The sequence below is a fragment of the Muntiacus reevesi genome, chromosome 1 (genome assembly GCF_963930625.1).
Source record: "Muntiacus reevesi chromosome 1, mMunRee1.1, whole genome shotgun sequence".
In the NCBI taxonomy this organism is placed as follows: Eukaryota; Metazoa; Chordata; class Mammalia; order Artiodactyla; family Cervidae; genus Muntiacus; species Muntiacus reevesi.
Window position 1 is genome coordinate 191,906,568 of NC_089249.1, and position 72,089 is coordinate 191,978,656.

The 72,089-nt window shown below is 40.7% G+C and overlaps 6 protein-coding genes and 2 pseudogenes across 6 annotated transcripts; 1 reads left to right on the top strand and 7 right to left on the bottom strand.

Moving 5' to 3' along the window:
• Window positions 1-1,350: 1,350 nt before the first annotated feature.
• Window positions 1,351-2,301, bottom strand: LOC136156166 (olfactory receptor 1M1-like). Its single transcript, XM_065918670.1, has one exon. The coding sequence runs from the start codon at window positions 2,299-2,301 to the stop codon at window positions 1,351-1,353; it is 951 nt and encodes a 316-aa protein (XP_065774742.1).
• A 16,059-nt stretch (window positions 2,302-18,360) lies between these two features.
• On the bottom strand, window positions 18,361-20,477 carry LOC136156175 (olfactory receptor 1M1-like; annotated as a pseudogene).
• An 11,160-nt stretch (window positions 20,478-31,637) lies between these two features.
• Window positions 31,638-32,555, top strand: LOC136166145 (olfactory receptor 7G3-like). Its single transcript, XM_065932185.1, has one exon. The coding sequence runs from the start codon at window positions 31,638-31,640 to the stop codon at window positions 32,553-32,555; it is 918 nt and encodes a 305-aa protein (XP_065788257.1).
• A 9,349-nt stretch (window positions 32,556-41,904) lies between these two features.
• Window positions 41,905-42,858, bottom strand: LOC136156182 (olfactory receptor 7G1-like). Its single transcript, XM_065918693.1, has one exon. It carries the CDS (start codon window positions 42,856-42,858, stop codon window positions 41,905-41,907), a length of 954 nt encoding a protein of 317 aa, XP_065774765.1.
• A 7,029-nt stretch (window positions 42,859-49,887) lies between these two features.
• LOC136156188 (olfactory receptor 7G1-like) lies at window positions 49,888-52,669 on the bottom strand (annotated as a pseudogene).
• A 3,908-nt stretch (window positions 52,670-56,577) lies between these two features.
• On the bottom strand, window positions 56,578-57,516 carry LOC136166156 (olfactory receptor 7G1-like). The gene has a single exon (XM_065932191.1). It carries the CDS (start codon window positions 57,514-57,516, stop codon window positions 56,578-56,580), a length of 939 nt encoding a protein of 312 aa, XP_065788263.1.
• A 5,564-nt stretch (window positions 57,517-63,080) lies between these two features.
• On the bottom strand, window positions 63,081-64,019 carry LOC136166165 (olfactory receptor 7G1-like). Its single transcript, XM_065932202.1, has one exon. The coding sequence runs from the start codon at window positions 64,017-64,019 to the stop codon at window positions 63,081-63,083; it is 939 nt and encodes a 312-aa protein (XP_065788274.1).
• A 4,740-nt stretch (window positions 64,020-68,759) lies between these two features.
• Window positions 68,760-69,698, bottom strand: LOC136166175 (olfactory receptor 7G1-like). The gene has a single exon (XM_065932212.1). It carries the CDS (start codon window positions 69,696-69,698, stop codon window positions 68,760-68,762), a length of 939 nt encoding a protein of 312 aa, XP_065788284.1.
• Window positions 69,699-72,089: the final 2,391 nt, after the last annotated feature.

Here is a 72,089-nt window from a genome sequence, read left to right on the forward strand (position 1 = left end):
CCTAGCGGGTTACAGGCCATGGGGGGCAAAGAGTCAGACGGGACTGAGCAACTAAGCACAGCACAGCATATTTCTGGTATAAGCAGTGTTGCCACTTACAGTCCACAGGCATATGTGGCAACTGAGACATGCCAAGTCTTCCCTCTGGTTTAGAGATTTACGATCCAATTGACTGATATTTTGCTCTTTGTCTATGAGATAGACAACAAAAAGTAGTATTTCCTCATTTCCTTAGGGCATGGTCTGAATCTTTTCTCCCTTGTGATTTGCACAACTTTTATAGAGCGTAAACCATCGTGCTCCCTATGAAGACAGGATAGGAGTGGGAGGAAGGGGCCTGTACAACTCATTCCCATGCTCCCTGACTTTAGTCCTTGGAAGTCAAGTTAACTGGCTGCTTCTTTGGAGAAAGGTCACCCTCTTAGGTTGGTCCTAAAGCCCTCAGTACCTGGCACCTCCCATATCATTCAGCGTAACTGGACTTTTAACTTCACAAATGCATGCTTCACTCCTTCTCTTGCTTTCTTACTTTTCCACAGGTTGTTTTGTCTTTCTGAGATGTTCTTTCTCCTCATTTTGCCTGATAAACATATTCTCATCCTTTGGGTTTTTGGATCACCTCTCCTGGAAGAATTTCCCTAATTCTCCCTCACTCTGTTGTGTGTTCCTACTGGATTCTATCCTTCCTCTCATGTTCATATTCCATTCTACAACAACTAAGTGTAGAGTGTCTTCTCCCACACTCAGCTGTAAACTCCAGACTGTTGGGATCTTATCTGTCCTGCTCACATTTCCACGAGCAGCATTTATATCCAACCCAGAATATGTACTTAACAAATATTTGTTAAGTGTTCAATGATTTCAAAACCAGGGTGAACCCAAGCTTGTAGGGCTAGGCTGATCTTCTGGATGATAGCATGAGGTTTACCTAAAAAACACCCTTTTTGGTCTCACTATTGGAGAAAATGGGCTTCCCTGGTGGCTCAGTGGTTAAGAATCTGCCTGCAATGCAGGAGATGTAGGAGAGGCAGGTTTGATCCCTGGGTTGGGAAGATCCCCTGGAGAAGGAAATGGCAACCCACTTCAGTATTCTTGCCAGAAAAATCCCACAGAGGAAGGAGCCTGGTGGGCTACATACAGTTCATGGTGTCACAAATAGGCAGATGCCGCTGAGCGTGCACACACACACACACACATTTGAGAAAATATTTATGGGACCCTCCTGATGTTCCCTTTTAAATTTCTGCAATTCAAAATTCAGAATGGCTGCACTCCCAACTCTTGCAATCCCATATACTTGCCCAGGACCCTAGACTTTGAGGTCCTGCGTCTAGGAAGCTCCCAGATGAACTAGTGGTCATGAAGATGAGATGACTTTTTTTCTCTCATGAGATTCCTTAGGGCCCCCTTCAGGTCTCTGTTCCTCAGGCTGTAGATAAAGGGGTTCAGCATGGGGGTGACGGCAGTGTACATCACAGCAGAGGCTTTCTCCTTCACAGCTGTGCGGACAGATGAAGGACACAGATAGACCCCAATGGTGGTCCCATAAAGGAGGGCAACCACGGAGAGGTGGGAGCTGCAGGTGGAGAAGGTTCTCTTCCTGCCTCCCGCAGAGGGCACCTTCATGATGGCCACAATGATGCGAGCATAGGAGGCCAGAATGCAGATGAATGGCGTGGCTATGACCATCCCTGCCACAATGAGCACAAAGATCTTATTCACAGAGGTGTCCGCGCACGAAAGTCTGAGAAGTGGGGTGAGGTCACAGAAGTAGTGAGGCAACTCATTATTGCCACAGAAAACCAGACGGGCCATCAGGAGGATGTGGGTGAGGGAGATGAAGCCGGAAAACACCCACGGACCACCGACCAGCAGGCCACAGAGGCGTGGGCTCATGATAGTGGTATAGTGTAAAGGGTGACATATAGCCACAAACCTATCATAAGCCATCACGGCTATTAAGACACTGTCCATGATGCCAAAGAAATGGAAGAAGTACATTTGTGTCAGGCAGCAGGAATAAGAGATGGACTTACTCTTGATTTGGATGTTCACCAGCATCTTGGGGACAGTGTCGGTGGCCAGGCAGAAATCAACCAAGGAGAGATTGGCCAAGAAGAAGTACATGGGGGTGTGGAGGTGGGAGTCTGTGCTGATGGCCAGGATGATCAACAGGTTCCCCACTACTGTGACCACATACATGCAGAGAAACAGAGCAAAGAGGAGAGTCTCCTGTTCTGGCTTTTCTGAAAGTCCCAGGAGGATAAACTCAGATGAGCTGGTTTGGTTGTCTGGTTCCATGGATATAATTCCTCTGGAAGTATTGAAACAGTGAAGTTACGTGAATGCTATTGAGATGATTCTGGAAGATTTGAAGAGATTACCTTCAATTTCCATGCATGCCTGTGTTCAGTCATGTATGACTCTTTGCAAACCTCACCAGGTTCCTCTATCCATGAGACTTCCCAGGCAAGAATCCTGGAGTGGGTTGTCATTTGCTCCTCTGGGGGATCCACCCTAAGTTTCCAATCTGGACTAATTATGATGTCAACTTAAATATGTGTTCCATCATGTGTTCCATTTTGAACCACTGATGTAGTGTTTACATCTCTTATGTCAAGATTTGGCTCAAGGTTGCTCCCTTGAATATCCCTGATTCATACAAAGACTGATAGTAAACCATGCTTGAACTCTGGCTGAGGAAACTACTAAAGGGTTTGCTGCTGCTGCTGCTGCTAAGTCGCTTCAGTCGTGTCCAACTCTGTGCAACCCCATAGACGGCAGCCCACCAGGCTCTGCCGTCCCTGGGATTCTCCAGGCAAGAACACTGCAGTGGGTTGCCATTTCCTTCTCCAATGCATGAAATTGAAAAGTGAAAGTGAAGTTGCTCAGTCATGTCCGACTCTCTGTAACCCCATGGGGTGCCATTGCCTTCTCTGACTAAAGAGTTTACTTCATGACAAAACAAACTGAATCCAGAAGAAAGCATTATCTGAGAACAATAATCAGCCAAGAAATCAGTAGTAATGTAGAAAAAATTTGAACAAAGCATTGTTTTAAAATAGTAATAACACAGGTTTCTCTTAGCTTAGCTGGTAAAAAATACACCTGCAATACATGAGACCCCAGTGCAATTCCTGGATGGGGAAGATCCCCTGGAGAAGGGATAGGCTATCCACTCCAGCATTCATAGGCTTTCCTGGTGGCTCAGACGATAAAGAATCCTCCTGCGATGTGGAAGACCTGGGTTTGTTCTCTGGGTTAGGAAGATCCCCTGGAGGAGGGTGTGGCAACCCACTCCAGTATTCTTGCCTGGAGAATCCCCATAGACAAAGGAGCCTGGCGGGCTACAGTCCATGGGGTCGCAAAGAGTCAGACCTGACTTAGGACTAAACAGACATGCAATTTGTACCTGTGCTGTGCTCTATTGTGTCCAACTCTTTCAGACCCCATGGACTGTAGCCCGCCAGGCTCCTGTGTCTATGGGATTTCCCAGGCAAGGATGCTGGAGTGGGTTGCCATTTTCTCTCCAGGGAATCTTTCCAACATAGGGGTCAAACTTGCATATCTTGCATCTCCTGCACTGCAGGTGGATTCTTTACCAGCTGAGCCATCGGGGAAGCCCATGCATGAAAATAAGGGGGATTAAAATACTATGCAAAGTAATGTGAGACAAAATGGGGAATTAAATAAAATCGATGTAATGTTTTTGTGTTGAGTTGCAGGAAAATAGAAACAGTGAACGTTTTGGACTTTCTACAGAAATACACATGATTCAAGTTTAGGTATAACCACTTAAATAATGGGTATAAAATATATAATTTTAAAATTACAATAGGGGTATGACAGGCTTCCCTGGTGGCTCAGCAGTAAAGAATCTTCCTGCCAATGCATAAGATGAGGGTTGGATCCTTGAGTGGGACCCCAACTCTGAGAAAACAAGAAAAGCTTCTTGGTAGAAGTCTCATGGTTTTCAGAATTGATTTCCAGACTTACAACTCCAGACTCCTCACTCCCAGACTTGAATTTCTGCCTGCCAACTCAATTTTTCCAGCAGGATAATTTGCATGAATATTGTGATCTCAGAAGGTAAAGAATCTGCCTACAATGCAGAAGACCTGGGTTCCATCCCTGGGTGGGAAGATACCCCAGAGAAGGAAATGGCAACGCACTCCAGTCTTCTTGCCTGGGAAAATCCCATGGACAGAGGAACCTGGCTGGCTACAGTCTGTGGGGTCACAAAGAGTTGGACATAACTGAGCAACCAACACTCACTCAGTGTAGAAAGATGGAAGCACTGAGATAATTGGATCAGACAGACCAGGATTCAAATTCTGGTTCCATTACTTGGTGACTACTAACCTCTCTTGGTGGCTCAGTGGTAAAGAATCCACCTGTCAGTTCAGGAGACATGAGTCAAAGCCTGAGTTGGGAAGATCCCCTGGAGAAGGACATGGCAACCCACTCCAGTATGCTTGCGTGGGAAATCCCATAAGGTTGCAAAGAGTCAAGCACGACTGAGCCACTAATGCTAACACCCACACCTCCCCCACCTCCAGCCACTCTCAACTTCATTTTCTGTATCTTTATCCTTGGGAGTGATAATACCCACCTGGATTTTCTTAGAAGATGAAGTGATGTAGCCCATGGAAGGTGACTGAAATAGTGTCCCAAAATATAGTATGATCTCAGCCAACATTTGGCAGCATCATCTCAGGTTTAAGGAAGGGCTGTTAAAAGAGAAATACCTGGGTGTGATTCATGGGCTCACTGCTTACTGGCTAGATGATCTTTATTTGTTTTTATTTTTGAAAATCGGAGCATAATTTGCTTTCCAATGTTGTGCTAGCTTCCGCTGTACGGCCATGTAAATCAGCTCTAAGTATACATCTATTCACTCCCTGTTGAGCCCCCCTCCTACCCCCATCCCTCCCACCCGTCTTGGTCTTCACAGAGCCCTGGGCTGAGTTCCCTGTTCTATACCGCAACTTCCCACTTAGCTAGGCGATCTTAAGTGTGTTACTTAACCACTAAAATCTCACTTTCTTGGTCAAAAGGGGATGAGAATAATGGTGTATGGATAATAGGCTTGCTTTGAGGATTTAATGAGATGTGGTATAGTGTTTTCTACACTGTATCTGTCAAAGAATAATATGATCATAAAAGTGGTGGTTTTCCTTTCTCTTTCTTCCTGGCACGAAAAGTTTACCATGGAAAATACAAAGTCGATTTCTTTTCTGATGACCTTATTTCCGTGAATAAAATCATCATTGCTTCAGACACCTATGATTGAAACTTTGACTTTTCCTCCCTTGTTACTTTCACTGCCAAAGCCAATCTGTCAATGCGTTGCTATGTCTTCTACAAGCTGAACTGTCTATTTTTACATCTTTTCATCTACCTCCTCCCGCCACTGACCTGCATCAAGGCTCGTCTTAGTTCTGGTTGTCAAATATTAGTCTTGAATTAGTCCTCCTGCATCCTTTCTGTCTCCTCCAAACCGTCGTGAAATCACTGGCGGAATAATCTTCCTGATAAGTCAGAAAGAAAGAAGGAAATATCATGCATTAATGCATACATGTGGAGTCTGGAAAAATGGTTTACAGATGAATCTATTTGCAAAGCAGAAATAGAGACACAGGTATAGAGAGCAAATATATAGATACCAAGGGGGAAAAGGGGAGGGTGGGATGAATTGGGAGATCAGGGTTGGCATCCACAGGCTACTAGGTTTCACAGAGATAACTAAGGAGAACCCACTGTATAGCACAGAGAACTCTACTCAATGCTCCGTGGTGACAAAGAGGGGATATATGCTCACACAAAGTGAATCATTTAGTGGTGCGGCAGAAACGAGTACATCACTGTAAAGCAACTTACCTCCAACTACAAAAAGGGAGAACTCTGATCATATCACTGTTATTCACTTATTTACGCACTCACAGTCTTCACCCATAAACAATTATTGATGGCTGCATTACGCCAGGATTTGGGGTGAGCGGTGCAGACAAAGACACAAATAGACACAACCCCTGTCCTCCAGACACTCTAAAGCAGGAACGGTGTGCCTTTGCTCATTTTTTAAAAGCTTACTTTTAATTGGAGGATAATTGATTTACAATGTTGTACTGATTTCTGTCATATGACAACCTTAATCAGCCGTTAAGTATCCATATTTTCCTTCCCTCTTGACCTCCCTCCTACTCCCCACGCCATCCCAGCCCTCTAGGTCATCACAGAGCACACTGCTTGTGCTACACAGCCACTTCCTCCTAGCTATTTTACATGTGGTAATGTACTTGTTTCAGCACCATGCTCTCAATTTGCCCCACTCTCCTTCCCCCGCTGAGTCCATAAGTCTGTTCTCTATGCCTGTGTCTCATTCCTGCTACAGAAATAGATTTCTTTGTTCATTTTGTAGCTAATGTCTTAATTGGATATACAAGATATATACCCCATCTCCAATAAATGCATGAATAAATAATGATCCTCTTTTTTTATTGTCTCCGACAGTACCAGGCCCTGTTCTATATTCTTTTTCAATTAGCTACTCGGAACAACCGAGTGTTGGTGGGTCTGTGTCACACATAAGGAAATGGAGATGCAAGGAGATTAATAAAATCAAGTGGGACTCCACAGAAAGTGGGAGGCAGAGCTAAGATATGCAGTCCAAATACAGAGCCTGTACTATTTTAAAAATTTATTTATTTATTTGGCTGCCAGAAGCCTTAATTGTAGCACTCAGAATTTTTGTTGCATCGTGTGGGAGCTTTTGCTGTGGTGTGTGGACTCTCTAGTTGCCTCTCAGACTTAGTTGCTCCAAGGCATGTGGTCTCTTACTGACCAGGAATCAAGGGATCAACCAGGTATCAAACCCAAGTTTCTGCATTGCAAGGCAGATTCTTTATCACTGGACCATCAGGAAAGTTTCCAGAGCCTGTACTCTTAATCCTTTTAATTTAAAAAATCAAGAGAGAATTAATGAATTTACAATTGAATGAAAGAAACAGACTCAGGAGACATTTATCAACATATGCTGAAATGGGCATAATAGCAAATTATTCTGAGAATTCCAAGACTACTTGGTATCTGCAATTCCAAGGGCTTCAGAGACTCAGTGATGGAAAGAACTCAAACCTTCACCGACAAAAGTTTGATGAAAACTCCTTTGTTCTTTGAGATGCTCAAGTGAGCTTTGGAAAATCTGGTGCAGGTACTAAGAACTGTGCTGAAAATCATGGGCTTTGGAAAGGGCTTGGTGGCATCACATTTGGACTAAGCTGAACTAGGTAGCCAAGTGTGGTTATTGGATTCTGGGCAGGAAACTGTGTGTTGAATTGAGCCAGGTAGACTCTCCCAGTTCTCTGAGAACATAGCAGCTCTAATATCTGCTGGCATTCTCTCCAAGTTCTCTCTTTCTCCTCCTCTCTCCCTCTTTTCTTGTCCCCAAATTCACTTACAGGGCTGTCTTTCCTCTTCTTGACATTATCACAGGGCCATGAGGCAAACACGGTTCCATTCCCTCCCTGCTGATGGTCAATAAAGATGCTGGCTCTGCTTCCAGGAAACGACAAGAATGATGAAGTTAGATCAGACAGAAAGATGCCCATAAAGGCACAGGTATGCAGCCTCCTGGCCCAAAGAAGGAAAGCCGGGGTGGAGGATAAATTGTAGGAACGGAGGGAATATTTATGATTTTTGGGCCAATAAGAAGTCAATTCCCAAGGCTCCTTGTTAGATAAATTGTTCAATTTCACCTCTGTTCCCTGAATAGTTTGACTTCCTTAGGGGGCTGGAACATGGCAGTAAGAAGGTTGTATTGAGTATATTATGTCTTCAAGAGGCAACTTGGAGCAAGCTGTGTTTCCCAACTTGCTCTGCACCCAGTCCTCAGGGAACAAACTTTCCTAGTCTCCCAGACTCTGTCTCCCCAAGGCCCACGGCTTCTCATAGAGGAAGTATCCATTTTTCTTTGAAGTCAGTCTTCTTCATTATTCTGAGAATCTAAAACAGGGTTTCCCTGGTGACTCAGTGGTAAAGAATCCACCTGCCAGTGCAGGAGACACGGGTCTTCCTGGTCTGGAAAGATCCCACACATCACGGATGAACAAAACCTGTGAGTGAGCCACAACTATTGAGGTTGTGCTCTAGAGCCCAGGAGCTGCAACTACTGAAACCTGCATGCCCTAGAGCCTGTGCCCCACAATAAGGGAAGCCACAGCAATGAGAAGCCTGCACAACCCAACTAGAGAGTAGTCCCTGCTTGCCACAACTAGACAAAAGCCGTCACAGCATTGAAGACTCAGCATAGCCAAAAATAAAAAAGAACTCACTAAATAAAGGGGTAAGCCTTGTAGCTCAGTCAGTAAAGAAACTGTCTTCAATGCAGGAAACCTGGGTTCGATTCCTGGGTCACGAAGATCCCCTGGAGAAGGAAACGGCAACCCACTCCAGTATTCCTGCCTGGGGAATCCCACGGACCAAGGAGCCTGGCAGGCTACAGTCCATGCAATCGCAGAGTTGGACACTGAGGAGAGAGTAAACCACCACCACCTAAATGAAAATTTAAAAAAATCTTAAAAACATTTTATTTAAAACAAACAAGCAAAAAGTCTCTCTTATCCACTCAGCAACGTAATACACAGATACAAGGCTGCTTCTGACACCACTTAACCTAAAGATGGAAACTCTGTAAAGACACCATTTCTCCCTTCCAGTTCTGCCAATGGAGGAAGCAGAATTTCACTTGATGGGCATACATAGAAAGGGGTTGGCTGAATGGGTCTGCAGAAAGATCTTTGATCTGAATATGGGTCCCAAGGTGGTATCAGTGGGTGTCTCTCCCTTTGCATTTTTAGCAATTCAGTTTCCTGAAGTCTTTGTCAGATTTTTGGGTCTTGTGTCCACTTAATAAACATCCACAAAACTGACTGGTATGTTAAGTTTCAGTTTAAGAAATCTTTTTGTTATAGAAATAACCAATTGCAGACAGAAGTAAATTACATAGCCTTAAACGATGATGCTGTGAAAGTGCTGCACTCAAATGTCAGCAAATTTGGAAAACTCAGCGGTGGCCACAGGACTGGAAAATGTCAGTTTTCTTTCCAATCCCAAAGAAAGGCAATGTCAAAGAATATTCAGACTACCACACAATTGCACTCATCCTACATGCTAGTAAAGTAACGCTTAAAATTCTCCAAGCCAGGCTTCAGCAATACATGAACCGTGAACTTCCAGATGTTCAAACTGGTTTTAGAAAAGGCAGAGGAACCAAAGAGCAAATTGCCAACATCCGCTGGATCATTGAAAAGCAAGAGAGTTCCAGAAAAACATCTATCTCTGCTTTATTGACTATGCCAAAGCCTTTGACTGTGTGGGTCACAATAAACTGGACAATTCTGAAAGAGATGGGAATAGCAGACCACCTGATCTGCCTCTTGAGAAACCTGTATGCAGGTCAGGAAGCAACAGTTAGAACTGGACATGGAACAACAGACTGGTTCCAAATAGGGAAAGGAGTATGTCAAGGCTGTATATTGTCACCGTGCTTATTTAACTTTTATGCAGGGTACATCATGAGAAATGCTGGGCTGGAGGAAGCACAAGATGGAATTAAGATTGCCGGGAGAAATATCAATCACTTCAGATATGCAGATGACACCACCCTTATGGCAGAAAGTGCAGAAGAACTAAAAAGCCTCCTGATGAAAGTGAAAGGGGAGAGTAAAAAAGTTGGCTTAAAACTCAATATTCAGAAAACTAAGATCTTGGCATCTGATCCCATCCCTTTATGGCAAATAGATGGGGCAACAGTGGCTGACTTTATTTTTTGGGGCTCCAAAATCACTGCAGATGGTGATTGCAGCCATGAAATTAAAAGACACTTACTTCTTGGAAGGAAAGTTATGACCAACCTAGACAACATATTAAAAAGCAGAGACATTACTTTGTCAACAAAGGTACGCCTAGTCAAGGCTGTGGTTTTTCCAGTAGTCATGTATGGATGTGAGAGTTGGACTATAAGGAAAGCTGAGTGCAGAATAATTGATGCTTTTGGACTTATGCTTTTGCGTTGGAGAAGACTCTTGAGAGTCCCTTGGACTGCAAGGAGATCCAACCAGTTCATCCTAAAGGAGATCAGTCCTGGGTGTTCATTGGAAGGACTGATGTTGAAGCTGAAACTCCAATACTTTTGCCACCTGATGGAAAGAGCTGACTCATTTGAAAAGACCCTGATGCTGGGAAAGATTGAGGGCAGGAGGAGAAGGGGATGACAGAGGATGAGATGGTTGGATGGCATCACCGACTCAATGGAGAAGAGTTTGGGTAAACTCTGGGAGTTGGTGATGGACAAGGAGGCTTGGTGTGCTGCGGTTCATTGGGTCGCAAAGAATCAGACACAACTGATCGACTGACCTGAAGGTTGAGTCATATGATATTGTCAGTACTCTGATTTTTGACCAAGAAAACTCAGTTTTTAGCATGACTCAGCTCTATGTAATGAAACCCATGTATTCATCACACAGGTTCAGTGATTACCAATTAGATGCTTGTTTCATCTGTATTCTATCTACTTGGACCTCTTCCCCAGGATTATTTCAGAGCAGATTTTACATATCACATGATTTCAGTGCAACTCTAAAAAGACAAGTTATTTCTAACACCATATACAAAAATAAACTCAAAATGGATTAACAATCTAAACATAAGATCAGAAACTGTAAAACTCCTAGAGGAAAAACATAGGCAAATCACTCTCCAACATAAATCACAGCAGGATCCTCTATGACCCACCTCCCAGAGTATTGGAAATAAAAGTAAAAATCAACAAATGGGACCTAATTAAACTTAAAAGCTTTTGCACAATGAAGGAAACTATAAGCAAGGTGAAAAGACAGTCTTCAGAATGGGAGAAAACAATAGCAAACGAAGAAGCAAAGAATTAATCTCAAAAATATACAAGCAACTCCTGCAGCTCAATCCCAGAAAAATAAATGACCCAATCAAAAAATGGGCCAAAGAACTAAACAGACATTTCTCCAAAGAAGACATACAGATGGCTAACAAACATGGCTAACATGAAAAGATGCTCAACATCACTCATTATCAGAGAAATGCAAATCAAAACCTCAATGAGGTACCATTTCACGCCAGTCAGAATGGCTGCTATCCAAAAGTCTTCAAGCAATAAATGCTGGAGAGAGGTGGAGAAAAGGGAACCCTCTTACACTGTTGTTGGGAATGCAACTAGTACAGCCACTATGGAGAACAGTGTGGAGATTCCTTAAAAAACTGGAAATAGAACTGCCATACGACCCAGCAATCCCACTGCTGGGCATACACACCGAGGAAACCAGATCTGAAAGAGACACATGCACCCCAATGTTCATCGCAGCACTGTTTATAATAGCCAGGACATGGAAGCAACCTAGATGTCCTTTGGTAGATGAATGGATAAGAAATCTGTGGTACATATACACAGCAGAATATTACTCAGCCAGTAAAAAGAATGCATTTGAATCAGTTCTAATGAGGTGGATGAAACTGGAGTCTATTATACAGAGTGAAGTAAGTCAGAAAGAAAAACAGCAATACAGTATATTAATATATATATATGGAATTTAGAAAGATGGTAACGATAACCCTATATGCGAGACAGCAAAAGAGACACAGATGTATAGAACAGTCTTTTGGACTCTGTGGGAGAGGGGGAGGGTGGGATGATTTAGGAGAATGGCACTGAAGCATGTATATTATCATATGTGAAACGAAGCACCGGTCCAGGTTGGATGCATGAGACAAGTGCTCAGGGCTGGTGCACTGGGAAGACCCAGAGGGATGGGATGGGGAGGGAGGCGGGAGGGGGGCTCAGGATGGGGAACACATGTACACCTGTGGCGTATTCATGTCAGTGTATGGCAAAACCACTACAATATTGTAAAGTAATTAGCCTCCAATTAAAATAAATAAAGTTATATTAAAAAAGCATAATCACAATCCCAGTAGTGTACTTTAAAGTATTAATGATAATTATATTATCAAATTATAATTTAATTAAAAAATAAAATATCCAATACTCAAATTAACCCAATTGCCTCATGATTTTTTAAATAATTTTTTCACATTAGAATCCAAGTAATATCCCTATATTCCAATTGGTTGATAGCTGTCTAAAGTCCTTTCTAACCTATAGGATTTTTTTTCCCCGTCTTGTATGTGATTCTTGGAATTTATTTGTTGAAGAAATGGTCTGGATTTTGCTGACTGCATTTGTGTGCTATTGCTTCAAATGTGCTTCTTGTAAGTTATAAATATAAATTGATGTGTAGATCTAGATACTTGATCAGGTCCTGGGTTCATGTTTTGGGGAAATGATACTTTATGGTGATGTTGTGGACTCTCCTGAGGAAGCACATACTTTTTTTCAGCTTTATTGACACATAATTGACTAATAAAATTGTAATATGTTTAAGTACACAAAGTGAGACTTCTTCAGTGGTCCAGTGGTTAAGACAGCATGCTTCCAATGAAGGGGGCAAGGATTCGATTCCTGCTTGGGGAACTAAGATCCCACATGTTGTGCAGTGTGGCCAAAAATAAATAAACAAGTAAAGTAAGAATGAAAGGTTTGAATTAAAAAAAAATACAGGAAGCAATAATTTGATATACATATATATTGTGAAGGACTTTCCTGGTAGCTCAGCTGGTAAAGAATCCACCTGCAATCCGGGAGACTCCAGTTGGATTCTTGGGTTGGGCAGATCCCCTGGGGAAGGGATAGGTACCCACTCTGGTATTCATGGGCTTGCCTGGTGGCTCAGATAGCAAAGAATCCTGCTGCAGTGCAGGAGACCTGAGTTCCATCCATGGATTGGGAAGATCCCCTGGAGGAGGACATAGTAACCCATTTTAGTATTTTTGCCTGGAGAATCCCCATGGACAGAGGAGTCTGGCGGGCTACAGTCCATGGGGTCGCAAAGAGTCGGTCATGACTGAGTGGCTAAGGACAGCATAGCACTTGCACATTGTGAAAGGGTTTCCACTACCAAGTTAGTTAACACATCCATCACCTCACATACCGCCACCCTTTTCTTAGATTCTGAATGTATATTATACCATGAAGTAATTTTTTCCCCCTCATTTCATTTAGCATAATGCCTTCCAGCTGCATTTTTTGGGTCACAAATGGTAGGATTTCCTTCTTTTACAAGGCTAAACAATATTCTATTGGACATATATACACCACATTTTCTTTATCTTTTCATCTGTCTATGGACACTGTTTTCATACCTTGACTGTTGCAAATAATGCTGCAATGAACATGAAAATATTGAAATTTCCTTGAGATGGTTTCATTTCCTTTGGATATATTGTCAGAAGTGGAATTTATGTATTATCTATTAGGTCTACTTTTCATCCTGAATTAGGGTGTGTGCTGGGCTTCCCCTGTAGCTCAGTTGGTAAAGAATCTGCCTGCAAGGTAGGAGACCTGGGTTTCATTCCTGGGTTCGGAAGATCACCCAGGAAGGAAATGGCAACCCACTCTAGTAGTCTTGTCTGGAGAACCCCATGGACAGAGGAGCCTGGCAGGCTACGGTCTATGGGGTCGGAAGAGTCGGACACGGCTTAGCGACTAACCCACCACACCACCAGGGTGTGTGCTACATCCGATGATTGACACCATCCCCATACAAGGAAGGAGGGGCAGGTTTGAGGCTCACAGACACAGAGAAGGCTCATGTGAAGATGAACAGGTTAGGATTCATGTAGCCCCAAGCCGAGGACGGCCAAGGGTTTCCTGCCGTGCTACTGTTTTTCATAGCACCGGAAGTTTTACATTTCCACCAGTAAAAGCTATTTTTTTCTCTTTGTGTGTTCTGTTTGGTTGTCTTTGTCTGTTTGTTTTTGTAACAGCCGTCCTAATGGGTGTGAAATTTCACTGGGGTTCATTTGCGTTTCATGTGGAGTGCCTTTTCATGTGCTTACTGGTTATTTGTAGATTGTCTTTGGAGCAATGTCGATTTAAGTCCTTGCCCCATCTTTAATTGAGCTGTTTAGCTTGTTATTGTTGTTCACATGTAGGAGTTCTTTATGTATTCTAGATATTAATTGCTTAGTAGATCTTTGGTTTACAAATGTCTTCTCCTATTTCATGAGCTGTCTTTTTATTCTGTTCATAGGGCATTTTGATGTTCAGAAGTTTCAAATTTTGTTAAAAATTTTTATTGGAGTATAGCTGATTTACAATGTCATGTAAATTTCAGGTATACAGCAGAATGAATCTTATATGTATGCATGTATCCACTCTTTTTTTCATTCTTTTCCCATAAAGGTCATTACAGAGTAGAGTTCCCTGTGTAATACAGTAGGTCTTTTTTAGCTGTCTGTTTTATATATAGTAGTGTGTATTTATCAATCCACATCTTCCAGGTTGTTCCCTGCCACACATGCCCTGGTAACCATAAGTTTGTTTTCTATATCTGTAACTGTATTTCTGTTTTGTGAATAAGTTTGTTTGTTCCCCCCCCCCTTTTTAAGATCCCACATATAAGCCATATCTTATGATATTTGTCTTTCTATGTCTGACTTACTTCATTAGGTACTGCAATCTCTAGGTCCATTCATGATGCTGCAAATGGCATTATTTCATTCTTTTTTATGACTGAGTAAAATTCCATTGTATATCATTGTATATATAAGACACTTTCTTTATTCCACCATTGACGGACATTTAAGGTTGACACCAGGGTCAATCTGTTGCTAGTATATAGAAATGGAACTGATTTTCGTGTATTGCTCTTGTATCCTTCATGAACTGTATAGCTTTGCTGAATTTGTTTGTAAGTTCTAATAGGGTTTTTTTTTTTTTTTTTTTTTGGCATCTTCAGGGTTTTTCACCTATAAAATTATGTCATCTGTGAACAAACATCATTTTACTTTTCCTTTCCCAATTTGGATGGCTTTCATTTATTTTTCTTGTCTAATTGCTCTTTGTAAGAGTTCTAGTACTATATTGAAAGAAGTAAAGGCATTTTTTTTCCCCTTACATTAGAGGAAAAGTTTTTGGTCTTTCATCATTGAGTATGGCAGGACTGATGCTGAAGCTGAAGGTCCAATACTTTGGCCACCTGATGTGAAGACCCAACTCATTGGAAAAGACCCTGATACTGAGAAAGATTGAGGGCAGGAGGAGATGGGAGCAACAGAGGGTGAGATGGTTGGATGGCATCACTGTCTCAATGGACAAGAGTTTGAGCAAACTCGGGGAGATAGTGAAGAACAGGGAAGCCTGGCATGCTGCAGCCCATGAGGTTTGAAGAGTCGGACATGACTTAGTGACTGAACAACATTAAGGATGGGGTGGAGGTGGCAGGGGTCAGGATGGGGGACACATGTACACCCTTGGCTAATTCATGTGAATATATGGTAAAAACCACTACAATATTGTAAAGTACTTAGCCTCCAATTAAAATAAATAAATTAATTTACAAGACAAAAGAAAAAAAGAACAACAATCCCACTCATGACACCTTGATTGCAGTCTATAAGAGAGCTTAAAGCAAAGTCATACTTGAATACTTGGTCCACAGAAATTATGAAACAATAAATGTGTATTATTTTAGCTGAACTCCATGTTGAACTTAAAACACTTGCAGAATTTACCCAAGATTGAGAAAGGAAAGTAAAACTTAAATGAGAAGCACATAGAGGGACTTCCCTGGTGGCCCAGTGGTTAAGAATCCGCCTTCCAATGCATGGTATATGGATTCGATTCCTTGTCTGAGAGCTAAGATCCCACATGCCTTGCAGCTATGAAATGTAAAACAGAAGCAATATTGAAGCAAATTCAATAAAGACTTCAAAAGTGGTCCACATCAAGAAAACATCTGAAAAGAAAAAGGAAAAAAAGAAATGGACAGCTCCTAATCAAAACTTGTTTCTGACTGCATATTTAGCTTCCTTCATCTAGCACACTGTCCTTGCATTATGGCTTTCATGTCCTTCTCATTATCAGTATTTGGTTAATTAATTTAGTTTTTTTTTTTTTTTTTTTAATTGTGATTTTTCCCTGAGGCTGCTGCTGCTGCTGCTCTGTGTGTGCTCAGTCAAGTCTGATTTTTTGTGACCCATGGACTGTAGCCCAGCAGGCTCCTCTGTCCATGGGATTTTCCGGGTAAGAATACTGGAGTGGGTTGCCATTTCCTGCTCCAGGGGATCTTACTGTCCCAGGGATCCAATCCAAGTCTCTCATCTCCTGCATCGGCAGGCAGATTCTTTACCACTAGCGCTACCTGTGAAGCTTGTTTCGGCTAGTAATGGCTGCTTTGTTCAATTTTATTTTTTTTAAAAGAACATCAGTAAACTGTGTTTTGTTTTTAATGTTCAGCACTTGGAATTTTATCCCATGTATACATTCATGATAATTGAAGGGAAGAGTACCATTTAAAAATTTCTGGCCTCTAAAATCATTGCCCTACAATTAGGAGAAAAGAGTTGATAAGTTCTCATGTTATCTCTTTGTAGACATGGGGGAAAGCCGTTACTTTCTCTTGTTTAATGCTTTATGTCCACTGCTAAGAAAAATAGCCATCATGGAATAGATATTTGGTAAATATTTGTTGAATGAATGAACGAAGCATATATTGGGGTCAACAAATGATGGAAATTGACATCAGAATGACGAACAAGACAAATCTCTCCCAGAGCTCTGATTTTTATTTATTAACATGAAACAAGCTGAAAATATTCTGGAAATCTTAGGTTTTCATTGGCTGATGGAAATTCTTCTTCCATAGAGAAAAGGGTGGTTAAATTAGTGCTTTACTTCAAGTTGTATCTATATGTATCAGAGAGAGAACTATTCATAAAGATTCCATGAGTCCCCATATTGTGATCATTTTTCCCTTTTTAAAAAAGTTTTCTTTTTAAAAAAATGTGGACCAATTTTTAGTGTCTTTATTGAATTTGTTACAATATTGCTTCAGTTTTATATTTTGGTTTTTTGGCCATGAGGCATGTGGGATCTCAGTTTTCTGACCAGGGATTGAACCCACATCTCCTGCATTAGAAGGCGAAGTCCCTGTAATCATTTTCAAAGTCACTGGCAATTCAAACCCTCTCCAGCCAACACCATAAAATGTTAATTTCTCTTCATGTGGCAAGAGAATGGAGGGGAGTGAGGAAGAAGGAGTGCTGTGGTTCAACTTTTACCTGTGTTGTATATGTGTGTGTGTGTGTGTGTGTGTGTGTGTGTGTGTGTGTGTGTGTGTGTTATTCTAAAAGGGAATGACCAGGGACTTCTCTGGTGGTCCAGTGGCAAAGACCCTCTGCTCTCTATGAAGGGGGTCTAGGTTTGATCCCTGGTTGGGGAACTAGATCCCTCATGCCCCAACTAAGACCCAGCACAGTCAAATAAATACATAAATATTAAAAAAAAATAATAAAAGGGCATGATCAGATCCATGAGTGCCCTGTGCTTTTAAATTTTGGATTTTATTCCTTAGATAATTACCCACAAAGGGCATTTTCACTTTTCTTACGTGTACCCTTACTAATAGAATACTAAGATGGGACTGTAGCAGGTCTGTTGGGTCAACTGATACATTCTAATTTAATTTTCATGAAAGGAAAACACGGAGGCAAATTAGATGTAGGATTCTTTAAAGCCATTCTACTAAGGATGACATCAGATTCTTAGCACCTCTTGAAAACTTCTGACCTCTGCAAAGTCACTGCCTACTTTACTTTAGTTGTAACTCTTCATATAGGTAATAGGATTACTCTCTAATAGAGTAAGTGAGACCTACTGCCTTCATAGGAACTTTAGAATGACTAGATGAGACACAGAAAAGAAACAAAGCATAGTGTTTGGCACAAGATAAACTCATAATGAGTAGCTCTTATTTCTGGTTTGGGCTTCTCTGGGAACTCAGCTGGTGAAGAGTCCACCTACAATGCAGGACATCTCCATATTCCTGGGCTTCCTTGGTGGCTCATATGGTAAAGAATCCGTCTGCAAAGCAGGAGACCTGGGTTCAATCCCTGGGTTGGGAAGATCCCCTGGAGCAGAGCATTGGTAATCCATTCCACTATTTTTGCCTGGAGAACCCCCTTGCCTGGACAGAGGAACCTGGCGGGTTACAGGCCATGGGGGGGGGGGGCAAAGAGTCAGATGGGACTGAGGAACTAAACCCAGCACAGCGTATTTCCGGTATAAGCAGTGTTACCACTTAGATACATTCCACAGGCATAGGTGGCAATTGAGACATGCCAAAGCTTCCCTCTGGTTTAGAGATTTACGATCCAATTGACTAATACTTTGCTCTGTCTATGAGATATACAACAAAAAGTAGTATTTCCTCATTTCCTTAGGGCATGGTCTGAATCTCCTTCTCCCTTGTGTTTTGCACAACTTTTATCCAGCATAAGCCATCGTGCTCCCTATGAAGACAGGATAGGAGTGGGAGGAAGGGGGCTGTACAACTCATCCCCATGCTCCCTGACTTTAGTCCTTGGAAGTCAAGTTAACTGGCTGGTTCTTTGGAGAAAGGCCACCCTCTTAGGTTGGTCCTAAAGCCCTCAGTACCTGGCACCTCCCACATCATTCAGTGTAGCTGGACTTTTAACTTCAACAAATGCATACTTCACTCTTTCTCTTGCTTTCTTACTTTTCCACAAGTTGTTTTGTCTTTCTGAGATGTTCTTTCTCCTCATTTTGCCTGATAAACATATTCTCATCCTTTGGGTTTTTGGATCACCTTTCCGGGAAGAATTTCCCTAATTCCCCCTCAGACTCTGTTGTGTGTTCCTACTGGATTCTATCCTTCCTCTAATGTTCATATTCCATTCTACAACAACTCAGTGTACAGTGTCTTCTCCCACACTCAGCTGTAAACTCCAGACTGTTGGGATCTTATCTGTCCTGCTCACGTTTCCACAGGCAGCATCTACATCCAGCCCAGAATAAGTACTTAATAAATATTTGTTGAGTGTTCAGTGGTTTCAAAACCAGGGTGAACCCAAGCTGGTAGGGCTAGGCCGATCTCCTGGATGATAGCATGAAGTTTACCTAAAAAACACCCTTTTTGGTCTCAGTATTGGAGAAAATGGACTTCCCTGGTGGCTCAGTGGTTAAGAATCTGCCTGCAATGCAGGAGATGCAGGAGAGGCAGATTTGATCCCTGGGTGGGGAAGATCTCCTGGAAAGGAAACAACAACCCACTCCAGTATTCTTGCCAGAAAAATCGCTCAGAGAGAGGAGCCTGGTGGGCTACAGTCCATGGTGTCACAAAGAGTTAGATGCCACTGAGTGTGCGTGCGCGCGCGCGCGCACACACACACACACACACACACACACACATTTGAGAAAATAGTTATAGGACCCTCCTGATGTTCCCTTTTAAACTTCTGCAATTCAAAATTAGAATGGCTGCACTTCCAACTCTTGCAATTCCATAAACTTGCCCAGGACACTAAACTTTGAGGTCCTGCCTCTAGGAAGCTCCCAGATGACCTAGTGGTCATGAAGATGAGATGACTTTTTTTTTTTCTCATGAGATTCCTTAGGGCCCCCTACATGTCTCTGTTCCTCAGACTGTAGATAAAGGGGTTCAGCATGGGGGTGACAGCAGTGTACATCACAGCAGAGGCTTTCACCTTCATGGCTGTGAGGACAGATGAAGGACACAGATGGTGTCCCGTAGGACCACTATAATGGTGGTCCCGTAGAAGAGCACAACCACAGAGACGTGGGAGCTGCAGGTGGAGAAGGTTTTCTTTCTGCCTCCCGCAGAGGGCACCTTTATGATGGCAACAATGATGGGAGCATAGAAGGCCAGAATGCAGATGAAAGGCATGGCTATGACCATCCCCGCCACAATGAGCACAAAGATCTTGTTCACAGAGGTGTCCGTGCATGAAAGTCTGAGGAGTGGGGTGAGGTCACAGAAATAGTGAGGCATCTCATTATTGCCACAGAAAACCAGACAGGCCATCAGGAGGATGTGGTGAGGGAGACGAAGCTGGAAAACACCCATGGACCACCGACCAGCAGGCCACAGAGGCATGGGCTCATGATAGTGTATAGTGTAAGGGGTGACTTATAGCCACGAACCTTCATAAGCCATCACGGCTATTAAGACACTGTCCATGATGCCAAAGAAATGGAAGAAGTACATTTGTGTCATGCAGCAGGAATAAGAGATGGACTTACTCTTGATTTGGATGTTCACCAGCATCTTGGGGACAGTGTCAGTGGCCAGGCAGAAATCAACCAAGGAGAGATTGGCCAAGAAGAAGTACATGGGGGTGTGGAGGTGGGAGTTTGTGCTGATGGCCAGGATGATCAACAGGTTCCCCACTACTGTGACCACATACATGCAGAGAAACAGAGCAAAGAGGAGAGCCTCCTGTTCTGGCTTTTCTGAAAGTCCCAGGAGGATAAACTCAGATGAGCTGGTTTGGTTGTCTGGTTCCATGGATATGATTCCTCTGGAAGTATTGAAAAGGGAAATTTACATGAATGCTAGGACAATTATTCCGGCAGATTAAATAATTTTATTCCCAGTTTCTTTAGTCAGTTCAGTCGCTCAGTTGTGTCTGACTCTTTGCAACCCCATGGACTGCAGAATGCCAGGCTTCCCTGTCCATCACCAACTCCCGGAGATTACTCAAACTCATGTCCATTGAGTTGGTAGTGCCATCCAACCATCTCATCCTCTGTTGTCCCTGTCTCCTCCCACCTTCAATCTTTTCCAGCATCAGGATCTTTTCCAATGAGTTAGTTCTTCAAGTCAAGTGGCGTTTCAGCTTCAGCATTAGTCCTTCCAACGAATAGTTAGGACTCATTTCCTTTATGATCGACTGGTTGGATCTTCTCACAGTCCAAGGGACTCTCAAGAGTCTTCTCCAACACCATAGTTCAAAAACATCAATTCTTCAACATTCAGCTTTCTTTATAGTCTAACTCTCACATCCATATATGACCACTGGAAAAATCATAGCTTTGACTGGACAGACTTTTGTTGGCAAAGTAATGTCTCTGCTTTTTAATATGCTGTCTAGGTTGGTCATAGCTTTTCTTCCAAGGAGCAAGTATCTTTTAATTTCATGGCTGCAGTCACCATCTGCAGTGATTTTGGAGCCACCCAAAATAAAGTCTGTCACTGTTTCCACTGGTGCCCAATCTATTTGCTATGAAGTGATGGGACCAGATGCCATAATCTTAGTTTTCTGAAAGTTGAGTTTTAAGCCAACTTTTTCACTCTCTTTTTTCAGTTTCAAGAGGCTCTTTAGTTCTTCTTCACTTTCTGCCATAAGGGTGGTGTCATCTGCATATCTGAGGTTATTGATATTTCTCCTAGTAATCCTGATTCCAGCTTGTGCTTCACCCAGCCCAACATTTCTCATGATACATATAAGTTAAATAGGCAGGGTGACAATGTACAGCCTTGACGTACTCCTTTTCTTATTTGGAACCAGTCTAGTTCTGTCTAGAACCAGTTCCAGTCTAGAACTGGAACCATGTCCCGTTCTAACTGTTGCTTCTTGACCTGCATACAGATTACTTAAGAGGCAGGATAGGTGGTCTGGTATTCCCATGTCTTTAAGAATTTTCCACAGTTTGTTGTGATTCACACAGTCAGAGGCATGGCATAGTCAATAAAGCAGAAATAGATGTGTTTCTGGAACTCTCCTGCTATTTTGATGATCCAACGGATGTTGGCAATTTGATCTCTGGATCCTCTGCCTTTTCTAAATCCAGCTTGACTATCTGGAAGTTCATGGTTGAAGTTCACTGTTGAAGCCTGGCTTGGAGAATTTTGAGCATTACTTTACTAGCGTGTGAGATGAGTGCAATTGTGTGGTAGTTTGAGCATGCTTTGGTATTTCCTTTCTTTGTGACTGGAATGAAAACTGACCTTTACTATTTCCTTAATAGTATATATACAAACAGAATCAATGTTAAATAGGCCATACATAAAATTAGCCCTTAGTGTTTGCATTTGTAGGGTACATTCACCATAGTATCACATGTACGTATACAGGTAATATATATCTACCTGTATATGGAAACTACATTTTTGAGCTTAAATGTAGTATCAGTTAGAAGAGTGGTAAAGTGGTGCCTTTAAATATAGATTTTTTAAAAAAGAACTATAATACAATAACAATAAAAAATCTGTTGAGGTGTGTAGGGTACTTGAAATTAATGTGAGCCAAGAAAGATGCAGGGAGAAGGTGTCATACATTTCACCTCTCAGTGTAAAGAATTATTCACAGCAAAAAGTTTTTCACTTCTGAGCCTTGCTCCTCAAGAACCTGAACTCCCCTGTGATCACGTGAGAGTAAAAGAATTTGACTAATGAGGAGCTTTGGATATTGAACCCCCAAGAGACAGAGAGACTGCAAATAAGTCTGCCTTTGACCACCCCACTCAACAACCACCCCACGGCTAGTCGCAGGGACCATCATTCCTGCCCAGGAGCCCGGCATTCACTGTCTTTCTGTGCTGCTCGAACGGACCCAGAGCTTCCATTTTCCCTCCTTCACATCCAGGGAAGAACTGAATGTTGTCACTTAGTGTTGGCACCGCGCGCTCTGGCGTCCTCTATTTCACCTTCTGCAAATAGGGACAGGCATTTGTTTAGCAGTTGATCTGGGGCAGCAATGAGGTGAGTTCCCGAAGATGAGCAGAACTGGGTTGCCTGGGAGGGGCTGCTAATGGTCCATCAATCTCCCCGGTCTATTTCCTTGTACCTATGCACTAATGCGTGACTGTCTTTTACTCTGCTGATCTGCTCTGATCCCAAAGTCCAGGGACTTTTTCCATCCTCAAGATTAATCTGCTTGCTCAACCTGAAGAATATTCTAAACTTCTCTTACATAGCCTTTCTTACTTTGTCAAGGGGCAGAGGGGTGCACCCAGCTTCTTCTTTCCTTCCCATTGCTGGGTCATGATACCACTTTATAGAAGAAAAATTAGAAATGAAAATATTTCATCATTATGAATAAACTAAGAAAGAAGAGGTAGAGAATGAAGCAGATCCCAATCTACTGGTTTCTCTTTAGTAATGTATGAAATATCTTAAAGTGCAGAGCACCATAGAATAAAAGCATCTATCCATGCTTCCAGAATTAGTAAAACTTTTCATTTTGTCATCAGAGTTCTTTTATTTATTTATTTATTTTTTGGCTGTGTTGGGGCTTTGTTGCTTCTTGGGCTTTTCTCTGGTTGCAGCAAGCAGGGGCAACTCTCTAGCTATGGGGCTTGGACTTCTCATTGTAGAGTCTCTCTACAAGACTCTCTCTTGTAGAGAATGGGCTTTGGGGTGCACAGGCTTTAACAGTTCTGGTTCCTGGCTCTAGAGCACAGGCTTGACAGTTCTGTTGCACAGGCTGAGTTGCCCCCTGGCATGTGGGATCTTCCTGGACCAGTGATTGAACCCGTGTCTCCTGCCCACTGCATTGGCAGGCAGATTCTTTACCACTGAGCCACAGCAAAGCCCCAGAGTTCTTTTATTAAACTAAAAAATATTGTGAATAAATAGAACCTATCTTTTAAGTTCGGTTTCATTCCTAGAGGAAACCACAATCTTGAAGTTGGTTGTTCCCCTTGTGTTATTTAAAATTGTTTTACACACTACATGTGTGTGTTTGGGCATAAAAGGCAATAATGATAGTGCCCTGAAATAGGAAAAGGGATAAATAGTGATGTAATAAGATGTAGGAACTAGGTAATTAACTAAGACAGTTAATGAACCAGAAAAAGCTGTACCAAGACATTAAACATTATTTTAAAATGCAAAATCCCATGTACAATGTGTGAAGATAAAATTCAAAACAAGAATATAATTTATGGATACTTAGTCATTGTATTAAACTCAGAGGAGAATATTGAACACCAATTTCATTATCATGGTTCACTTGGGAATGAAAAGTAATCGAGGATGTGAAAAAAATATTAATTCTTTAAAATATCTACTGCAAATTTTGGCAATATATTTTAACTTAGTGGTCCTTAGTGGGTGGACTTTGTTATCTGTACTTATTTATGCTTGCAATGTTTCATAATAAGAATTGAACTTTTAATATCTTTTAAATTAATTAATTAATTAATTTATTTATTTTAATTTTTTTCATTTATTTTTATTAGTTGGAGGCTAATTACTTTACAATATTGTAGTGGTTTTTGTCATACACTGACATGAATCTATTTTTTTTTGTGGAGGGTGGGCAAGAACACCGGAGTGGGTTGTCATTCCCCTAACTCCAGACAATCTTCCTGCCCCTATATCTTTTCATCTTAAAGCATTTAAATTGTGTCATGATATAGATGTCTTTGGGGGCAAATTCTTTCTCTGAAGTTTTTATTTGGGTTGATATATCAAAGTCTAACTTATTCACTTTAATTGCAACATGTTTTATCATGTGTCCATGAGAAACGAGCATTAATCACTGATGTCATTTGAATTGTACAATCCTCCTGTTTCTCTGGGGTTTCCCTGGTGGCTCAGATGGCAAAGTGTCTGCCTGCAATTCGGAGATGTGGGTTTGATCCCTTGGTCAAGAAGATTCCCTGGAGTAGGAAATGGCAACCTACTCCAGGATTCTTGCCTGGAGAATTCCTGTTTCTCTATCTAAGCAAGATTCCCAACAGGAGTTTCAGCATATCCATTTTCCCCTGAAAATTTCAGTTATCATGCTAAAGATATTCTTCTTTTCTCCTCTCTTCCCTTGTCTTAATCTTCCAATTACTTTTCGTATACAATAAACCATACCCAGGGGTGTCACTTGTGTCCATTGCAGAAACAAATCACAATAAGTAATATTAAGAGTGTCTTGTATATAAAACACTGTACTTGTGATTTTTGTCTGCTCATCCTTCCTGCGTTCCCGTAAGGTTTCATGACGGTTCTTATTGTCCAAATGGGACTGGGGCTTCTCCCACAATTGAAAAAATTTCCTAGTTTATAGAGCAAGTGCTGGAGACATAATTAAACTCAGGAGTGACTGAGTCAAAATCTTAATTGATGCTTTACAGTTGCTAGCTTATATAATTTCATGTTAAGAGCACATATTTTGTCATTGTTGAAGCAGAGTTTACTGAGGGCCAATCAGTTCCAAATATCAACATCCTAATGAGGTATTTGAGTTTTTCCAGATGGCTTAGAGGTAAAGAATCTGCTTGCCAGTGCAGGAGACATGGATTTGATCCCTGGATTGTGAAAATCCCTTGTAGAAGGAAATGGCAACCTATTCCAGTATTCTTGCTTGGGAAATCCCATGAACGGGGAGGAACCTGGCAGGCTAAAACCACAGAGTTGGACACGACTTGGCGACTAAACACAACAATTAAACCCAGAGTGAGTTTAGTTACAACAATAATGGAGCTATTCCTGTCATAAACTTTTTCTAAATCATTGGTTCATCAGAATATTTGGCATAATCATTGATGCACCCAGAAGATAATCAAATACCTCTTGCGTGTTTCAGTTGAACCATTGGTTGTGTTCTTAGGAACTCACCATAACACAGAAAATTGGAATGCTTTTGAGTTGATCCTGTATATAAAGGTTTCTTTTGGAAGCAAGTGGGCAAGGCTTCCTGACCTAGACATAGATGGGGCACTTACAGTCATAGAAGATGTTCTGAAGTGCCATACTAATTTTCTACATTTCTTTTCCTAATATTGTCAGTTTTTATACAACAGAGGCAGATGTGCCCGAAACAAAAGCAATATGGAATCAATCATATTGCTGAGTTTAATTATTTCCGTGTGTGTGTGTGTGCTCCGTTGTGTCTGACTCTTTGTGACCACGTGGACTGTAACTGGCCAGGCTCCTCGGTCCATGGAATGTTCCAGGCAAGAATAATGGACTAGGTTGCCATTTCCTTCTACAAAAGATCTCCAGGGGATCTTCCCCATCCAGGGATCAAACCCGGTTGTCCCACATTGCAGGCAGATTCTTTACTGTCTGAGCCACCAGGAAGCCCAGTTATTTCCATGAAAGTGAAAGTGTTAGTTGCTCTGTCCTGTCTGACTCTTTTCAATCCCATCTGAACCACCAGGGATGCCCCATAGTCTATCATAAAAAGAAGGAAATGAAAGAAGGGACAGATCTCACTGGCTGGGCTACATTGGAAGGAAAAACAAAAATGAAGAGGAAAAAGAGATTTACAGGTAATTGTCCATTAATGGAGCTAATTATGACTTGTTAGTTTAAGGTCTCCAGGTGATCTTCCCGACCCAGGGATTGAACCAGGGTCTGCTGCATTGCAGGCAAATTCTTTACCATCTAAGCAGCTATATGCATACATAAATCCCCTCCTTATTGACCATCCTTCCCTCTTGACCCTCTCTCCCTCCACACCCATCCCATTCCATCCTTCTAGGTTATTACAGAGCCCTGAGCTGAGCTCCCTGTGCTATATAGGAAGTTCCCACTAGCCAGTTATCTTACACGTTGTAGCGTGGGAATGTCAGTGCTACTCTTCCAGTTCTTCCCACCTTCCCCTTCCCCAACTGTCCACATGTCCTTTCTCTACATCTGCATTTCTATTCCTGTCCTTCAAATAGGTTCATGTATACCATTTTTCTAGATTCCATACATGTGCATTAATATACAACATTTGTTTTTCTCTTTCTGACTTACTTCACTCAGTATAACAAGGTCTAGGTTCATCCACCTCACAACAACTGACTCAAATTCATTCCTTTTCATGGCTGAGTAATATTTCATTGTATATATGTACTGCAACTTCTTTATCCATTCATCTATTGATGGACATATAGGTTTCTTCCATGTCCTAGCTATTGTAAATAGAGTTGCATTAAACATTGGGGTACATGTGTCTTTTTTTGAATAATGGTTTTCTCAGGGTATACTGGGGCTTCCTGGGTGGCGCTAGTGGTAAAGAATCTGCGTGCCAATGCAGGAGACATTAAGAGATGCGGGTTTGATCCCTGAGTCAGGAAGATCCCCTGGGGAAGGGCATGACAACCCACCCACTCCAGTATTCTTACCTGGAGAATCCCAAGGACAGAGGAGCCTGGCGGGCTACAGTCCATAGTGTCACAAAGACTCAGACATCACTGAATCGACTTAGCATGCATGCATGCAGACCGAGCATAATAAGCCATTTTTACTGATTACAATTTTAAGTTCCATAGTCATCAAGGTTTTCGGGTATCTCGATGTAGGATTCTCACTTTGCTTTTTCCATTTTAAAACTGATTGACAATTGTCTCCCTCTTCCTACTATTGTAGCAATTCTTCTGTCAAGCAGACTGGACACTTGTGCTGGGAGATTTTATCTTCCTTATCCCAGGATTGTGCTTTAACACGCTAACAGATTGTTGCTTTTTAGTTATTTTTTCCTTCGTTTTCAAAATGCCATGTACTTTCTATTTCCTCCAATTTTTCTTTTTTGGAATATATCAGTAGTCTCATCATATTATATGTTAAATACTCTTGGAAGAAAAGAGAGTCTCATTCACATAATAGCTTATGTTTTCAAGTAGCATATTCTTTTTAAAAAACATTTTTATTTTGGCTACACTGGGTCTTCATTGCAGCACGCAAGCATTCTCTAGTTGCAACAAGTGGGGGCTACTCTCCGTTGCCGTGCACAGACTTCTCATTGTTGTTGGTTTCTCTTGTTGCAGGGCACAGATTGTAGAGCATGGGTTTAGCAGTTGTGGTGCACACGTTTAGTTGCTCTGCAGCTTGTGGGATCTTCCCAGGCCAGGGATCATACCCAAATCCCCTGCACTGGCAGGTGGATTCTTAACCGCTGGACTCCCAGAGTCTTCAAGTATCATATTCTAATCTTGATCTCAGGTTCTGAGTGTGGACTCTTTTCTGTTGCTGTCGCGTCTGGATACCACCCTTGTGGTCAGATGTTAGAAGAGTTTCAAAATCAGGGTAAGGATTTATTAGGTGGACGTTTTCGAAGGCAAGTGATGGAATTTGGTCAACCCTTCCTGATACTTAAATCTGTACTCCCCAAAGTTTGTATCACCTGGTGGTAAGAGTTCAGCTCTAAAGTCTGGAAACCTGAGTGCAAATCATTTCACCAGCTCTTGCTGGAATGCCAAGTATTTTGCATCCATGCCTCATACCTTCATCTCACTTTACCTTTATCTTCCCACGGGGCCATAGATAAACAGGAGGATGTTAGAAGAACCTGACTCATAGGTCAACAGAGAATAAAATTAGTTAGAATGACATATTGACAATGTACGAGATTTGCCATAGTACCTCCTTGCCAACATTTGGTATTGATGTGTATCATTAAAAAAAAAAAAGGTTTACCGATTTTGTGCTTAGTCGCTCAGTCATGTCAGACTTTTTGTGACCCTATGGACTGTAGCCCTCCAGGCTCCTCAGTCCATAGAACTTTTGAGGCAAGAATACTGGAGCAGGTTGCCATTTCCTATTCTAGGGGATCTTGCCGACTTAGGGATCGAACCCACATCTCTTGCATCTGGCAGGTGGATTCTCTGCCACTAGTGTCACCTGGGAAGCCCCCTTACCAACTTTGTTGAAGTATAGTTATAGTACCTCACCCATTGTAAGTGTATGAGTCCATGATTTCAGTAAATTTATAGAGTTGTGCGACTATCAGCATAATCCAGTTTTAGAACATATCCATCACTTTGAAAAAGCTCCCTCAGTGCCTTTCACAGTTAATGTTCACTCCCACACTTACAGCCTGACCAATACTTTTCTGCTTTCTGTCTCTATAAACTTGTCTTATGAGGACATTTCATATAAATGGAATCACATTATATGTAGTTTTTTGTCCCTATCTTCTTTCCCTTAGCATAAAAGTTTCTCGTTCATTCATAACATGTATCAGCAATTTGTTCCCTTTAACTGCTTCATGGTATTCCATTGTTAATGATATTCCATTGTATGGAAATACTTTTTTTCCCCCTCCATTCTTTGGTTAATGAGAATTTGAATTCCTTCCACTTTTCACTACGGTGAATGATGTTATGAGCATTGATGTATGTAAATGTCTATGTGAACACATTTGCATTTCTCTTGGGTAAATGCCTAGGCATGAGACTGCTAAGTCATCTAATATTTGTTCTTAAAATTTTAAGAAATTTTTTGTGGCTGTACTATTTTGTATTCCCAGCAGCTCCAGTTTCTCCACTTAGTAGTCTCTGCTTTATTATAATAATAATGATTATTATAATTATAATCTATCTAGTGGGTGTTGTAGTGGCATCTCACTGAAGTTTTCATTTGCATTTTCCTAATGACTAATGATATTCATCAAATTTTTATGTGATTTTTGGACTATTCATGTATCCTTTCTTGAGAAACATCTATTAAGAATCTTGTCCATTAAAAAATTTGAGTTACTTGTCTTTTTATTGAGTTGTAAGAGCGCTTTAAATTTTTAAATGTAAGTTCTTTATCAAACATTTTTACAGAAAGAATTCGTGAGAATGATAAAGTGCTGAGAAGTATGCCTCACACTAGAACACTGTGCTGGTGGTACTGTGAACAGTTAATAATAATTAATACATTTATTTCAGTGATACCTGTTAATGCGATTATTAACTAAAATGCTTAAGGCACAGTTTTGTGATAAGAATTCAATGAGGCAGAAGCAAAGGGGGAAGAAAAGGATAGAAATTGATGACCATTGAAAAGGGAGTGGTTGAATTGAACTTTGGACACAAATTCCCAGAGCACTGAGAGAACACAGATGAATCAGGCCATCATTTTCCCCATTAAATGTGCCGGGTCTGCACCAACACATGAACGAGTTGATATTCTAGTTCCGCATTGATCTGGGCTCCAGAAGATTGGTCTTCAAAATAAAACCTAATCCAGCAACAACAACATGTGGGAATTTATTAGAAAGGCAAATTTTAAGTACCATGCCCAATCTTCTGAATCTCATATTCTGAGTGTGATGCCAGCAATATGGGTTTGGACAGACGCTCCAGTGGATTTTGATGCAAAAAACAGTTTGAAAAATTCTGCTCTAAAACCTATGCTTAATATGTGTATGGTTTGTACGTGTGTGTATGTTATTTCAATTTTGGGCTTTTCCAGGTGGCTCAGCTGGTAAAAAATCTGCCTGCAATGCAGGAGACCTGGGTTCGATCCCTGTGCTGGGAAGATCTTCTGGAGAAGGGAAATGCTACCCACAAAAAAAAAAAAAGGCTACCCACTCCATTCTGGCCTGGCCTGAAGAATGCCATAGACTGTATAGTCCAAGGGATTGCAAAGAGCTGGACATGACTGAGTGATTTCACTTCACTATTTTTTTTTAAAATTTTTATTGGGGTATAGTTGATTTACAATGCTGTGTTAGTTTCAGGAGGTGTACAGCAAAGTAAATTAGTTATACATATATTCACTCTTTTTAAAAATATTTATTTACTTATTTATTTTTGGCTGCACCAGGCCTTAGTTACAGCATGCAGGCTTTAGTTATGTGGTGAGGGTTCCAGAGTGTGAGGACTCAGTAATTGTGGGGCATGGGCTCAGTATTTGTGTCTTGGGGGCTTAGTGATCCAGGGGCATGTGAGATCTTAGTTCCCCAACAAGGGTTTAAACCAGTGTCCCATGCATTGGAAGGTGGATTCTTCACCACTGGACCATCAAGGGGAGTCCCTATCCACTCTTCTTCTTTTAAGATTCTTTCCCCATATAGTCATTACAGAGTACTGAGTAGAGTTCCCTGTGCTATACAGTAGATCCTTATTAGTTATCTATTTTTATATGTAAATAGATATTATTTATCTATGTATAAAATAGATGCTAGTTTATATATAGTAATGTGTATATTCCTGGAGAAGGAAATGGCAACCCGCTCCAGTATTCTTGCCTGGAGAACCTCATGGACAGAGGAGCCTGGAGGGTTCATGGGGTCACAAAGAGTCAGACACGACTTACCACTGAACAACAGTGTGTATATGTCAGTCCCAATTTCCCAGTTTACCCCTCCATCCCCTTTCCCTATGCTTGGTGTGTTCTCTCTGCTTGCTGGTTGGAAGCTCTGGAGGATTCCCAGGGAATAAGCTATACACTGTTCCCTATTTTATTTCTATTAGTTGGTACAGTGTGGGAAAGAATAAATTAGTTTAGAGTGAGTACAGAGGATAGAAAGAAAAGAGTTTGAGAAAGTAAGACTAAAAGAGGGGCAGAAGGTAAAGAAAAAGATGAAAAATATTTTCAGTTCAATTTACAATGTACAATGTTACAGTGTTCTAAAAGAATGGGTTCTTGTACATCTATTAATATCACATGTATTTGTTCTTAAAAAAATTTTTTTTTATTTTAAATTGGAGTATAGTTGATTAACAAACAATGTTGTGTTAGTTTCAGGTGAATAGTGAAGATACTCAGCAGTGCATATGCATGTATCCATTTTCCCCCCAAACTCCCCTTCCTTCCAGGCTGCCACATAACATTGAGCAGAGTTCCTTGTGCATACAGTAAGTCCTTGTCAGTTATCCATTTTAAATATAGCAGTGTGTACCTGTCCATCCCAAAGTCCTTAACTGTCCCTTCCCCCCGGCAATCATAAATTCATTCTCTAGGTCTATGAGTCTGTTTCTGTTTGCACATATATTTTTTTTTTTTCTCATCAGACTCAGCCACAGCATGGAAACCCAAAACCAAACAGATGTAGCAGTATTTCTCCTCCTTGGTCTCTCAGAAGATCCAGAGCAGCAACCCCTCCTCTTCGGTCTGTTCCTGACCATGTACCTGGTCACTGTGCTTGGCAACCTGCTCATTATGCTGGCCATCGGCTCTGACTCCCACCTCCACACCCCCATGTACTTCTTTCTCTCCAACCTGTCCTTCACGGACCTCTGTTTCAGCACCACCACTGTCCCCAAGATGCTTGTGAACACTGAAAGACAGAGCAAATCCATCAGTTACCCAGGCTGCCTCACTCAGGTTTGTTTTGTCCTGTTATTTGCAGGCTTGGAAAACTTTCTCCTTGCAGCGATGGCCTATGACCGCTATGTGGCCATCTGCCATCCACTAAGGTACGTTGTCATCATGAACCCCTGCCTCTGTGGCCTGTTGATTGTACTCTCCCTGGTCATTAGCAGTGCAGATGCCCTGCTCCACACTCTGATGGTATTACGACTGTCTTTCTGCACAGAGCTGGAAATCCCCCATTTCTTCTGTGAACTGGATCAGGTCATCAAGCTGGCATGTTCTGATATCCTCATCAATAACATCCTGGTATATTTAGTGACTAGCATATTGGGTGGTATTCCTCTCCTTGGCATTATCTTCTCTTACACTCAAATTGTCTCCTCTATTCTGAGAATGCCCTCAGCTGGTGGGAAATATAAAGCCTTTTCCACCTGTGGATCTCATCTCTCTGTGGTTTCCTTATTTTATGGGACAGCTTTTGGAGTGTACATTAGTTCTGCACTTACACACTCTTCCAAGGAGACAGCAGTAGCCTCTTTGATGTACACGGTGGTCCCTCCAATGTTGAACCCCTTTATCTACAGCCTGAGGAACAGAGACATGAATCAAGCCTTGTGGAAACTTATCTGAGGAACATCTCCTTTTTCTAGTTGTGTCACCTACCTCGTACTTGGGCTCCAGTATGAGTCAGCAAACAAGAATAATAGGTTAGACCGAATGCCTGACTCTGACTTCACCAAAGTCTTATGCTGCTGCAATGGTGAAATTCCAAAATAACTAAAGCAGTTCAATTTAGGCTTGAAAACCAACTTTGCTCTTCTCTAATATTGAGATGTTTAAAATGTGTGTGAACTTTTTGATTATGATTTTTTGGTCGGGGTCTATCAAATTAGAACCTGAATTAGGCATTCTTTCTATAGTGATACTAAGGGGAATGTTTTTAGGAGAATGGTTGGGATAGAAAGAGGACATTACAAAAAATTGTAATTATGTGAAGGGATGGATATGTTCATTATTTTGGCTGCAGTAGTAATTTCATTAGGTTTATCTATCAAACTGCCATGTTAATTTCCTTTGATTATCTGTTCTACATAGCCAATGGAAACTAACATGACAATTTGATATATATACCTAATGAAATTATAACATTGCTATATGGCAGAAATGAAACCAATATTGTAATGCAATTACCCTTCAATTAAAAATAAGGATAATTTAAACTGTCATGTTAAACAACTCAAATGAATATATATTTTTTATTTACTTATTTATTTTGGCTTCACTGGGTCTTCATTGCAGCCTATAGGCTTTCTCTGGTTGTTGAGCATGGAGCCAGTTACCCTACCACATGTGGGATCTTGGTTTTCCCAGCAAGAATTGAACCTGTGTCCCATGAACTAGAAGGTAGATTCTTAACCACTAGACCACCGGGGAAGTCCCAGTATGTATATTTAAAAACAGGTGGAGAGGAAAACATAGTATCCTCTTAGCTTCTCAGGGTGAGACAATCAGTCAACATGAATTTGGGAAAAAAGAAGGAATTTATCAAATTAAGGTCTTTTTTGTTTGTTTCCTTTCCTATTCAAAAGCTTTTTAGTTTCTGGTAGCTCCCTTGTTTGTTTATTTGTTAAAGATTTTTTTTTTTTTTTTGGCTGTGCATCATTTTAAAAGTCTTTATTGAATTTGTTTCAATACTATTTCTGTTTTAAGTTTTGGTCTTCTGGCTGTGAGGCATGTGGGAGCTTAGCTCCCTGACCAGGGATTGAACCTGAATACCCTGCATTGGAAGGCAAAGTCTTAACCTCTGGACCACCAGGGAAGTCCCAGTTTACTTTTTTATTTTTGTTCTGTAGCCTTTGCTTTTAGTGTCAAATCCAAATATTCATTGTCAAAACCAGTACCAAATAGCTTATGCCCTGTGTTGTCTTCAGGAGTTTTACATTTCAGGTGGTACATTAAAAAATTTTAATTCAGCCTGAGTTGACTTTTGTGAGTGGTGTAAGAAAGGGGTCAAGTATTATTTTTTAATCCATATTACCTGAAAGAGTAAGTATTGACTTACTTAATGGAGATAAATCAGCAGAGCCACTTGGCTCCACCTTACCTATCCTTTAATGTTTCCAGTCTTTTGGTGAAACATGGAACATGAAAAGCTTTATCGTTCTGTGAGCCCCAGATGAATCTTTGCATATTTTACTCAATATTCATATGTTTGAAATTTACTGCTATTAAGATGGTGAACAGTGATATTACAATGCCATCCTGTCATTAGTTTATTTTGTAAAGATTTTCTGATGTGGATGAATTTTAAAGTCTTTATTGAATTCATTACAATATTCCTTCTACTTAATGTTTTGGGTTTTTGGCTGCAAAGCCTGTCAGATCTTAGCTCTCCAAACAGGGATTGAACCCACACTCCCTGCAGTGGAAAGTGAAGTCTTAACCACTGGGCCACCAAGGAAGTCCTTTGCCATTAGTTTGTTTTTAGAAAATATGTCTTGAAAAATATAAACTAAGAAAATTCATATTGAAATCATTAAAAATGTAAAGTAAATTGATGACCACATGAGAATACTGAAGTTCTTAAAGAAAATGTTTTTAAGTGGATATTAAAAACATGGATCATCATTTACATCTTCAATTATGGATGAAATGTCATGAAATTTACTAAATAATGGACAAAGCTAGTGCATGGGCATTGTCTTTTTATCATAACACAATTGAATATGAAGGACATAATTCAATCCAAAGTTCTCCAATGTGGAGAAAACGTATGTTGAATCTATTATGTAAAAATTGAAAAAAGGTGATAATGAAAGTCTAAAAAGGGAGTAGGAAGTCTGTGCATATTGATCACAGTAATGATTGATCACAGAGGAAAATCAGATTCTGCTTTGTAAAACCAAGGTGAGAAATAAAGAAACAGAAAACATTCAACAAAACTAGAGTTCCACCATAAAGAAGGTTGAGTGTCAGAGAATTGATATTTTGGAATTGTGGTGCTGGAGAAGACTCTTTGAGTGTTCCTTGGATAGCAAGATCAAACCAGTCAATCCTATAGAAAATCAACCCTGAATATTCATTGTAAGGCCTGATGCTGAAGCTGAAGCTTCAATACTTTGACCACCTGTTGCAAAGAACTGACTCATTGGAAAAGACTATCAAGAAAAAAAAAAAGACTATCAAGAGTAGTAGCCCCTGCTCACTGCAACTAGAGAAAATCCGCATGCAGCAAAGGAGACCTAGAGCCCCCACAAATTAAGGAAAAAAAATTTAAAAAGAGGAAAAGATTGTCATCAGCCTTAAGAAGAAAAAAGGAAATTGAGCAAAGTTCACTTGGATACTTCAAATGCTTTTGTAGTTGTGGGATTTTAAACCATTTAATCTGTGCTAATTACTTAGCAGGGGCCTTAGCACCTGGTATAAAGGGCTTGCTATTTAAGATGCTCACAACTGGATGAGAAAATGAGACCTTATATCCGGGATTTCTTACCTTCCCTACCACACACACAACAGTGTTTGAAATAAACACACACATGCTCTTTCCTGTTTAGCTGTCAGTCACATTTTTACTTGAAAGCTAATGAGAAAAGACAGCATACTATTTCAGACTTTAAATGAACAGTAGTAATGAACCCCCATGAATAGGTTATTAATTCTAAACCTATTTTTCCTTTCCTTTTTTCTCTAGCTAGGTAGCCCAATGGGACCCATCCCGTCCTTCATTTCCAAGTTTTTATGACATGTGCTAAGTTGTTTCAGTTCTGCCCAACTCTTTGCAACCCTATGGACTATAGCCTGCCAGGCTCTACTGTTTGTGGGATTCTCCAGGCAAGAATACTGGAGTGGGTTGTCATTTCCTTCTCTGGTTTTATGACATAGTTAGAAATAATTAATCACTTGATACTCAGTAACTTGATCTGTTCTCTCTTACTTTTATGTTTTGACACATCTGTCTCAGTTGTATAATTAGCAGGTAATGTCAGGAAAATAAAATATTGAAAATCAATCATGATAGTCAGATCCTCTTCCTCTCTTTCTGTTCGGTCCCATTACAGACTGGGTGGCTTGAGTCCTGGCACCTGCAGGAGTCCCTAGTTTATGTGCTAGGATCAATTCAGTGACACTTTTACTTCCTGTGTTAAGACCTCTAGAATGTGCTTATTGATTGCCCAAAACAGGCAAGAGTTGATTCCCGAAATTCTGGTTGCTTTAATACATGTTTGCATTTTTCTTGAGAATCGGTGGTTTTGAGAAAGTCTCCAAGGTTTGAACAGCTTATTAGTATACTAATGTTTAGAGCTGAATGGACCTAGGCATGTTTTCTTCATTAATGGGAAGTTCTGCACCGTGAACATGGAGTCAGCACAAATAACCGTAGCAACATCAATCCTCTGGGCTAAGACTTTGACTCAGACAGCCCTGGACATAACTGTGCTGCAGCACTTGCTCTGTGAATAAGTATGGCATGGTGAAGATCCTACATGCCACAACTGAGACCTGATGTAGCCAAATAAATGAGCAAATACTTGTGGACACAGTAAGAGGAGAAGAGAGTGGGACAAATGGAGAAAGCATCATCAACATATATATGCTACCATGTGTAGAACAGATAGCCAGTGAGGAGTTGCTATATAAAACGGAGCCTAGCCTGGGGCTCTGTGATGACCTAGAGAGGCAGTTTGGTGGGAAGGGAGGGAGGCTCAGGAGGGAGGGGACATATGTATAATTATGGCTGATTTGCACTGTTGTGCAGCAGAAAACTGATATAGCATTGTAAAGCAATTTACCCCAATTGTACACCTATGGCTGATTAATGTTAATGTTTGGCAGAAGCCAACACAATTCTGTAAAAAATTATCCTTCAATTAGAAAATAAATAAACATAAAAAAAGAAAAAATAATAAATTTTAAAATAAAATTTAAGAGGAATGAAATAATGCCATTTACAGCATCATGGATGGACCTAGAGACTGTCATTATTGTTGTTGCTGTTTAGTCACTAAGTCGTGTCCGACTTTTGGGACCCCATGGACCATCAGGCTCCCCTGTTCACGGGATTCTCCAGGCAAGAATACTGGAGTGAGTTGCCACGTCCTCCTCCAGGGGATCCTCCCAACTCAGGGATCCAACCCAGGTCTCCTGCATTGGCAGGTGGTTTCTTTACCACTGAGCCACCAGGAAAGCCCAGAGATTGTCATGCTGAATGAAATAAGTCAGGCAGAGGATGACAGATACTGTATGCTATCACTGGTATGTAATATAAAAAATACAACAGACAAGTTAATGTAACTAAAAAGAAACAGGCTCTCGGATACAGAGAACAAATTAGTGGTTGCCAGTTGGGAGGGAGGGGCAATAGAGAGGTGGGGGGAGTAGGTGGCACAAACTATTGTGTATAATATAGACTACAGGGATGTATTTTGCAACATGCAGATTATAGTCAGTATCTTATAACAATTGTAAATAGTGTATAACCTTCAAAAATTGTGTAAAAAATAAAAATCACTTATTTAAATTTTCTCATGCTATAGCTACCTTGAAAACCATCTTATGTTTCTCTTTTGAGTTTCTATTATTTGTGTTGAAATGGTGGGGTTATTTATCTTAATTGCTGTATACTTAGACCTGGCTTCAACCCCTGGGTCAGGAAGATCCTCTGGAGAAGAGAATGGCTACCTACCCACTCCAGCATTCTTGCCTGGAGAATTCTACGGACAGAGGAGACTGGTGGGATACAGCCCATGGGGTTGCAGAGAGTCAGACATGACTGAGCTACCAACACAAAAAAGATTGCCATAAGTCTATGCCAAATGATCATTGACATTATTGATATTTTGGGGGGTGGTTCCTTTATTTAACTTCTCTATGCAAGCAAGATTCCCAGTGCGATTGTCAGCACATCTATTTTTCCTTGACATTCACAGTTATTATGCACATGATTGTCTTTTTCTCCTCTTTTTTCACCTAGCATAAAAATACTCAGGACTAACTGGTTTTTTGGATCTTCATTTCCTTATGAAGGCTCCTGTGTCACAGGAAACTTAAATAAATAGACAATATCACCAAGCACAATGCTTGACATCTGAGACATCTTAATCTCGCTATAGTGATTTGTTTATGGCATAAACATGACTGGACAAAATAACACGGTTTATTATAGGAAGGATAGTGAGGGATGAAATAAGAAGAGGAGAGATATAAAGAACAATCCTGAAATGATAACTTCTAATTTCAGGGAAGAATTCATGTTCTGAAATGACCACTATATCTTGCTTATGTATAGAAACAGAAAGAAGGAACCAATTTTAGTACATTTCATTCTGATTCACTAATGTCACTTCCCTACTCTATTCTCCTGTCTCACAATATAACAGTTTATTTCTTCTAGAAGCAAGGGGCATTTGCATTGGGACACACACACACACACACACACACACACACACACACACACATGCATATAACCACACATGCACACACATGCTCACACATGTGTATCAGTTCAGTTCAGTTCAGTCACTCAGTCGTGTTCGACTCTTTGCGACCCCATGAATCACAGCACGCCAAGCCTCCCTGTCCATCACCAACTCCCGGAGTCCACCCAAACCCATGTCCATTGAGTCGGTGACGCCATCCAGCCATCTCATCCTCTGTCATCCCCTTCTCCTCCCACCCTCAATCTTTCCCAGCATCAGGGTCTTTTCAAATGAGTCAGCTCTTCTCATCAGGTGGCCAAAGTATTGGAGTTTCAGCTTCAACATCAGTCCTTCCAATGAACACCCAGGACTGATCTCCTTTAGGATGGACTGGTTGGATCTCCTGGCAGTCCAAGGGACTCTCAAGAGTCTTCTCCAACACCACATTTCAAAAGCAATTCTTCAGCACTCAACTTCCTTTATAGTCCAACTCTCACATCCATATATGACTACTGGAAAAACCATAGCTTTGACTAGACGGACCTGTGTAGACAAAGTAATGTCTCTTCTGCTTATTAATATGCTGTCTAGGTTGGTCATAACTTTCTTTCCAAGGAGTAACTGCCTTTTAATTTCATGGCTGCAACCACCATCTGCAGTGATTTTGGAGCCCCCAAAAATAAAGCCAGCCACTGTTTCCACTGTTTCCCCATCTATTTGCCATGAAGTGATGGGACCAGATGCTATGATCTTAGTTTTCTGAATGTTGGGCTTTAAGTCAACTTTTTCACTCTCCTCTTTCACTTTCGTCTAGAGGCTCTTTAGTTCTTCTTCACTTTCTGCCAAAAGGGTGGTGTCATCTGCATATCTGAGGTTATAAAAACAGCTTAACACAATGCCAAGGGACCCAATAAAGTTAAGACTGTAGTTGCCTCTGAGAATGGAAGGGCAGGAATAGAGGAAAATAAAAATGGAATATTGTCTCTATGCAAAATGTTTTGTTAGTTTAAGAAGAAAACTCTTTTACAAATGGTTGACCAGTTTTCCCAGCACCACTTGTTAAAGAGGTTGTCTTTTTTCCATGGTATATTCTTGCCTCCTTTGTCAAAGATAAGGTGTCCATAGGTTCGTGGATTTATCTGTGGGCTTTCTATTCTGTTCCATTGATCTATATTTCTGTCTTTGTGCCAGTACTATCCTGTCTTGATGACTGTGGCTTTGTAGTATAGTCTGAAGTCAGGCAGGTTGATTCCTCCAGTTCCATTCTTCTTTCTCAAGATTACTTTGGCTATTTGAGGTTTTTTTGTATTTCCATACAAATTGTGAAATTATTTGTTCTAGTTCTGTGAATATTACTCAGCCATTAAAAAGAATTCATTTGAATCAGTTCTAATGAGATGGATGAAAGTGGAGCCCATTATACAGAGTGAAGTAAGCCAGAAAGATAAAGACCAATACAGTACACTAACACACATATATGGAATTTAGAAAGATGGTAACAATAACCCTATATGCAAAACAGAAAAAGAGACACTGATGTACAGAACAGACTTTTGGTCTCTGTGGGAGAAGGTGAGGGTGGGATGTTTCAAGAGAACAGCATCGAAACATGTACATTATCTATGGTGAAATAGATCACCAGCCCGGGCTGGATGCATGAGACAAGTTCTCAGGCTTGGTGCACTGGGAAGACCCAGAGGAATTGGGTGGAGAGGGAGGTGGGAGGGGGGATCAGAATGGGGAATACATGCAAATCCATGGCTGATTCATGTCAATGTATGACAAAACCCACTGCAATGTTGTGAAGTAATTAGCCTCCAACTAATAAAAATAAATGGAAAAAATTTAAAAAAAAAAGAAGAAAACTGTTTGATTCTGCATTCACCATATCCATTTTTAACTTTTTGATCTCCAGGGAAATTCTCATCTGATGATTATGTCTTTGATGATTTACCTGCTTATTTTATTTTGAGGTGATTTTATTTTCTTATGCACAGGTAAAAAGAAAATGAAAGGAATCCTTGAGGCTTTGTTATTTAGTTGCTAAGTTGTGAACCCATAGGCTGTAGTTGGGGCTTCCCAGGTGGCGCTAGTAGTAAAGAATTCACCTGCCAAGGCAGGAGGCATAGGAGAGGTGGGTTTAAACCCTGGGTGGGGAAGATCTCCTGGAGGAGGAAATGGCCACCTGCTCCAGTATTCTTGCCTCGAGAACCCCATGGACAGAGGAGCTTGGCAGGTTACAGTCCATAGGGTTTCAAAGAGTCACACATGACTGAAGTTACTCAGCAAGCATACACACACACATTATATTACTATGTGATCCAGGAATCCCACTCCTAGGTATATATTTGGAGAAAAACATGGTTTATTCAGAAAATAAATTTCAGGTGGAGAATTAAGTATCTCCTTGTCAATAGATATTTTAAATAAGTAAATTAAATTGTCTAACCCAAAGGACAGAGATTGGGAAAAAGATAAAAGAAACCTGATGTGAATATGTGTGCTTTATAAGAAACTCACTGTAGATCCACAAACACAAATAGATTGCAAATGGAAGAATAGAAAAACTTAGGTAAATAGTTACCAAAAGAGAGGTAATGCAGTAATAATGTAGACTTTAAGTCAAAACTGTTAAACTAGACAAAGAGGAATAGATAGAAATAGTTAGACATCCAGATATAGATAAAATGGTTAATAATCAAGATTATAGAACAATTAGAGACATATAGTCACCAAACAATATTGCCTCAAAATATGTGAAGCAAACTTGACAGAAGTGAAGTGAGAAATTCAAATTTCAAATTAACACTTACAGATTTTAATGCAAATTTTCAGCAAAGGATAGTAACTCTGGATAAAAAAAAATGACACAGAGGGCTTAAAAATCACTATAAACTAACAAAACCCAAGAGACACTGTGTTGTGTGCTTAGATGCTCAGTCATGTCCAACTCTTTGCAAACACATGTACTGTAGCCTGCTAGGCTCCTTTGTCCCTGGGGATTCTCCAGGCAAAAATACTGGAGTGGGATGCCATGCCCTTCTCCAGGGGATGTTCCCAACCCAGGGATTGAACCCAGGTCTCCTGCATCACAGGCAGATTCTTTACTCTCTGAGACACCAGGGAAGCCCTATATAAACACTACACACAACAAAAGCAGAAAGAACAATCTTCTCCAGTGCACAGAGAACACTCTCTAGATCACATCTTAGACCACAAAGCAACTATTAATAAATTTGAAAATATTGAAATCATACAGTATCATTTCTGACTACAGTGGTATGCATCTAGAAATAAGAGAATGTGTGTGTACATGCTAAATTGCTTCAGTTGTATCTGACTCTTTGTGGCCCCATGGACTATAGCCCACCAGTCTCCTCTATCCATGGGATTCTCCAGGAAAGATTACTGGAGTGGGTTGCCATGGTCTTCTCCAGGGAATCTTCCTGACCCAGGGATTGAACCCTATCGCCTGCATTGAGGACAGCTTCTTTACTGTCTGAGCCACCAGGAAAGCCCTATATAAGAGAATAGCAACTAGAAAACACATAAGTGTGTGGCAATTAAATAACACAGTCCTGAAAAGGCAGTGGTATCTTACTGATGAGTCTTCTCAAAGCTTCCTTCATGTCCCTGTTCCTCAAACTATAGATGAAGGGGTTCATCATTTGAGGGACAACTGTATAAATCACTGAAGCCACTGCAGTCTGCCTGGAAGAATTGATAAGGGCAGAACTAATGTACACCCCCAAGCCTGTGCCATAGAATAAGGACACAACAGAGAGGTGAGACACACAGGTGGAAAAAGCTTTGTACTTTCCACCCGCTGATGGCATTCTCAAAACTGAGGAGGCAATTTGAGTATAGGAGAATATGATTCCACACACAGGAACACCACCAAATATGCTAGTTGCCAAATATATCAGGATATTGTTAATCAGGGTATCAGAGCATGCAAGCTTGATGACCTGAACAACTTCACAGAAGAAGAGAGGGATTTCCAGGTCTGTGCAAAAGGTCAGCTGCAACACCATCAGACTGTGGAGCAGGGCATCCACGATGCTAATAAACAAGGAGGATAGAATCAGCTGGCCACAAAGGCGAAAGTTCATGATGGCCATGTATCTCAGTGGGTGACAAATGGCTACATATCGGTCATAGGCCATTATTGCAAGGAGAAAGCTTTCCAAACTAGCAAACGCCAGCACAGAGCAGAGCTGGGTGAGGCAGCCTGTATAAGTGATGCTCTGATTCTGTGTTTGGATGTTCACCAGCATCTTTGGGATCGTGGTTGTGCTTAAACAAATGTCAGTAAAGGACAGGTTGTAGAGAAAGAAGTACATGGGGGTGTGGAGGTGGGAGTCAGAGATGACAGCCAGGATGATGAGCAGGTTTCCCAGAGTGGTTACCAGGTAAATGGACAAGAACAGAATGAAATGGAGTGGCTGCAGTTCCAGATCGTTTGTCACTTCCATAAGAAGGAATTCTGAAACTCCTGTTTTGTTTCTGGGTCCCATGTTGTGGACAAATCTGGTAAGAAAGATGGAAACTGACAGCACAATCAAATGTGGATTTTATGCACCAGCAGGAAGCAAAACATTATCATGGGATGAGGTGGAGACAAACAGAAGAATAAGAACCGTGTCTTCTGTATTCACATTATTCTGTTACTTTCTTAAAAAACTGAGGCTGATATAGCAGAATGTCATCCATGGTTAATTCCCACAAGGGCTTAATGGGTAGTCATTTTTGTATATTACACTATTCATACTATATTTTAGAAAGAATTTTAGTTCTATTTATTTTTGGCTGTGCTGGGTCTTCCTTGCTGCATGGGCTTTTCTCTAGTTGCAGCTGCAGCAAGAGGGGTCTACTCAGGTTTCTCACTGTAGTAGCTCATCTTGTTGCAAAGCATGGGCTATATGGTGTGCGGGCTCAGTAGTTGAGGCTCCAGGGCTCTGGATCACAGGCTCGATGGTTGTGTCGCATGGAACTTAGTAGCTCCGCAGTGTGTGGGATCTTCCGGGATCAGGGATCAAACCCATGCCTCCTGAATAGGCAGAAAGATTCTTCACCATTGAAGCACCAGGAAAGCAACTATATTATTGATACTATACTATTTGGTAATTTTAGAAAGAGAAGCAGACTAAGGAGGCAGCTGAACGTTGTGTCTTGACCCCCAGAGACCCCAGAGCCAAGCAACTGAAATAATACATGAGTGACTAAGCACACATGTCAAGAACCAGGAATGGGAAAATAAGGTGAACTTCACCAAACTTCCTGTCCACTCACTACCCACCACCACAAGATTGCAAGTGAATGTCAGACAATTTTATAATAGTCATCCTGTTTTAAGAGATGTGGATTTCAAATATAGCAATGTGTACCTATCAATCCCAAACTGGGATTCTTCCTTCCATTCGTCCCTACTGGCAACCAGAAGTTCATTCTCTAAGTCTGAGAGTCTATTTCTGTTTTGTAAATAACCAACAACGTCCTTTTCATACTGTTCATGGGGTTCTCAAGGCAAGAATGCTGAAGTGGTTTGCCATTCCCTTCTCCACAGGGCCACGTTTTGTCAGAACTCTCCACCACAACCTATCTGAAGATATTAAGAAGAGGTGGCAAGAATACACAGAAGAGCTATGCAAAAAAAAATCTTAATTACCAAGATAACCTCAATGGCATGATCACTCACCTAGAGCCGGACATCCTGGTGTGTGAAGTCAAGTGGGCCTTAGGAAGCATCACTATGAACAAAGCTAGTGGAGGTGATGGAATTCCAGCTGAACTATTTCAAATCCTAGAAGATGATGCTATTAAAGTGCTGCACTCAATATGCCAGCAAATTTGGAAAACTCAGCAGTGGCCACGAGACTGGAAAAGGTCAGTTTTCATTCCAATCCCAAAGAAGGACATTGCTAAAGAATGTTCAAACTACTGCAAGAACTTCCAGATGTTGAAACTGGATTTAGAAAAGGCAGAGGAACCAGAGATCAAATTGCCAACATCTATTGTATCATAGAAAAAGCAAAAGAATTCCAGAAAACATCTACTTCTGCTCCATTGACTATGCTAAAGCCTCTGACTGTGCGGAACACAGCAAACTGTGGAAAATCCTTAGAGATGGGAATACCAGACCACTTTATGTGCCTCCTGTGAAACCTGTATGCAGGTCAAGAAGCAGCAGTTAGAATCAGACATGGAACAACAGACTGTTTCCAAATTAGTAGAGTATATCAAGGCTGTATATCATTACTCTGCTTATTTAACTTATATGCAGAGTACTTCATGTGAAATACCAGGCTGGATAAAGCACAGGCTGAAATCAAGATTGCCAGGAGCAATATCAATAACCTCAGATATGCAGATGACATCACCTTTATGGCAGAAAGCAAAGAGGAACTAAAGAGCCTCTTGATGAAAGTCAAAGAGGAGAGTGAAAAACCTGGCTTAAAACTCGACATTCAAAAAACTAAGATCATGGCATCCAGTCCTGTCACTTCATGGCAAATAGATACAGAAACAATGAGAACAGTGAGAGACTTTATTTTTTGGGGCTCCAAAATCACTGCAGATGGTGACTGCAGTCATGAAATTAAAAAACATGCTCCTTGGAAGAAAAACTATGACCAAACTAGACAGCATATTAAAAAGCAGAGACATTACTTTACCGACGAAGGTCCATCTAGTCAAAGCTATGGTTTTTCAAGTAGTCATGTGTGGATGTGAGAGCTGGATTATAAAAAAAGCTGAGCACCAAAGAATTGATGCTTTTAAACTATGGTGTTGAAGAAGACTCTTGAGAGTCCCTCTGATAGCAAGGAGATCAAACCAGTCCATCCTAAAGGAAATCAGTCCTGAATGTTCATGGCAAGGACTGATGCTGAAGCTGAAACTCCAATACTTTGGCCACCTGATGCAAAGAAGAACTGACTCATTGGAAAAGACCCTGATGCTGGGAAAGATTGAAGGCAGGAGGAGAAGGGGATGACAGAGGATGACATGTTTGGATGGCATCATGGACTCACTGGACATGAGTTTGAGAAAACTCCAGGAGATGGTGAAGGACAGGAAAGCCTGGCATGCTCAGTCCATGGAGTTGCACGGAGTCGGACATGACTGAGTGAGTGAACAAGAATGAGGTCCCACTGTACAACATAAGGAATTCTGCTCAATATTATGTGGCAGCCTGGATGGGAGGGGAGTTCTGGGAGAGAATGTATTCATGTATATGTAAGGTTGAGTCCATTTGCTGTCCACCTGAAACTATCACAACAGCGTTAATCAGCTATACTCCAATATAAAATAAAAAGGTAAAATAAGAGTTGCAGGTTTCAACTCAAGGGGAAATGGTCTTGATTATGGGAGAGAATGAATACAATATTAGTACATGAGAGGTGTTTGAATACTGGTGGAAAGTATAAGGAAACATGAGATGAAGATGACGGACAGTCAGGCAGGAAGCTTCTGGATAGCCTTGTTCTAATCATCTGATGCATGTTCTTTCATCACAGATAAACCTATCGTGAGACACCTGTCCTTATTTTCAAACCTTACTGAGGGACATTAGGTTACCTGGGTGGCATCACAGTGGAATTATGGTTGACATTTCTGCTGAGTGTTCCGTCTGTATTTAGGAGGGGCAGAGGAACTGAGTGAGTCACCAGGCTCCTGGGCAAGAGCGGTCATCTCTGAAGGAGGCTCAGGTGTGTTACTTCTTTTGAGGGAAAGGACTATTGAATGGGACGGTCACAGGCAGATCACAATCTCTGTACTCCCTAGAGGCTCAATTTCCAAAGCTCCTCATTAGTCAAGCAATTTTATTATCACTGTGATCCCAGGACTGTGCAAATCCGTAGAGACCAAGGATACAATTCTATACTGCTATACTATACTATATATATAATCTTATAATAAGTTATTTTATTGTATTTTATATATTATAATTACTTATAAAATATATGCTATATATTATACACAAATAGCATATTTTAAAGCATAGTCGTTAGTGTAAAAAACAACACAAAAATTTCAAGGTTTATCTCTCCAAGAGTCATTAAATGTTTCCTGATCATAATCTTAACTGTGTATATTTTACACAATTGAATTGCAAAATATTCTCTGTGACAATCCTGTTTCTGATCAACTACTATATCACAACCACCTTCTCTAATTTGTCAAAATGGCTTCAATATATATTAATAGTTTTCTTCTCTTTCTGTCTCTGGGTGTGCTCAGTCATGTCCAACTCTCTGAGACCCCACGAACTGTAGCCTGCCAGGCTCCTCTGTCCATGGGATTATCAAGGCAAGAATACTAGAGTGGGTTGTCGTTTCCTCCTCCAGGGGATCTTCCTGATCCTGAGACTGTACCCTCATCTCCTATGTCTCCTGCATAGTGTGTGGAATCTTTACCGCTGAGCTATGGAGGAAGCCCTTTAGCTGAATGGTGTGCTACAATAATTAAGACCTATTAAATTGGTACAGGTGTAAATATAAGACTTGTTGATGATAATATAGAGCCCAGAAAAAGACCAGAACATAAATGGACAGTTTATTCAGGGACATAAAAATGAATTTGGATCCTTACCTCCCATCAAGGCAAAACTAAATTCTAGAAAGAGTATTGTTTCAAACGTAAAAGCCAAAATGGTGAATCCCTCAGATTGAAGTAACCTTGGGTTTTATTAAAAAATATCTAGGGAGCACAAACCATTATGGAAAGTATTAACAAATGCACTGCATTAAAACTAAGCACTTGTGTTCATCCCATCACTACCCCAAAGCTTAAAAAAATATCCAAAAGTAATAAACACATGCAAAAAGAAATTTGCAGTGCATACAACTGAAAATAATAATCTGGTGATACAGAGTCAGGTGAATCAATTAGAAAAAGATAAGCAACTCAGGAGAAACACCACAAACAGAAACTTAACAGAAAGGAAATAAGTATCTGAAAATTTTATCAATCATTTAATAATAAGATATATGTGAATTATTAAGTCATTTTTATACCCATTAGACTGTCAATATTCTTGAAAATGTATTGGTGATGATATAGATCATCAGTAGTTTCCAATGTCAATCTTAAAGGAAATCAATTCTGAATATTCATTTAAAAGGACTGTTGCTGAAGCTGAAGCTCCAATATTTTGGTCACCTGTTGCAAACAGCCAACTCATTGGAAAAGATCCTGATGCTGGGAAAGACTGAAGGCAGAATGAGAAGATGGTGTAGAGATGAGATAACTGGATGGCATCACTGATACAATGAACTTGGGCAAACTCTGGGGGATGATGAGGGACAGGGAGGCCTGTCACGCTGCAGTCCTTGGGGTCATGAAGAGTCGGACGTGACTGGGAGGTTGAACAGCAATTTTCCAGTTCAGTTCAGTTCAGTTGCTCAGTTGTGTCCACCTCTGTCATGTCTGGCAGCTTTCCATTATATGTATAAATTTGCTCAAAAGAAGACTTATTGTAACCACACAAAGGAGACTCAGTATCTCTAATACCCAATATTTCCATCCCAATTACACAACACTCTCATTTACATCAGACACATATTAGGCACTATTCAAAATGATTTATTTATAACACCAGAAAACTGTTACAAAGAAACAAAATTTCCAGCAGTATCAGAAAGAATATATACCTTGAAAAGATACCACATATGACTTACAAGCCTAGAGTATTGGAAATGAGTTCATTTCTGCTGCGTAAATACTATTTATTTTATTAAATGACACAGATTAGAAAAACAAGCTGATAATACAACATGAAGGAAAACTAACCTAATTGCTAAAGAAAGTAGTAAAAATATGTGAGAACAGTAAGTTTACAAATTATGAATAAAAGCACATCATGTAACCCAATGATATTAGTTAATTTTATTGAGTCCTTTACTACATGTCAGAAGTTATCCGAGGTGTTTTTAATGCTTATGATGATGGAATTCAAAGGAAGAATTGCACTGCATATAGTCAGTCTTAGGCTCTCAAAAGAAGCATTTTCCCCACCTTGAGAATGAACTTCAGATGGGACATTTGATCCTATTCATGGTGAAGAGAATGAAGAGTGTATATTGCAGGTGACTCTATGAATCATTAAATATTAAGACATATAGGATTGAGTCAGTTTTCTGTTTCTGGTAAACATTTTGTTTTTTTGATATGATGCCTGCTTGTGTTGCAGCTGTCTTGGCTCACAAGGGAAACAACTGCTCCCAGGTTAAAGACACCGCCTGGAGGAGTAAATGACTTTTCTCTACCTTCCCCAGTTCTGAAGCCTTTGTAATGTAAGAGAACATTGTTTTGGCACATTCGAATCAGGGGTTATCTCAGTAAAGATGAAAGCTTCCTCACTGATCAAAATTGAATGTCTTGTAATCATCCCAAACCACTGAGACAGCAACAATACAGCAATTACAGAGGTCAGAAAACTGAGCTGTGGTGGATGTTGATGTTGCCATGCACAGATGCAGATTATCTGTGGTGGGTATCAGGAATGACTGAGTTGGAATTTGCAAGAACAGCTCTCCACATATTTCACAGGAGACTTGACCATGGGATGCAAATCTGCTGTTGCTCAGTCACTAAGTTGTGTCTGACGCTTTGGGACCCTATGAACTGCAGCACACCAGGCTCTTCTGGCCTTTACTGTCTCCTGAAGTTTGCTCAAATTTGTGTCCATTAGGTCAGTGATCCTGTCTAACCATTTCATCCACTGCTGACCCCTTCTCCTTTTGCCTTCAATCTTTCCCAACATCCCAATTCCAATGAGTCAGTTCTTCCCATCTGGTAGCCAAAGCATTGGAGCTTCAGCTTTAGCATCAGTCCTTACAATGAATATTCAGGGTTGATTTCCTTGAGGATTGACTGCTTTGATCTCCTTGCAGTCCAAGGAACTCTCAAGAGTCTTCTCCAGCACCACAGTTTGAAAGCATCAATTCTTCGGTGTTCAGCCTTCTTTATGGTTCAAGTCTCATATCTGTACATGACTATTGGAAAAACAATTTGTTATTGTTCAGTCATTAAACCTTTTCTGACTCTTTGAGACACCATGGACTGCAGCAAGCCAGACTTCCACGTCCTTCATATCTCCTGAAGTTTGCTCAAACTCATGTCCACTGAATTGATGAAAAAGCATAGCTTTGACTATATAGATCTTTCTCAGAACCAACCAAGAGATCAGGCAAAATCAAGGCTCTTAAGTCCACAAATTTATTAGACCCTCTCTCTGATATATCCAAATTTTCCACATTTCTTCTCCTGATGTTCCAACAATATCAGTATATCTCCTGCCTCCATTAGCTTCTTAAGGAATGTATGGAGGAAACCAAGATTAGGGAATGGAACTCTATTGAAACATCACTGAGCCAAGCAAACAGCAAGTTGGGTTTCAACCTCAAGTTAAAATTCACTTAGTCACTATGTTCTCTAGTCATTTTAGAATAAGTTGGTGGGACAAGAGTCAGGCTTTCTGGTTCACCTAACAATCTGTGACTCTGGTTCATTCTAGAAATGCCAGTACAAAGCAGAAGAGACAATCACAGAAGAGGAGTCCTAACGATGAGTTTCTTCAAGGCTCCTTTCATGTCCTTGTTCCTCAGGCTGTAAATGAAGGGGTTCATCATCTGAGGAACAACAGTGTACATCATTGAAAGCACAGCAGTGTTTCTGGAAGAGTTAGTAAGAGCAGAACTAATGTACACTCCAAAACCTGTCCCATAGAATAAGGACACAACTGAGAGGTGAGACCCACAGGTGGAAAAAGCTTTATACTTTCCACTTGCTGATGGCATTCTCAAGACAGAGGACACTATCTGAATATAAGAGAAAATGATTCCACACGCAGGAATACCCCCAAATAGGCCCGTTGCCAAATACATCAGGATATTGTTAATCAGGGTATCAGAACATGCAAGCTTGATGACCTGAACAACTTCACAGAAGAAGAGGGGGACTTCCAGGTCTGTGCAAAAGGTCAGCTGCAACACCATCAGACTGTGGAGCAGGGCATCCACAATGCTAATAAACAAGCAGAATAGAATCAGCCGGCCACAGAGGGGGAAGTTCATGGTGGCCATGTACCTCAGTGGGTGACGAATGGCCACATAGCGGTCATAGGCCATTACTGCAAGAAGACTATTTTCCAAACCAACAAAGACGAGGATGAAGCAGAGCTGGGTGAGGCAGCCTGTATAAGTGATGCTCTGACTCTGTGTTTGGATGTTCAGTAGCATCTTTGGGATCGTGGTTGTGCTTAAACAAATGTCAGTAAAGGACAAGTTGTAGAGAAAGAAGTACATGGGGGTGTGGAGGTAGGAGTCAGAGATGACAGCCAGGATGATGAGCAGGTTTCCCAGAATGGTGACTAGGTATATGAACAGGAACAGAATGAAGTGGAGTGGCTGCAGTTCCGGATCTTCTGTCACTTCCATAAGAAGGAATTCTAAAATTCCGGTTTTGTTTCTGGGTCCCATGTTGTGGGAAAATCTGGTGAGAAGGATGGAAACTGACAACATATCAAATGTGAGTTTTCTGCACTAGCAGGAGAATCACAAAAGGCAAACACTCTCTTGGGATGAGATGGAGACAGAGAAGAATAGAAACATTCCTTCTGTACACATATTATTCTGTCACTTTTTAAAAAGCTGAACCTGACACAGCAGATATCCTCCATTGTTAATTCCCATAGGGGCTTAAGGGGTAGTCAGTTTTTTATAATACACTAACTATACTATTTAGATTATTTGAGACACTAGGTAATTTTCTAGAGAGAGACTAGGGAGGCAGCTGAATATTCTGTCTGGATCCCCAGAGACCTCAGAGCCAGGAAACTGAAAACATACATAGGTATGTCAATAACCTTGATCTCCTTTGGACAGCAAGGAGATCAAACCAGTCAATCCTAAAAGGAATCAACCATGAATATTCATTGGAAGGACTGATGCTGAAGCTGAAGCTCCAACATTTTAGCCACCTGATGTGAAGAGCTGACTCTTTGGAAAAGACTCTGATGGTCGGAAAGATTGAGGATGGGAGGAGAAGGGGGCAACAGAGGATATCCAAGTTGGTTGGATGCTATCACTGTCTCAATGGACATGAATTTGAGCAAACTCCAGGAGACAGTGAAGGACAGGGAAGCCTGGCATCCTGCAGTCCATAGTGTAGCAAAGAGTTGGACACGACTTAGCGACTGAACAACAATAACAAATGTCAAGAAATGCATGAGAAGATAAGATGAACTTTACCAAACATCCTGTCCATACACCCCATACCACAAGATGGCAAGTGAATGTAGGCAAAATTTTAATAGTTATCCTGTTTTAACAAATGCAGATGTGAAATATAGTGTGTGTACATATTGATTCCAAACTCCCTAACGGTTCCTCCCTCTCATTCTTCCTGCCCTAGCAACCATAAGTTTGTTCTCTAAGTGTGTGAATCTGTTTCTGTTTTGTAAATAACCATGAGGTCCTACTGTGTACCACAGGGAACTCTGCTCAATGTTATGGGAAGGGAGTTGTGGGAAGAATGGATATATGTATACATATGGCTGAGTCCCTTTGCGGTCCACCTTAAATGGTGACAACATCGTGTGTATGTGTGTGTGACCATGCTGAGTCGTGTCCAACTCTCTTGTGACCCCACAAACTCTAGCCCGCCACGCTCTTCTCTCCATGGAATTTTCCAGGCAAGAGTACTGGAGTGGGTTGCCATTTCCTTCTCCAGGGCATCTTCCTGACCCAGAGATGGAAACCATGTCTCTTGCATCTGCTGCCTTGCAGGTGGATTCTTTACCATTGTGCCACCTGGGACACCCATTAACTGGCTCTATTCCAGTGTAAAGTAAAAAATTCAAAAAAGGGAGATGCAGATTTCAACTCAGGAGGAAATGGTTTCAGTTATAGTAAGAGTGAATACAGCGTTAGTCAATGAGGGGCATTTGAGTGCTGGTGCAAAGTACGAGGAAACGTGAGAAGAAGATGAGGGATAGGCAGGAGGCCTGGAGTAGCTTATTTCTAATCATCTGGTGTATATTCTTTCCTCGTAGCCTTCTCTGGATAACTATAGTGAAACATGTGTCCTCCTTTCCAAATCTTACTGAGGGACGTTAGGTTACCTGAGTGGCATCACAGTGGAATGATGGTTGACATTTCTGATGAGGGTTCCATACAGATCTGTATTCAGGAGGGGCAGAGGAACGAGTGAGTCACAGGCTCCAAGGCAAGAAGGGTCATGTATGGAAGGAGGTTCAGGTGTGTTACTGCTTTTCAGGGAAAGGACTGCTGAATGGGACGGTCGCAGGCAGATCACAATCTCCATCCTCCCTAGAGGTTCAATTTCCAAAGCTCCTCGTTAGTCAAGCAATTTTATTACCACTGTGATCCCAGGACTGTGCCAGTCCTTAAAGACCCAGGATATAATTCTATAATGCTTAGTGTATTATACTAACCTATACTATATGCAATCCTATAATATAATAAGCTATAATATTATGTCATATATTGCAATTGCTTATAAAATATATGCTATGTATTACACAAATAGCATTTTAAAATCATTCCTGTTAATGTAAAAAACGCCACAAAAATTTCAGGGTTTCATGTTTCCTGAATCTTATTCTGACCATGTATTTTTCACACAAATTTTATTCATTGCTATATATTTTCTGTGACAATACCATCTCTGATCAATTAGTATATCGCAGCCATCTTTTCTCATTTATCAAAAGAGCTTCAACATGTATTAATGGTTTTCTTCACTTTCTGTCTCTGTGTGCGCCCAGTCATGTTCAGCTTTTTGTGACCCCGTGGACTGTAGCCTGCCAAGCTCCTCTGTCCATGGGTTTAAGACAAGAATCCTGGAGTGCGTTGTCATTTCCTCCTCCAGGGGATCTTCCTGATCCAGAGATTGAACATGGGTCTCCTGCATTGCAGGCAGGTTCTTTACCACTGCGCCACCTGGAAAGCCCATTAATTGCCTCTAGTCCAGTATAAAATAAAAAGTTCAAAAACGGAAGAGGCAGATTTCAACATCTGAGCCATAGAAGAAGCGCACTCTTTCGCTGAATGGTTTGCTACAATAATTAAGACCTATACAATTGGTACAGGAGTTAATATGACTTGCTGATCATAATGTAGAGCCCAGCCTAAGACCACACAAAAATGGACAGTTTATTCAGGGGTAGAAAAATGAATTTGGATCTCTGCCTCACATCAAGGTAAAACTAAATTCCAGGAAGCGTTTGTTTCAAATGTAAAAGCCAAAAAGATGAACCCCTCAAATTGAAGTAACCCTGGGATTTATAAAAAAACATCTGGGGGGCACAAACCATTATGGAAGGTATTGACAAATGCACTACATTAAAATTAAGCACTTGTGTTCATACCCTGTCCCCCCAGAAAACCTAAAAAGAAGATATCCTAAAGCAAAAAACATGTGAAAAAAATAACCTGGTGATGTAAAGTCATGTGAATCAATTAGAAAAAGCTAAGAACTCAGGAGAAATGCTACAAACAAAAATTTAACAGATAGGAAAGAAGTACATGTAGATAATATCAACCATTTAATAATAAGACAGACAAGAATGAATGAAATCACTTTCATACCCATTAGACTGTCAGTATTCTTGGAAACATTGGTGATGAAATAGATCACTATACTTTCCAGTGTATGCATATTTGTTCAAAGGAAAACTTATTGGAACTACCCAAAGGAGACTTGATATCTCTACTACCCAATATTTCCATCCCAATTACAAAACACTCTCATTAATACCAGACACATATAAGACACTATTCAAAATGATTTATCTGTAACACCAGAAAACTGGTTACAAAGAAATAAAACTTCCAGCAGTCTCAGAATTTTGAAAAGATATAGCACATATGTAACAAGTCCAGAGTATTGGAAATGAGTTCATTTTTGTTGCATAAATAATATTTATTTTACTATGTGACACATCAGAAAAGCAAGTTGATAAATACAACATGAAAGAAAACAAAACTAACCTAATTGCTGAAGCAAGTGGCAAAAATATGTGAGATCAGTAAGTTTACAAATTAGAATATAAGTACATTATGAAACACAATAATACTAGTTAATTTTCCAAGGTGATTTGTAGTTTTACTTTAGGGAGTACAAGTCATTATGGAAAGTACTGACAAATGCACTGCATTAAAATTAAGCATTTGTGTTCATACCCTGCTCCCATAAAAAAAAAACTACAAAAGATATTCGAAAGCAATATCACATGTAAAAAGAAATATGCAATGCGGACAAATCTCCACACGTCTCACAGTAGGCTTGAGCCTGGGATGCAGTTCTGTTGTTGCTCAGTCACTAAGTCGGGTCTGACTCTTTGTGATCCCATGGATGGCAGCACGCACACCAGGCTCCTCTGTCCTTTACTGTCCCCTGAAGTTTGCTCAAATTTGTGTTCATTGAGTCAGTGACGCTATCTAACCATTTCATCCTCTACCGACCCCTTCTCCATTCTCCTTCAATATTTCCCAACATCCTAACTCCAGTAAGTCTGTTCTTCCCATTAGGTGGCCAAAGTATTGGAGCTTCAGCTTCAGTATCAGTCCTTCCAATGAATATTCAGGGTTTATTTCCTTTAGGATTGATTGGTTGGATCTCCGTGTAATTCAAGAGATTCTCAAGAGTCTTCTCCAACACCTGAGTTCGGAAGCATCAATTCTTTGGCATTCAGCCTTCCTTATGGTCCAATTCTCACATCTAAACATGACTACTGGAAAACTATAGTTTTCACTATATGGACCTTTGTTGGCCCCAACCATAAGATCAGGCAAATTCAAGGCTATTATGTTCACAAATTTATTAGACCCTCTCCCTGACATATCCAAATTTTGCACATTTCTTCTTTCGATGTTCCAACAATATCAGTTTATCTCGTGCCTCCATTCGCTTCTTAAGGAAGGCACGGAGGAAACCAAGATTAGGGAAAGAGACTCATTTTTGAAACATCACTGAACCAAGCAAACAGCAAGTTGGGGTTCAACCTCAAGTTAAAATTCACTTAGCCACTATGTTCTCTAGTCATTTTAGAATAAGTTGTTGGGACAAGAGTCAGGCTTTCTGGTTCACCTGACATTCTTTTTTTTTTTTTTTCCATTTATTTTTATTAGTTGAAAGCTAATTACTTTACAATATTGTAGTGGTTTTTGTCATACATTGACATGAATCAGCCATGGATTTACATGTATTCCCCATCCTGATCCCCCCTCCCACCTCCCTCTCCACCCTCCACAAGTGCACCAGGCCCGAGCACTTGTCTCAAGCATCCAGCCTGTGCTGGTGATCTGTTTGACCATAGATAATATATATGTTTCGATGCTGTTCTCTCGAAATATTCCACCCTCGCCTTTTCCCAGAGAGTCCAAAAGTCTGTTCTTTACATCTGTGTCTCTTTTTCTGTTTTGCATCTAGGGTTATCGTTACCATCTGTTTAATTCCATATATATGCGTTAGTATACTGTATTGGTCTTTATCTTTTTGGCTTACTTCACTCTGTATGATGGGCTCCAGTTTCATCCATCTCATTAGAACTGACTCAAATGAATTCTTTTTAATTGCTGACTAACATTCCATGGTGTATATGTACCACAGCTTCCTTATCAATTCGTCTGCTGATGGGCATCTAGGTTGCTTCCATGTCCTGGCTATTATAAACCGTCCTGCGACGAACATTGGGGTGCACATGTCTCTTTCAGATCTGGTTTCCTTGGTGTGTATGCCCAGAAGTGGGATTGCTGGGTCATATGGCAGTTCTATTTCCAGTTTTTTAAGGAATCTCCACAGTGTTCTCCATAGTGGCTGTACTAGTTTGCATTCCCACCAACAGTGTAAGAGGGTTCCCTTTTCTCCACACCCTCTCCAGCATTTATTGCTTGTAGAATTTTGAATAGCAGATATCCTGACTGGTGTCTAATGTACCTCATTGAGGTTTTGATGTGCATTTCTCTCAAAATGAGTGATGTTGAGCATCTTTTCATGTGTCTGTTAGGCATCTGTGTGTCTTCTTTGGAGAAATGTCCATTTAGTTCTATGGCCCATTTTTTTATTGGGTCATTTGTTTTTCAGGAATTGAGCTGAAGGAGTTGATTGTATATTTTTGAGATTAATCCTTTGTCTGTTGCTTCGTTTACACCTGACATTCAGTGACTCTGGTTCATTCTAGAAATGCCAGTACAAAGCAGAAGAGACAATCACAGAAGAGAAGCATTCCTAGTGATGAGTTTCCTCAAGGTTCCTTTCATGTCCCTATTCCTCAGGCTGTAAATGAAGGGGTTCATCATCTGAGGAACAACAGTGTACATCATTGAAAGCATGGCAGTGTTTCTGGAAGAGTTAGTAAGAGCAGAACTAATGTACACTCCAAAACCTGTCCCATAGAATAAGGATACAACTGAGAGGTGAGATCCACAGGTGGAAAAAGCTTTATACTTTCCACTTGCTGATGGCATTCTCAAGACAGAGGACACTATCTGAATATAAGAGAAGATGATTCCACACACAGGAATACCCCCAAATATGCTAGTTGCCAAATATATCAGGATGTTATTGATGAGGGTATTGGAACATGCAAGCTTGATGACCTGAACAACTTCACAGAAGAAGAGGGGGACTTCCAGGTCTGTGCAAAAGGTCAGCTGCAACACCATCAGACTGTGGATCAAGGCATCCACGATGCTAATAAACAAGCAGAATAGAATCAGCCGGCCACAGAGGGGGAAGTTCATGGTGGCCATGTACCTCAGTGGGTGACAAACGGCCACATAGCGGTCATAGGCCATTACTGCAAGAAGACTATTTTCCAAACCAACAAAGACGAGGATGAAGCAGAGCTGGGTGAGGCAGCCTGTATAAGTGATGCTCTGACTCTGTGTTTGGATGTTCAGTAGCATCTTTGGGATCGTGGTTGTGCTTAAACAAATGTCAGTAAAGGACAAGTTGTAGAGAAAGAAGTACATGGGGGTGTGGAGGTAGGAGTCAGAGATGACAGCCAGGATGATGAGCAGGTTTCCCAGAATGGTGACTAGGTATATGAACAGGAACAGAATGAAGTGGAGTGGCTGCAGTTCCAGATCTTCTGTCACTTCCATAAGAAGGAATTCTAAAATTCCGGTTTTGTTTCTGGGTCCCATGTTGTGGGAAAATCTGGTGAGAAGGATGGAAACTGACAACCTATCAAATGTGAGTTTTCTGCACTAGCAGGAGAATCACAAAACGGAAACACTATCTTGCATGAGATGGAGACAGAGAAGAATAGAAACATTCCTTCTGTACACATATTATTCTGTCACTTTTTAAAGAACTGAACCTGATACAGCAGATATCCTCCATTGCTAATTCCCATAGGGGCTTAAGGGGTAGTCAGTTTTTTATAATACACTAACTATACTATTTAGATTATTTGAGACACTAGGTAATTTTCTAGAGAGAGACTAGGGAGGCAGCTGAATATTCTGTCTGGATCCCCAGAGACCTCAGAGCCAGGAAACTGAAAACATACATAGGTATGTCAATAACCTTGATCTCCTTTGGACAACAAGGAGATCAAACCAGTCAATCCTAAAGGGAATCAAGCATAAATATTCATTGGAAGGACTGATGCTGAAGCTGAAGCTCCAACATTTTAGCCACCTGATGTGAAGAGCTGACTCTTTGGAAAAGACTCTGATGGTCGGAAAGATTGAGGATGGGAGGAGAAGGGGGCAACAGAGGATATCCAAGTTGGTTGGATGCTATCACTGTCTCAATGGACATGAATTTGAGCAAACTCCAGGAGACAGTGAAGGACAGGGAAGCCTGGCATCCTGCAGTCCATAGTGTAGCAAAGAGTTGGACACGACTTAGCGACTGAACAAAAATAACAAATGTCAAGAAATGCATGAGAAGATAAGATGAACTTTACCAAACTTCCTGTCCCCCACCCCATACCACCACAAGATTGCAAGTGAATGTTTTTAATAGTTATCCTGTTTTAACAAATGCAGATGTGAAATATAGTGTGTGTACATATTGATTCCAAACTCCCTAACGGTCCCTTCCTCTCATTCTTCCTGCCCTAGCAACCATAAGTTTGTTCTCTAAGTGTGTGAATCTGTTTCTGTTTTGTAAATAACCATGAGGTCCTACTGTGTACCACAGGGAACTCTGCTCAATGTTATGGGAAGGGAGTTGTGGGAAGGATGGATATATGTATACATATGGCCGAGTCCCTTTGCAGTTCATCTTAAATGGTGACGACATCGTGTGTATCTGTGTGTGGCCATCCTGAGTCGTGTCCAACTCTCTTGTGACCCCATGGACTCTAGCCTGCAAGGCTCCTTTCTCCATGGAATTTTCCAGGCAAGAATACTGGAGTGGGTTGCCATTTCCTTCTCCAGGGTATCTTCCTGACCCAGAGATGGAAACCATGTCTCTTGCATCTGCTGCCTTGCAGGTGGATTCTTTACCACTGTGCCACCTGAGACAACCATTAACCGGCTCTACTCCAGTGTAAAGTAAAAAGTTGAAAAAAGGGAGATGCAGATTTCAACTCAGGAGGAAATGGTTTCAGTTATAGTAAGAGTGAATACAGCGTTAGTCAATGAGGGGCATTTGAGTGCTGGTACAAAGTACTAGGAAATGTGAGAAGAAGATGAGAGACAGGCCGGAGGCCTGGAGTAGCTTATTTCTAATCATCTGGTGTATATTCTTTCCTCGTAGCCTTCTCTGGATAACTATAGTGAAACATGTGTCCTCCTTTCCAAATCTTGCTGAGGGACGTTAGGTTACCTGAGTGGCATCACAGTGGAATGATGGTTGACATTTCTGCTGAGGGTTCCATACAGATCTGTATTCAGGAGGGGCAGAGGAAAGAGTGAGTCACGGGCTCCAAGGCAAGAAGGATCACATATGGGAGGAGGCTCAGGTGTGTTACTGCTTTTCCGGGAAAGGACTGCTGAATGGGACGGTCGCAGGCAGATCACAATCCCCGTCCTCCCTAGAGGTTCAATTTCCAAAGCTCCTCATTAGTCAAGCAATTTTATTATCACGGTGACCCCAGGACTGTGCCAGTCCTTAAAGACCCAGGATATAATTCTATAATGCTTAGTGTATTACACTAACCTATACTATATGCAATCCTATAATATACTAAGCTATAATATTATTTCTTATATATTGCAAATACTTATAAAATATATGCTATGTATTACACAAATAGCATTTTAAAATCATTCCTGTTAATGTAAAAAAACCCACAAAAATTTCAGGGTTTCATGTTTCCTGAATCTGAATCTGACCATGTATTTTTCACACAAATTTTATTCATTGCTATATATTTTCTGTGACAATACCATCTCTGATCAATTAGTATATCACAGCCATCTTTTCTCATTTATCAAAAGAGCTTCAACATGTATTAATGGTTTTCTTCATTTTCTGTCTCTGTGTGCGCCCAGTCATTTTCAGCTTTTTGTGACCCCGTGGACTGTAGGCTGCCAGGCTCCTCTGTCCATGGGATTAAGACAAGAATCCTGGAGTGGGTTGTCATTTCCTCCTCCAGGGGATCTTCCTGACCTAGAGATTGAACATGGGTCTCCTGCATTGCAGGCAGGTTTTATACCACTGCGCCACCTAGAAAGCCCATTAATCGGCTCTACTCCAGTATAAAATAAAAAGTTCAAAAAAGGGAGATGGAGATTTCAATATCTGCGACATTGAGGAAGCTCTTTCGCTGAATGGTTTGGTACAATAATTAAGACCTATACAATTGGTACAGGTCTTGTACCAATATGTCTATATACAAATATGAGTTGCTGATGATAATATAGAGTCCAGCCTAAGACCACACAAAAATGGACAGTTTATTCAGGGGTAGAAAAATGAATTTGGATCTCTGCCTCACATCAAGGCAAAGCTAAATTCCAGGAAGGGTTTGTTTCAAATGTAAAAGCCAAAACGATGAATCCCTCAGATTGAAGTAACCCTGGGATTTATAAAAAACATATGGGGGGCACAAACCATTATGGAAGGTATTGACAAATGCACTGCATTAAAATTAAACACTTGTGTTCTTACCGTGTTCCCCCAGAAAACCTTAAAAAAAATAGCCAAAAGCAAAGAACACATGTGAAAAAAATTGCAGTGCATTCAGGTGAAAAGAATAACCTGGTGATGCAAAGTCACATGAATCAATTAGAAAAAGCTAAGAACTCAGGAGAAATGCCACAAACAAAATTTTAACAGATAGGAGAGAAGTATATGAAGATAATATCAACCATTTAATAATAAGACACATGAATTAATGAAATCACTTTCATTCCCATTAGGCTGTCAGTAATCTTGGAAACATTGGTGATGAAATAGATCACTAGTACCTTCCAGTGTATGCATATTTGTTCAAAGGAAAGCTTATTGGAACTACCCAAAGGAGACTTGATATCTCTAACACCCAATATTTCCATCCCAATTACAAAACACTCTCATTAATACCAGACACATATAAGACACTATTCAAAATGATTGATCAATAACACCAGAAAACTAGTTACAAAGAAATGAAATTTCCAGCAGTCTCAGAAAGAACATATATTTTGAAAAGATGCAGCATACATGTACAAGTTCAGAGTATTGGAAATGAGTTCATTTTTGTTGCATAAATATTTATTTTATTATGTGACACATCAGAAAAGCAAGTTGATAGGTACAACATGAAAGAAAACAAAACTAACCTAATTGCTGAAGCAAGTGGTAAAAATATGTGAGACCAGTAAGTTTACAAATTAGAATACAAGCACATTATGGAACACAACAATACTAGTTAATTTTCCAAGGTGATTTGTATTTTTACTTTAGGGAGTACACACCATTATGGAAGTACTGACAAATGCACTGCATTAAAATTTGCACTTGTGTTCATACCCTGCTCCTACCAAAAAAAAAAAAAAAACTACAAAAGATATTCAAAAGCAATATCACATGTGAAAAGAAATATGCAGTGCGGACAAATCTCCACACGTCTCACAGTAGGCTTGAGCCTGGGATGCAGTTCTGTTGTTGCTCAGTCACTAAGTCGGGTCTGACTCTTTGTGAACCCATGGATGGCAGCACACACGCCAGGCTCCTCTGTCCTTCACTGTCTCCTGAAGTTTGCTCAAATTTGTGTTCATTGAGTCAGTGACGCTATCTAACCATTTCATCCTCTACCAACCCCTTTTCCATTCTCCTTCAATATTTCCCAACATCCTAACTCCAGTAAGTCTGTTCTTCCCATCAGGTGGCCAAACTATTGGAGCTTCAGCTTCAGTATCAGTCCTTCCAATGAATATTCAGGGTTGATTTCCTTTAGGATTGATTGGTTGGATCTCCTTGCAATTCAAGAGATTCTCAAGAGTCTTCTCCAACACCTGAGTTCGAAAGCATCAATTCTTTCGCATTCAGCCTTCCTTATGGTTCAATTCTCACATCTAAACAAGACTACTGGAAAACCATAGTTTTCACTATATGGACCTTTGTTGGCCCCAACCATAAGATCAGGAAAAATCAAGGCTACTATGTCCACAAATTTATTAGACCCTCTCCCTGACATATCCAAATTTTGCACATTTCTTCTTTTGATGTTCCAACAATATCAGTATAGCTCCCGCCTCTGTTAGCTTCTTTTATTTTTTCATTTATTTTTATTAGTTGGAGGCTAATTACTTTACAATATTGTAGTGGTTTTGCCATACACTGACATGAATCAGCAATGGATTTGCATGTGTTCCCCATCCCGATCCCCCCTCCCACCTCCCTCCCCATCTGATCCCTCTGTGTCTTCCCAGTGCACCAGCCCTGAGCACTTGTCTCATGCATCCAACCTGGGCTGGTGATCTGTTTCACCCTTGGTAGTATACTTGTTTCAATGCTGTTCTCTCTGAACATCCCACCCTCGCCTTCTCCCACAGAGTCCAAAAGTTGCTCTTTACATCTGTGTCTCTTTTTCTGTTTTGCATATAGGGTATCGTTACCATCTTTTTAAATTCCATATATATGCGTTAGTATATTGTATTGGTCTTTACCTTTTTGGCTTATTCACTCTGTATAATGGGCTCCAGTTTCATCCATCTCATTAGAACCCATTCAAATGAATTCTTTTTATAGGCTGAGTAATATTCCATTGTGTATATGTACCATAGCTTTCTTATCCATTCATCTGCTGATGGACATCTAGGTTATTTCAATTCCTGGAAATTATAAACAGTGCTGTGATGAACATTGGGGTGCACAGTCTCTTTCAATCTAGTTTCCTCGGTGTGTATGCCCAGTAGTGGGATTGTTGGGTCATATGGCAGTTCTATTTCCAGTTTTTAAGGAAACTCCACACTGTTCTCCATAGTGGCTGTACTAGTTGGCATTCCCACCAACAGTGTAAGAGGGTTCCCTTTTCTCCACACCCTCTCCAGCATTTATTGCTTGTAGACTTTTGGATAGCTCCATTAGCTTCTTAAGGAAAGTATGAAGGAAACCAAGATTATGGAATGGGACTCTTTATTGAAACATAACTGAGCTAAGCAAACAGCAAGTTGGATTTCAACCTCAAGTTAAAATTCACTTAGCCACTGTGTTCTCTAGTCATTTTAGAATAAGTAGGTGGGACAAGAGTCAGGCTTTCTGGTTCACCTGACATTCTGTGACTCTGGTTCATTCTAGAAATGCCAGTACAAAGCAGAAGTGACAGTCACAGAAGAGAAGGAGTCCTAACGATGAGTTTCCTCAAGGCTCCTTTCATGTCCTTGTTCCTCAGGCTGTAAATGAAGGGGTTCATCATCTGAGGAACAACAGTGTACATCATTGAAAGCACAGCAGTGTTTCTGGAAGAGTTAGTAAGAGCAGAACTAATGTACACTCCAAAACCTGTCCCATAGAATAAGGACACAACTGAGAGGTGAGACCCACAGGTGGAAAAAGCTTTATACTTTCCACTTGCTGATGGCATTCTCAAGACAGAGGACACTATCTGAATATAAGAGAAGATGATTCCACACACAGGAATACCCCCAAATATGCTAGTTGCCAAATATATCAGGATGTTATTGATGAGGGTATTGGAACATGCAAGCTTGATGACCTGAACAACTTCACAGAAGAAGAGGGGGACTTCCAGGTCTGTGCAAAAGGTCAGCTGCAACACCATCAGACTGTGGATCAAGGCATCCACGATGCTAATAAACAAGCAGAATAGAATCAGCCGGCCACAGAGGGAGGGGTTCATGGTGACCATGTACCTCAGTGGGTGACGAATGGCCACATAGCGGTCATAGGCCATTACTGCAAGAAGACTATTTTCCAAACCAACAAAGACGAGGATGAAGCAGAGCTGGGTGAGGTAGCCTGTATAAGTGATGCTCTGACTCTGTGTTTGGATGTTCAGTAGCATCTTTGGGATCGTGGTTGTGCTTAAACAAATGTCAGTAAAGGACAAGTTGTAGAGAAAGAAGTACATGGGGGTGTGGAGGTGGGAGTCAGAGATGACAGCCAGGATGATGAGCAGGTTTCCCAGAATGGTGACTAGGTATATGAACAGGAACAGAATGAAGTGGAGTGGCTGCAGTTCCAGATCTTCTGTCACTTCCATAAGAAGGAATTCTAAAATTCCGGTTTTGTTTCTGGGTCCCATGTTGTGGGAAAATCTGGTGAGAAGGATGGAAACTGACAACCTATCAAATGTGAGTTTTCTGCACTAGCAGGAGAATCACAAAAGGCAAACACTCTCTTGGGATGAGATGGAGACAGAGAAGAATAAGAAACATTACTTCTGTACACATGCTATTCTGTTAATTTTTAAAAAACTGAACCTGATACAGCAGATATCCTCCATTGTTAATTCCCATAGGGGCTAAGTGGTAGTCACTTTTTATAATACACTAACTATACTATTTAGATTATTTGAGACACTAGGTAATTTTCTAGAGAGAGACTAGGGAGGCAGCTGAATATTCTGTCTGGATCCCCAGAAACATCAGAGCCAGGAAACTGAAATAATACATAGGTATGTCAATAACCTTGATCTCCTTTGGACAGCAAGGAGATCAAACCAGTCAATCCTAAAGGGAATCAACCATGAATATTCATTGGAAGGACTGATGCTGAAGCTGAAGCTCCAACATTTTAGCCACCTGATGTGAAGAGCTGACTCTTTGGAAAAGACTCTGATGCTGGGAAAGATTGAGGACAGGAGGAGAAGGGGACAACAGAGGATAAGTTGGTTGGATACTATCACTGACTCAATGGACATGAATTTGAGTAAACTCCAGGAGACAGTGAAGGACAAGGAAGCCTGGCATCCCGCAGTCCATAGTGTAGCAAAGAGTTGGACACGACTTAGTGACTGAACAACAATAACGAATATCAGGAAATGAATGAGAAGATAAGATGAAGTTTACCAAAATTCCTGTCCCCCACCCCATACCACCACAAGATTGCAAGTGAATGTTGGAAAAATTTTAATAGTTATCCTGCTTGAAGAATTGCAGATGTGAAATATAGTGTGTGTACATATTGATTCCAAACTCCCTAACCGTCCCTTCCTCTTATTCTTCCTGCCCTAGCAACCATAAGTTTGTTCTCTAAGTGTGTGAATCTGTTTCTGTTTTGTAAATAACCATGAGGTCCTACTGTGTACCACAGGGAACTCTGCTCAATGTTATGGGAAGGGAGTTGTGGGAAGGATGGATATATGTATACATATGGCTGAGTCCCTTTGCGGTCCACCTTAAATGGTGACAACATCGTGTGTATGTGTGTGTGGCCATCCTGAGTCGTGTCCAACTCTCTTGTGACCCCATGGACTCTAGCCTGCAAGGCTCCTTTCTCCATGGAATTTTCCAGGCAAGAGTACTGGAGTGGGTTGCCATTTCCTTCTCCAGGGGATCTTCCCGACCCAGAGATGGAAACCATGTCTCTTGCATCTGCTGCCTTGCAGGTGGATTCTTTGCCACTGTGCCACCTGGGACGCCCATTAACCGGCTCTACTCCAGTGTAAAGTAAAAAGTTGAAAAAAGGGAGATGCAGATTTCAACTCAGGAGGAAATGGTTTCAGTTATAGTAAGAGTGAATACAGCGTTAGTCAATGAGGGGCATTTGAGTGCTGGTGCAAAGTACAAGGAAACGTGAGAAGAAGATGAGAGACAGGCAGCAGGCCTGGAGTAGTTTATTTCTAATCATCTGGTGTATATTCTTTCCTCGTAGCTTCCTCTGGATAAGTATAGCGAGACACCTGTCCTCCTTTCCAAATCTTACTGAGGGACATTAGGTTACCTGAGTGGCATCACAGTGGAATGATGGTTGACATTTCTGCTGAGGGTTCCATACAGATCTGTATTCAGGAGGGGCAGAGGAACGAGTGAGTCACAGGTTCTAAGGCAAGAAGGGTCTTCTGTGAAAGGAGGCTCAGGTGTGTTACTGCCTTTCAGGGAAAGGACTGTTGAATGGGACGGTCCCAGGCAGATCACAATCTCCGTCCTCCCTAGAGGTTCAATTTCCAAAGCTCCTCATTAGTCAAGCAATTTTATTATCACTGTGATCCCAGGACTGTGCCAATCCTTAAAGGCCCAGGATGTAATTCTATAATGCTTAGTGTATTATACTAATCTATACTATATATAATCCTATAATATAGTAAGCTATAATATTATGTCTTATATATTGCAAATACTTATAAAATATATGCTATGTATTACACAAATAGCATTTTAAAATCATTCCTGTTAATGTAAAAAAACCCACAAAAATTTCAGGGTTTCATGTTTCCTGAATCTTAATCTGACCATGTATTTTTCACACAAAATTTATTCATTGCTATATATTCTCTATGACAATACCATCTCGGATCAATTAGTATATCATAGCCATCTCTTCTCATTTATCAGAAGAGCTTCAATATGTATTAATGATTTTCTTCACTTTCTGTCTCTGTGTGTGCCCAGTCATGTTAAACTCTTTGTGACCCCTTGGACTGTGCCTGCCAGGCTCCTCTCTCCGTGGGATTAAGACAAGAATCCTGGGGTGCATTGTCATTTCCTCCTCCAGGGGATCTTCCTGACCCAGAGATTGAACATGGGTCTCCTGCATTGTAGGCAGGTTCTTTACCACTGCGCCACCTGGAAAGCCCATTAATCGGCTCTACTCCAGTATAAAATAAAAAGTTCAAAAAAGGGAGATGGAGATTTCAATATCTGAGACATTGAGGAAGCTCTTTAGCTGAATGGTTTGTTACAATAATTAAGACCTATACAATTGGTACAGGAGTTAATATGACTTGCTGATCATAATGTAGAGCCCAGCATAAGACCACAGAGAAATAGACAGTTTATTCAGAGATAGAAAAATGAATTTAGATCTCTGCCTCACATCAAGGCAAAGCTAAATTCCAGAAAGGGTTTGTTTCAAATGTAAAAGCAAAACAGTGAATCCCTCAAATTGAAATAAACCTGGGATTTATAAAAAACATCTGGGGGGTACAAACCATTACGGAAGGTATTGACAAATGCACTGCGTTACAATTAAACACTTGTGTTCATACCCTGTCATCCCCCAAACCCCCAAAAAAGATATCCAAAAGAAAAAAACACATGTGAAAGAAATGCAGTGCATTCCGGTGAAAATAATAACCTGGTGATACAAAGACCCATGAATCAATTAGAAAGAGCCAAGGAACTTAGAAGAAATGCCACAAACAAAAATTTAACAGATAGAAAAGAAGTACATGAAGATAAAAAAAAAAGAAGTACATGAAGATACTATCAACCATTTAATAAAAGGACACACATGAATTAATGAAATCACTTTCAAACCCATTTGACTGTCAGTATTCTTGGAAACATTGGTGATGAAATAGATCACTAGTACCTTCCAGTGTATGCATATTTGTTCAAAGGAAAACTTATTGGAACTACCCAAAGGAGACTTGATATCTCTAATACCCAATATTTCCATCCCAATTTCAAAACACTCTCATTAATACCAGACACATATAAGACACTATTCAAAATGATTTATCTATACCACCAGAAAACTAGTTACAAAGAAATGAAATTTCCAGCAGTTTCAGAAAGAACATATATTTTGAAAAGATACAGCATACAAGTCCAGAGTATTGGAAATGAGTTCATTTTTGTTGCATAAATAATATTTATTTTATTATGTGACACATCAGAAAAGCAAGTTGATAAGTACAACATGAAAGAAAACAAAACTAACCTAATTGCTGAAGCAAGTGGTAAAATATGTGAGAACAGTAAGTTTACAAATTAGAATACAAGCACATTATGGAACACAACAATATTTGTTAATTTTCCAAGGTGATTTGTATTTTTACTTTAGGGAGTACAAACCATTATGGAAGTACTGACAAATGCACTGCATTAAAATTAAGTACTTGTGTTCATACCCTGCTCCCATCAAAAAAAAAAAAAACTACAAAAGATATTCAAAAGCAATATCACATGTAACAAGAAATATGCAGTGCACACAAATCTCCACATGTCTCACAGTAGGCTTGAGCCTGGGATGCAGTTCTGTTGTTGCTCAGTCACTAAGTCAGGTCTGACTCTTTGTGATCCCATGGATGGCAGCACACACGCCAGGCTCCTCTGTCCTTCACTGTCTCCTGAAGTTTGCTCAAATTTGTGTTCATTGAGTCAATGATGCCATCTAATCATTTCATCCTCTACCGACCCCTTCTCCATTCTCCTTCAATATTTCCCAACATCCTAACTCCAGTAAGTCAGTTCTTCCCATCAGGTGGCCAAAGTACTGGAGCTTCAGCTTCGGTGTCAGTCCTTCCAATGAATATTCAGGGTTGATTTCCTTTAGGATTGATTGGTTGGATCTCCGTGCAATTCAAGAGATTCTCAAGAGTCTTCTCCAACACCAGAGTTCGAAAGCATCAATTCTTTGGCATTCAGCCTTCCTTATGGTCCAATTCTCACATCTATATGTGACTACTGGAAAACCATAGTTTCCACTATATGGACCTCTGTTGGCCCCAACCATAAGATCAGTCAAAATTAAGGCTCTTAAGTTCACAAATTTATTAGCCCTCTCCCTGACATATCCAAATTTTCCACATTTCTTCTCCTGATGTTCCAACAATATCAGTATATCTCCTGCCTCCATTAGCTTCTTAAGGGATGCATGGAGGAAGCCGAGATTATGGAATGGGACTCTTTATTGAAACATCACTGAGCCAAGCAAACAGCAAGTTGGATTTCAACCTCAAGTTAAAATTCACTTAGCCACTATATTCTCTAGTCATTTTAGAATAAGTTGGTGGGACAAGAGTCAGGCTTTCTGGTTCACCTGACATTCTGAGACTCTGGTTCATTCTAGAAATGCCAGTAGAAAGCAGAAGAGACAATCACAGAAGAGAAGCAGTCCTAACAATGAGTTTCCTCAAGGCTCCTTTCATGTCCTTGTTCCTCAGGCTGTAAATGAAGGGGTTCATCATCTGAGGAACAACAGTGTACATCATTGAAAGCACTGCAGTGTTTCTGGAAGAGTTAGTAAGAGCAGAACTAATGTACACCCCAAAACCTGTCCCATAGAATAAGGACACAAATGAGAGGTGAGACCCACAGGTGGAAAAAGCTTTATACTTTCCACTTGCTGATGGCATTCTCAAGACAGAGGACACTATCTGAATATAAGAGAAAATGATTCCACACACAGGAATACCCCCAAATATGCTAGTTGCCAAATATATCAGGATGTTATTGATGAGGGTGTCAGAACATGCAAGCTTGATGACCTGAACAACTTCACAGAAGAAGAGGGGGATTTCCAGGTCTGTGCAAAAGGACAGCTGTAACAGCATCAGAGTGTGGAGCAGGGCGTCCATAATAATAATAAGCAGAGGGAGTAGTATCACTAGCCCACAGAGGTGGGGGTTCATGATGACAGTATACCTCAGTGGGTGACAAATGGCCACATAACGATCATAGGCCATTACTGCAAGGAGAGAACTTTCCAAACTAGCAAACACCAGGACAAAGCAGATCTGCGTGAGGCAGCCTGTATAAGTGATGCTCTGACTCTGTGTTTGGATGTTCACTAGCATCTTTGGGATTGTGGTAGTGCTTAAACAGATGTCGTTAACAGACAGGTTGGAGAGAAAGAAGTACATGGGCGTGTGGAGGTGGGAGTCAGAGCTGACAGCTAGGATGATGAGCAGATTTCCCAGGACTGTGACCAGGTACATGGACAGGAAGAGGCTGAAAAGGAAGGACCGCAGCTCTGGATCCTCTGTCACTTCCATGAGAAGAAAATCTGAAGCACATGTTTTATTCCTCTGTTCCATACTGTTGATAAATCTGATGGGAAAGGTGGAATGACAAGACAATCAAACGTGTGTTTCCTAGACTAGAAGGAAGAGTGTCATCAGAATAAAAAACCATCTAAAGAATAAGGGAAGCAGATTGAAAGAGGGCAATTAAAAAGATGTGCCTGGGATTTCTCTGGCAGTCTAGTGGTTGAGACTCTGCCCTTCCAATGCAGGGGCCGTGGGTTCCATCCCTGTTAAGGGAACTAAGATTCCCATGCTGTTAGGTGTGGGGAAAAAAAATGCATCTTGTGTATGTGAATTATTCTGTTTCTTTAAAAACTTTTTTTTCAGTTAAAAAAACCTTAAGCTGATATAGCAGCATCAACAAATGTTAATTCTGGAAAGGGTTAACACGTGTCATTAAAAAATTACACTGTGTACATTGTTTTAGCTATTTAAAACCTGGTCATTTTATAAAGAGAAACAGGGAGAGGCTGCTTGAACATTTTATCTGGATCCCCTGAGACCTCAGAGGCAGGCAATTGAGGTAATACAGGGATATGTCATGGACCAGCAATAGGATGATAGGTGAACTTTACCAATTTTCTTAACACAAGATTGCAAGTGAATGTTAGAGAATTATAACAGTCAACCTGTTTTAAAAGAGACAGATTTCTACTCAGAAAGAGATGCTCCGGGTCATAGTAGAGTGAGTACAATATGAGTAAATGAGAGATGCTTTAGCGTTGGTGTCAAGTACAAAGAAACATGTGAAGAAGATGGTCGACAGGCAGGAGGACCGTGGGGGGCTTAGTTCCAAACCATCTGATGCAGGGACTCTCCTCACAGCTTCCCTTGGATGAGCCTATTGCTTAATACCTGCCTTCACGTCCAAACGTTCACTGAGAGACGTTAGGTTAGCTGGCTGGCATCACAGTGGGATGATGCTTGATGTCTTCTTTGACTTGCCACATAGGAGATGTGTCCTTGGGAATGGCAGAAGGATTGAGTGAGACCAGAGCTCCTAAAGAGCAAGAAGGACCATGGATGGGAGATGGCTTACGTGTGCTGTAACTTTTCACGGAAAGGATTGTTGAATGAGGTGGTCACAGGCAGAATACTGTCTCTGTACCCCTAGAGGTTCAATTTCCAAAGCTCCTCATTAGCCAAACAATTTGCTTGTCACTGTGATCCCAGGGCAGTGCAAATCTGTAAAGACCAAGACGAGAAAGGAGGAGTCAGAGTAGCTTCTGATCCTGTGAGACCAGATGTACACCTTGTAGTTTTTTTCCATCTGGGTCTGCTCACCTCTTTTTCTAATTCTTTAAATATGGGCATATATCTTTCTCTAATTGGATTCCAGTCTTCATTTTTGCAATATGAGCAAAGGGATCTCTACCTAATTAGTTACATCACAAAGTCTGATACCAAGTTTATATGTGAAAATATAGTTATATGTGTGCATATGATTAGTATATCTTTAAATGTTATTATAAAGTTGGAAACTCTCAGGAGTTTTTCTCTTTAACAGTCACTAATGTCTCTTCAAACTTAATCTTCACTGTGTATATTTCTGTAGCAGATAATAACTTATTTCCTGACAATTGTCTCTGGTCAATACATGAAAGTCTGTTACTCATTTTTTTTTAACTTTCACAACCATCTTTTCTAATCTTTTCACAATAGTTTCACTGTACATTTTGGTGTATTTTAGGGGAGTGTGGATTGAAATTATATAAAGAACTCATATGAATTAAAAAGAAAAAGAAGGACTTGCCTGGTGGTCCAGGGGCTAAGACTCCGAGCTCCCAATGCAGGGGGCCTGTGTTCTATCCCAGGTCAGGGAACTGGATCCCACATGCTGCAACTAAAGATCCCAAATGCCATGACTAAGAACAAGTGCAGCAAATAAATAAATAAAATTTTAAAAAATAATAAAAAACAAAAAGATAACTCATTTGAGATACCACCAACATATATTTAAAAGAAAGAGAAATTAATATGTAGAAAACAACCTCAACCAAATAATAAAAAGACATATGTCAATTAATAAAATGATTTTTACATTAGGTTTACTTGAAAGTGTATCAGTTATGATACAGATCACCAAGACTTTCATCAGAAAGTGTGTATACTTGTTTCAGACACTTTGAAGAACTCTTTGGTACAATCCAAAGGAACATCCATACCCACTTACACTCAGTAATTTCATTGCAAGCATTTATGCACGCAAGCATAAAACTTGTCTCATTTCCACCAACAAATATATACAAGAATACTCAGGTTTATTTTTAACAGCGAAAAAAAATTACAAACAAAACTTTCATCAGTATTGGGCAGGATGCTTACTTTGAAAAGTCACCACACATGATGTGAAAATACAAAGGATTAGAAATAAATTTGTTACTGATATGCCCAACAACTTGA

Coding starts and splice junctions, on each gene's coding strand:
- LOC136166145 (XM_065932185.1), top strand. CDS start 31,638: ATGGAAACCCAAAACCAAACAGATGTAGCAGTATTTCTCCTCCTTGGT.
- LOC136166156 (XM_065932191.1), bottom strand. CDS start 57,516: ATGGGACCCAGAAACAAAACCGGAATTTTAGAATTCCTTCTTATGGAA.
- LOC136156166 (XM_065918670.1), bottom strand. CDS start 2,301: ATGGAACCAGACAACCAAACCAGCTCATCTGAGTTTATCCTCCTGGGA.
- LOC136166165 (XM_065932202.1), bottom strand. CDS start 64,019: ATGGGACCCAGAAACAAAACCGGAATTTTAGAATTCCTTCTTATGGAA.
- LOC136156182 (XM_065918693.1), bottom strand. CDS start 42,858: ATGGGACCCAGAAACAAAACAGGAGTTTCAGAATTCCTTCTTATGGAA.
- LOC136166175 (XM_065932212.1), bottom strand. CDS start 69,698: ATGGAACAGAGGAATAAAACATGTGCTTCAGATTTTCTTCTCATGGAA.